The sequence below is a fragment of the Cryptomeria japonica genome, chromosome 7 (genome assembly GCF_030272615.1).
Source record: "Cryptomeria japonica chromosome 7, Sugi_1.0, whole genome shotgun sequence".
Lineage (NCBI taxonomy): Eukaryota > Viridiplantae > Streptophyta > Pinopsida > Cupressales > Cupressaceae > Cryptomeria > Cryptomeria japonica.
Genome location: NC_081411.1, coordinates 342,195,281 through 342,267,369, shown reverse-complemented (window position 1 = coordinate 342,267,369; position 72,089 = coordinate 342,195,281). Strand labels below are relative to the sequence as shown.

The 72,089-nt window shown below is 33.9% G+C and overlaps 1 protein-coding gene across 1 annotated transcript; it reads right to left on the bottom strand.

The window, feature by feature from the left end:
• Positions 1 to 31,706: 31,706 nt before the first annotated feature.
• LOC131045204 (uncharacterized) lies at positions 31,707 to 64,970 on the bottom strand. Its single transcript, XM_059208662.1, has 14 exons — positions 64,750 to 64,970; positions 64,548 to 64,670; positions 64,154 to 64,461; positions 63,983 to 64,071; positions 63,474 to 63,574; positions 63,293 to 63,388; positions 62,920 to 63,212; positions 62,690 to 62,844; positions 61,531 to 62,546; positions 60,989 to 61,252; positions 59,965 to 60,892; positions 33,991 to 34,508; positions 33,315 to 33,593; positions 31,707 to 33,212 (listed from the first exon to the last, which is right to left on the bottom strand). The coding sequence occupies exons 1-14, from the start codon at positions 64,870 to 64,872 to the stop codon at positions 31,707 to 31,709; spliced, it is 5,799 nt and encodes a 1,932-aa protein (XP_059064645.1). The 5' UTR covers positions 64,873 to 64,970.
• Positions 64,971 to 72,089: the final 7,119 nt, after the last annotated feature.

Below are 72,089 nucleotides of genomic sequence, written 5' to 3'. Positions count from 1 at the left end.
TTAGTCCACCTCAAGAGATAAAGAGGACCCAAAAGCATCACAAAATATATCATTTCTAAAAGATTACAATGAATTTCACACACTATCACACCCCCAAAAGTCGACATGAAGTGAAACATATAGGAAAAAATTAAGGCATGTTAACTAGTTGACCCACATATATCCTCCAATGCAAATTACACAATGTGGATCTCCACAAACCTCAGTAAGACCTGAAACACTAACCAAACTCATTCTCCAAACAAAACCTAGACCAAAGGAATGCCATCCAAGTAGGATACAGTAGCACAGTCATCTAGAAACCAAACTAGCTGACAACACAAAACTCAAAAAATCATAACTCCACTTGCTAACCAAAAAATCACTTGAAAACTAAACTAGAACACTACAAATACCACATGAACAACTCCTCAAAACTAGGTATTCTTTGGACTTGTTCTGATACACAACCCAGCTATCAAAGAAAATAACAACCAATTCTACCATTCGAGCAACATAGGACCTACAAATTTGATAGTGCAATATATATAGATTATAAACCAAATCTAATAGTGTAATATACATAGATCACTAACATTGTATCCAGAGCCACAATATAAATTCTTCACATATTGGATGAATGCAAGGAATTTTTCCACTGGGACATTAAAAACTCTTTCCAGCAAAAATACTATTTCCTGCATGTTGAAACTTTCACTATTCCAATCTTCTAAATACACTTCAACATCTCTACAAGACAACTCAATAATACTAGAACACTTAAATACTCTTTCCTACATATTGAAACTTCCACCACATGATGGTTACTTCAACATGAATGACAACATAAGATAGGTTGACATCAATGGCAAAACAACACAACAACTCTTATTTCTAACATTCTCCCCTTTGTCGTTGATGACAACACTTGTGTACTACTAATAGAAAAAACAACTAAACTCAACCTATATATCTCTCCCCCTTTGACATCAAGCACAATTAATACAAGTTTGAATAGTTCTTCCTTCAATTGAAGCTCTTCCTCTCAATGATTACGTCACATTAGACTATATTCAAAAATGTCACAAGATATTGCAATACTCCCCCTGATAGAGATATCATTCTTCTATAACTATTTTCAGATTGCCTCATCCTTATCTTCTCCCCTAAGAGCAACAACAACATTGATCCAGGAAGCAAAAGAAAAACCCATACAACTTCCCCTGGACAGATGCACCTCTACTTACACTCTTTCTATCATCTGTATTTTTGTCATCTCATATTTCATGTTTTTTCTTGAATCTTCTGTAGAAAATCCCAACAAATTTATCTTTAGTAATTTCTTTCTTTTTCTTATTTGCTTTCGGATCTACTCCAGCACAACAACTTATAGGAGCCCCTATATCCAAACCATTTCTTCTATAATTTCTCCTACTTATCTATCTAAGTGTATGATCAAACCTTAGTAGAATTTTGAATCCTCATTGATGATGTGGTAGACTCTCGAATCTACATTGAAAGAACAAAAAATCCTTATTCTTTTTGGGTAATATATATCTTTTACCAACAACTCAAGCTTTAAGCCAAAATTGCTATACTACACCATTCAACTAAACAACATTGTTCATAAATAAAACCAATTGATAACACTTGCAAAAAACTCTTCCATGTTGAGAACAACTTCAACATCTAAACCACAAGGGGGGATCATAAGATCTTCATTTTTCTCTCCACCTTAGATGGTGCATACTATCTAGTTACTAGAAGAAAACTAGCATCACCAAAGGCTACAGACTGACCCTCACACTTTTCTTCCACCTTTTCTTCTAATTTATTCAAACAAATCATATTCATCTTCTCTTCTTTGTCGACATCAATTTTATTTACCAAACTAGTAGACATCTCATTCCTTCTTCTGCAGATGGTTGCAATGTGTCCAATTTTATTACAATTGTAACAAGTCAGACCTCATTTTGGGCCATTTCTATTCCTTCTAACACTTCAATCTCTTATGATACTTCCACTCCTTTTTATAACACTTCAATCAACAACCTTATGACCAAAATTGTTGCAATCATAACAATATCCATTGGAAGACTAAACATTCCTACTATTTTAATTCCACATCATCCACTTCTACACTCATTAGACTTATGACCAACCTTATTGCAATTGTAAAAATAACTAGCAAATTATTGAGATCTAATTTGACTTCTACATGTACTATCTTTAACATATTGTGTGAGAAATAGTTACAATTGAAAATTGATGAGTACCTGGTTTGAGTGGGAGGAGCAAGAGACCTCCCGGATACTTTCTTGTTCTAGAGCTGAGGGAAACCATTTTTATTTGAGTTCCCTACATTATTTTTTATCTTTATCTAATAGCTTTATTCATCTTGTTTACGAACTCCCATTTTTTTTCTACCACATTCTTGTTTACCGAGTTAAGTATTAGTTTCAATTTATGTCTTTCCTTTGTTAGATTCAACTCTTCTTCTACTATCTCTACCCAACTTTTATCTTCTAAGACATCCACATCTCTTATAGTAGTAGAAATAACCTCAGTCATAGGTACATCTTCAATTTTATTACAAACTTGTGCCAGTAAACAATTGCCTCCATTATTTTCCTTCACATCATAAACATTGCAATTAGTCATTGCACCTTTTGCAACTAATCTTCTGAAGCTTCCTTTTTGGTTTCACATCTAGAGCCATGAAATATGACCTTATAAATTTTGCTACATATTTGACTCACACTCAATAGGTTATGTCTTGGACCTTTAATGTAATAAACATAATTAGTTTTATGCTCACCATCAATAGAGGTGCTTCTTTTTCAACAAATAGGTGCAATTTCTTCTCTTGCAACCTTAACTAATCGACCAATATATTTCTCAAGGTTAATAAACTTATCTCTATCACCAATCATATGACTTGAACACCTGAAATCGATGTGACACGATTCTTATTATTTTAAAATTCTTGTTTAATAATTAAATTTATTATATATGATTTTTTAATATTATAAATTAATATATTTATCGATTTTCTTTTTCTTAAAATTTTAAATTTAATAAATAAGAAATTATATTAATAATTAAATATATTAATATTATTTAGAATCTAAAAATAGAATTCATATTATATTTTCTAATAAGGAAAAGTAATTACTAGGAAAAAAAAAAAGAAGAAAAAAAATGTAAAATATAATATAAAACTAAAAGTAAAGGAATTCATTAAAATAACATGTTCAGTTCTTTCAAAATTAAAGTAAGATTATCTTTATTTAAAACTAAATTATCATGAATTTTTGAAAAGTTCTTTTAATAATGATTATTTACTATTTTTTTCTTAAGCATACATTAAAAGCTAAGTTTAGGAATTTATTAAGAAAGCTATCGTATTTTATTGAGAGGACGTTAAGAATAAAGGGTGCTTAAATAGTTGAGTTGACATGAAGTCAAGAAGGAAAACTAGTAAATCATGCACTTTATATATGGTCATGTTTGGGAAAAAAAAGATGGCATTCTTAACAAAGATTATATATGGATTTGGTGTACGAGAAAACCTTGACAACATATCCATATTGTCTATGTTTCCACATGTAAATTCAATAATATATGCATGTGATGAATTTAATAGGAGTTTAAAGATTAAAATTGATTGATAAATATAGTTGTAAATTATTAATTTGAGAATACATCGTATAGTTATTTAATTGAAATCTATTGCATGATAGTGAAAATGTCAATCTTTTGTATGTCAATATATGATAGACTTAGTCTATCAACTTAAATAATGGACAACAAGATAGACTCCTGATGTAAAATAGATTAGGCAATATCCTTAGATCTTAACCATCTAGAGTTATTTAAATCGAAAGATTTCCTAAAAGTATAAGCATATTTAGATGTAATCTTACATTTGCTCACTCTTTAAAGAAGAAGCCTACTATAAGTTGTTTTGTTGCACATTTCTTTAACTCAACAAGTTACATTGTTTCACTTTTGTATAAACTTATTGTAGAGTGAAACAATGATAAAGAAATATTATGATATGTCCAAAAGAATTCTCTATTAGAATAGTGTATATAGAACAATTATCAATATATAAGTATTATATCCTTAGAACTTGAAAGACATAGAAAGGATATGGCTAACATTTTACGTTGAACTTTTCAAGTGAAGGTTATAGATTTTTTATGAAAACATGATGAACATCAAATCTCATCATTTGAAAACTACTTGTAAGTCTCATATTGACACTTGGTGGACAATGAGTTATATATATTCTCTATTAGATAATGTATAGCTATAGTTGAGGTAGTCACATATTGAATGGATCTAGAATAACATAATAGGTGTTGATTCATAAAAACTTTGAGTATTAGTTATTTATTTGACTATTAGTGAGATATGCCAGGTCATAGATTATATGCATATTGGACAAGCATTGTGAATTTTTTTTTATGGAAGATGTCAATTAGAATATGTTCCACGATATTGAATATTGAGATATGTGTCTTTATTGTTTTTCCAGTATCACATTGCTAGTCTTTCTTGTGTTGGGATGGGTATCTTTTGTGTCATAAAAGATTTTGAGGAAGTGTAACTACTTCGTGGTAGGGTGCAAATGTGCTCTGTGTAATGCCAGCCAAAATACCCTAGACAAATAATCTAAAATCTACTAATCAAGTGGAGAATTTAAAAATAAAAAAAAAATCATTACATTATTCCAACATTAATATACATCAATACAACATTATCCAAATGCAAGAACACATATATCATCATGTAAAAACACCATTAAACTATATTACACAAGAAGATTAAATCTTCTAACATTAGCATATTCCAAATATACTCTTACAACACATCTATTCCCTAGGATATCTTAATGTTACTACTAACGACATTCTATCATAAGATTCATCTACCTAGAAGATCATATTCTCAAATCCTCTAACCATTTGCTTTTCATGCATCTAAATCAATACTATCACATATGCATATTATTTCACTTAGTAATCTCTTAAGAAAGCAACATAAGTTACATTTAACCATTCATTCCTCATAAACTCCTAATTACTCAAGTATCAATGCAACTATTCTATTCCTTCCATCATTCATTCTAAGGCATAACATAATTCAATTCCATTGCATGATACAACCCAAATACGTATAACTATTCCATTTCACATTCACATAGAATCCATAAACTCATTTTACATAATAATCATTCTATACATCAAGGAAACATCAAAGCATTCTTTCTAATCTCTATATCATGTCTTATTTCATTTACATATAGATACCTATTAGAAAGGTGCATAATCTCTTTACATAATCAAAATAACATGATACAGTATCTTCTTTCCATGCACGTAGAAAGTCATCTCCGAAGTGCAATCTCATGAAGAATTCATTCCACGCACGCAAAATGACGGAGAGTATCCGAATGGAAGAAGGAAATCAACCACCTGATGATGTGGAACCAATCAAGGAACCACCCCCCGTGCTAGAAGATGAGAAATTTTCCAACTCACACTCATGACCTAAGTTTACACCTACCAACCAAAGGATACATCAAGAATCAACAAGACTCCAACAAGAGATCACAACGCCAAGCTGCAACATAAGTTTGAAATCATTGATAGACCCTCCAAAGGCATAATCAATAAAGCAAGGCATATGGACAATGGAAATATGTAGGGAAAGAGTGTCATCACATGCTATCCTCACCATAGAAGGGGCAAAGCCTCACCCTGATAGACATGTGGAACCATCTCAACCTTGGAGACATTCAAGGGAGATTGGTTTACCACTACAACAGTCTTCCCAAGCTCATCCTGAGCATACACGCTTCTAGGGCTATGAGGAGGGGAACACAATCAATTATTATATTGTTTAGTGAATTCCTAATACCCAAGCCCCACTAATCAATTGTTTAAGTTATCATCTGTAATTACAACAAACTCTTCATGTGGTTCCAATAAGTCTAGACCTCCTCCTAGAGGCCTAATTCTCAAGACCCTGGTCCACACATGCAAGAGCCCACTCTCCCTACCATGGACCATTGCCATAGGGTGAAATATATATCCAATGAACACATAACATCATCATGAAGGCCCAAGAATATACAATAACAATCTCAACAAACTAAGCACAAACTGAGCAATATAGATTCATGAATCAAACTCAAAGAAGGAGGCCTTCACAAATGCAACATCAAAGATAAGCCAATCATGAATGAAAAAAAATAAAAGAGACCCAAATAACATCAAATCCTCAATAGTGAGGCATAACACATCCCAATAGAGTCATATAATCAATCCCTTAACAACAAGGCATTGTTCCTCTCGTCGGAGTGTCAAATTGCATAGAAAACACCTCAATGGTAAGGCATGAACCCTCTTACTAGAGAACATGAAACATCATAAGAGATCAAAATAAATCACAATAAAATTTGAAAATGTCAATACATAGTACACAGGTCTCTATAGTAATCACACAAACCAAAACTACACTCAAATAGGTTAAAAACTAACTTTCGAAGACCCTCAAGACAGCTCAGTGCCCCTAGTTCCTAGGATGGTGTGCCTAGTATGTATGTTAGTGTTTCTGGTAGGTATGTCAGTATTTTGGTAGGTATTCCAGTACTTTTGGTCTCTAGGATGGCATTTCTGGTCTCTAGGCTTGCATCTGCAAATCAGGACCTTAGCACCCATGACATGTTTATCAGCACATCTGGTATGAACAATGGTGTTCTTGGGGAACATGGTGGAATTTCTAGTATGTCCCATAGTACCCTTGGTACATACTATAGTTCTCTTGGGTGTTTCCATAGCGTTTCTGGTAAATTTGCATAAAAACAACCCAATACTGAGGCATAAGGCTTAGGAGGGGCCTCAAGAAGACTCAAGGGTGCAAAATGACCCTCATACTACACACATGTGGTTCGGGACATCCAAAAAATAACAAGGGCAACTAAAACATTCACTGCATACTCATTGGTAAAAGTTGTTGAAGAAATCCTCTCTCCTACTGAGCATAATTTGAGGTAAAAAGAGATAAAACCATAAGGGAGAGAGAGAAATGTATCAACCAACAATAGGAGGATCAAGAAAGTTAGGTAGGGACTAGATGCAGCCAAAACAAGTGGAAGAAAGTGTTCGCACACTCACAATGTAGTCATAAAGAATCCACCCTCACATAACAAGAGAAAGACACCAAAACAGATTCAAACAAGGGGAGATTACGAAACCATCCAAAACAACATACAAAAGTCACATAAGAACCTAAAAGGAACCCAAACAAAAATGCAAATGTTTCCTAAAGGTTTGTTCTCAAATATGCAAGTCACGGTGAAATCACATAAAGCATAATGAAGACATAGAATCGAATCTACATATCCCCCATTCCCAAACTTGCACACACAAATTGAAATACATTGAGACAAATCATTTCCACAATCAAAACAAACCCCAAGAGTAATCAAATTCAATTTGTAGACACGGAGAAGGCAATCTTTTCTGGAAATAAAATGCAGAAGAGAGAAGCCACCAACCTGCAATTTGCAAACCAAAAGTTGAAGATGAAATCTAAAATTGCCAAGCCTTCACAAATCCAAATCCAAATCCCACCTTCAATCCAAATTCAAAATTTTTTTGCAATCATCTGCTAGATGATTAATCCATGCCCAAACCAGCAAGCCAAAATAAATAGAAAAATTAAATTATAGACTATAGTTTTTCCCACTAATAGGAAAACTCCATAAACCATATATCATACATACTATTGCAAAGTTCAAGAAAATACATAATATAATTATATATTTCTTACCTACTCAATCAAGATGACCAATAAAAAATAAGGGTATGTAAAATAAATCAAAACTCAATTACTATATTATAGGAATGACAATAAATTAGGAAATGCATTTATCTCCTCATAATTAAATGGTAGGTAGAAATAATATTATTTACAAATAATATTCCATATTTTAATTAAATAATCCCCATGCAATAATTTATAATTAATTATCATTATTCATAATAACACCAATAAATAAATAGAACTCAAATAAATAATTAAATTAAAATCAATAAATAAAAGTCATCTCAACAATAAATCAAACAAATTAAATAACTAAACAATAAATGAAGCTCAATTAAATATCAATAAATTAGATTAAATAGATTAATTACTCAATTAGATTCTTAATAAAATGAATAATCCAATCATGCACTAAATCCAATAACCAAACTGTGACTTAGCAAAATAAGAAGCTAGAGAGATTTGACCTCATGGCCTATGAAACAAGGTGGAAGAGACTTAACCAATACACCATATCTCCTAGTTGACCCTAAAGGGAAATCAACCAAGCAATAGACACATCAAGATAAAGTAACAAGGTATACATATTAGTGTTAGGCCCAATATGGAAAGGTAATGTACTGAGAGGGGAGGGGTGAATTAGTACTTCAGAACTTTTCTCCAACAATAACTTTATTGTTAAGCATAAATTGAATATAGCTGAAACATAATATAATGCTAAAACAAATAAATAACAATCATACATGATTCACTCCATAACACATGTATTTTGGTTATGCAAAAACTCTTGGTTAGAGAGAAAAACTGCGGTAGGGATGACACCCACAACTTCACTACTGCACTAATAAAGGTTGCTTGGTTAGAGCTACATGTTTAGCTATTTCTGATAGCTTACCCTATTAGGAGTGTCAAGATCTTTAGATCTACCTTGCTAAAGGATTTTACAACACTTAAACTAAATGTTGTGCCTGGTTAAAGGCTTTACAATTTACAGACTTTGTTAGAGTCTTTTTCCTTGTTAAAGGTTTCTATTACAACTCAAAATAATTCAATAAAATCTTTACAAATATCTGCAACTTTACATCTGAAATGTTATAGCAGACTCTATGTGCTCAATATGAAATTACCTTGCTCATATCATACCTCGGTAATTGACAAATCAACTCGGTAAACCCTTCTATTTACTTTGTCCCTTAACTGTATTCTGAAGACTCTCTCGGTGACCTCTGAATATCTCTATCAGTCATAATAATCACAACACATTGTGCTTTCTCTTGATAATCCTTTCAACTCAACTATCACATATGTCTCCTATTCTGTTCTCCTTTTTTTATTATCCTCAAATCATTTTGTATATAAATAGATCTCTTAGGATGGTTACCTATTCATGCTTCGATCTTACAAACATGATTCATCGAATGAATAACCCTAGAAATTATTTCATTGGATAGATGTCCTCAAAATCATACACAATCTAGAAGTGCAATTTCCTATGTGATAACGGTTCTTTGTTCCTCGATCTTGTAACACGTTTCCACACATGTGTCTAGGTTCAATGAATCTGGTAACACATTTCACTCGGTTCAGGTTACTTGGTATACCTTCTTTGCTGCTCAATAGATATAGAATGTTACTCGGTAGATAGCTCAGTGAATACTAAACTTTGTGACTTCTTTCTTCTATAACCGACTGCTTTAGTGCTTACCGACTAAATGTTCTGGTAGTATTAACCAAATAGAGTATGACTTTGGATATAAAACTATTGACAACTTAGTAAATAGTAACAATCTCCCCTTTTGACATTAGTTTTGAAATGTTTGACAAAACTCCTTTCAAAGTCATAACTCAAAAATCTATATACTAACAAAATTTTGACTAAGCTGACAGTATATACAATAGTCAATAAATAGTATACTCAGATATACTCCCCTTATCAATATATTGTACATAATTCTGATTTTGCATGCTCGGTGATCAATGTTCTGTGTTCATTGCATTTGTTCTTTGCTCTTTGATCACTGCTCCCCCTGTCAAAATTACCTGTACTAGTTGATACTCTGATCTGCTCGATATATACATATAGTACGCTATACTCCCCCTTTTTGACAAATAACAAAACTAGTTACCATTCAGTGGAGGCAACTGGTTAAAAATGGATTTGTACTTTGTTCTTGCATCGGTGAGAGCGGTAGAGAGTGCATCCTTGACATTATCCATGAGTGAATTATGAGTTGTAATATCAGCTAGCAGTGAAATCAGACCATCTAAAGTGCTTCCCTCTTGCTGAGTGGATAAAGAGGTAGCCTTTTTTATCTGTTCTAGGATGGAGGACAAGTGTGGAATGAATAAGGTTTGAAGAGTCATAATGTCCATCCTTATTTTGTGTTCTTCATTCCTCAGTTCCAATTGTTGAGCCATAAGATTTTGCAATTTGGTGTAGAAATTTTGAATAGAATTTGGCTCAGTGGTCAAGTTATTGGAGAGACCGGTGATCTCTTGTTCTATAACTTCGGTTTTATGCTTGATATCTTTAATGAATAAAGAGAATGTACAGAGCTTTTGAAATAAATAAAGAATATGTTTGAATTGAGGGGAGAACTCAACAATGAGGTTGACAAGCTTAACTTTACCGACCGCAATGGCTTTCTGTACTTCTTCAATCATGTTGGCAGTGAGCTCTTTGTCCTTCAATTTTCTTAGGTACTCAGATGCATCTACTCCTGATGCTTCTAATTTGGTGAGGAGTTCATCCAGTTGCACATGGATGGCTGCATCTTTTATCACTGTAGCTTCAGGTAGCATTTCTGCTAATAGTGCTTTCACCTTCTGAAGTACTCTATTTTTCTTTTGTATAGCCATTTGTTTCTCTTGCTCTACTTTGGCTTTGCATAGTTCTCCGAATTCAATAAGTACTTGCCCTTTTAATTTAGATAAGTCTACATTTGGTAACACAATGGGTTTAGACAAATCTATCTTGAAGCTATGCTTCTTCATTTTCTTGTCTTTGGAGGATGAGGTTTTCAGTGGTTGAACTAGTACAATGTCTTTGGAGGCTTTATCATCCTCGGTAGGTTGCTCGGTAGAGGCAACACTTTTGTCAGTTCCTATAGCCTCTGTTAAGTACTTCGATAGTTCTGTGCTTGTGAACTCGGCGGCAATAGTTTATGTGCTTGTAGGTGCTTGAGAAGTAGCTTCTCCTTTTGTAGATTGTTGACCCTCTTTGCCTTGTTCAATGTCTTGAGGAGTCTCATTTGAAACTAGGTGAGTTATCGGAGGATAGGATTTGACTTGTTCCAAAACTGATTCACTAGATACTAGTTTGGCATAGACATTTCCTTCTATCATTTCTTGTTCCTGTGCATCAGTATCCATGACATTTTCATCAAGTTGTATAGTGGACATAGGATCTTGCTCGGTAATATCAACAATTTCAACTTCACTTTGCTGCTCATCTGCACTCTTGATTCTGAAAATTTCTTGCCACTTGACTTTAGTTTCATTTTCAACTTCTAGGTAAAGTCCATTCATCATTTTCAGGGCTCTTTGCTTTACTTGAAATTTGTTTTTAGAATTTTTCAAATGTTTCTTTATATCTTCTACCGACATGTCCGGAAAAAGATGTACCAAAACTCTTTCTCTAAGCCGTTTTTCCGAATCCATAGCATATTGCCACCTAGTGTCAATATGTGAATACAATGTTTTTGGAAGAAATCCAGTAACTTCCAAAGTAACTGTTCAAAATTTGAGAAGTGTGCATACAACTACCTCTTCTACTTTTCTCTTCTCATCTTCAGTTCTAGAGTCATATTTGACATATCTGAATGCTCCAAATCCACCATATTGTTTCAAATTTGAACAAAAATTTTCAACACTATGCACAATTTCCTTTGTACTCTTAAAAATCTGAAATTTGCTAACGTCTTCAGACTCTGTGTCACTTGACTCTTTGCTCAAAATGAGTTTCTGAGACATTTTCTTGTAAGTCCTTGTGACCTTAGGTAGTTCAACAGTTTTCTGCTTCTTACTCGGTGACATTGCAGATGATCTAGTATTAGGTCGCTTTACTGGAGGAGTCGGTGATACCTGTGATGTGTCCTATTTCTTCCTCTTCAAAATTTTGCCTTTTGGCAACTCAGTGCTCAATGTAATAGCAGCTTCATGAGCTTCAGATTCTTCCTCAATTGCAAGTAGTTGACTTTTGGCAGGAGTGGAGGTAGAACCTTCTCCAAATTTTTCAGTCAAGGCTTTGATCATCTTTGTAGCTTTTATTGTTGCCTTCGGTACAACTATGCTCATTTTCACTTTTTCTTTGACCTCTTCATATGTACCATATCTGAGCTTGGTAGCATGCTTTGGCAGTGCAAGATAGGCATCTATCTACTGTTGTGTAATGTCAAAGTCAATCTCATAACCCATAGGCGGCAAAGATTGAGTTCTTGGTTCTACCGCATTGCCATAGCAATAGTTGGTGTCCACTTCAAAACATATTTCTTCTTTGTATTTCTCCACTAACTAAGGTGGTATTCGGTGCTTATTATGCATCTTTTCCTGAAATTTGCTAAAGTAATCATCCATAATATCATTGAAATTATCACCTAGTCGTTTGATAAAGTCATTGATTTGATTAGTGATTGGTCGGTGTAGCTCCCAAACTACTTTACCGACTGATGGAAAGAATTTCTCAAAATAGAAAAACATGCATACCAAAAGTGATCCAAACTTCAGTGTATTTGCCGAGTTGTTCTTCTTTGGATTCCTTATGGTGTTGAGATTTTCAAACAGATTTTTCAACAATACTTCGCATAGGTCAATCTGCATTCCCTTCTTCACAATTTTATATGCTAAATCAATAGCTACACATGGTACACTGTTTTCCCTTGCCGATTGAAAGAAACAATAACCTATGACTCTAATTGCGAACTTTAGCTTAGGGTCTATAACATTGTTCAATTTTAGACCTCTGCAATCAGATTCAACTCCGGTTAAAGTGATCAAATCTTTCTATGATATCATCTTCTAAGCTCAGGCATGGTCGAAGATAGGGTATCCGGTTATCAAGTGAATGATTTCCTTGGTGATTTTGAATGGTTGTTCCTCTAACCACATGAAATCATCATGAACCTTGCTCAGAAAAAACAACCTTGATACTTAAAGTTTCAATGCTTGATTCTCATTATCTTTCAGATTTGCTTCATGATGTGCATAACCCAATTGATCTGACAGATTTTGTTGAATTTTAGTCAACCTTGTGATTTCATCATTCCTTTCAGATACTAATGCTTCAAGCTGTTGTTTTTCTCTTTCTAGATCTCTTAATTTATCCTCGGCTGTCCTCAATGTATCAAGATTTTCAGTCATCTGTGTGCTGAAATGCTCATGTTCTCTTTTCATTGCTTTTAGTTGATCAGTCAGTGCTTTGTTCTTTTCTTTCAATACTCCAATCATTTCTTCTGTCTCTTCAGATATACTATTCTCAGATGATGTCTCAATTTGTTCCACCAACTCTTGTGAGTCCTGTAAATCATTAGATAACCTTCTTTTGACTTTCAATGATTTTTGCATTTGTCTCTGCATGTCTACAATCACTTGATTAGCATGATCCAATTCTTCTTGCAGATACACAATTCTCTGAGATTGTTTATAGCCTTCCATTGATAAGATCTTTCTCTTTAGGATGTTAAACCCTTTTCCAAGATTGAAGCTCTAATACCAGTTGTTAGGCCCAATATAGAAAGCTAATGTACTGAGAGGGGAGGGGTGAACCAATACTTCAAAACTTTTCTCTGACAATAACTTTATTGTTAAGGATAAGCTGAATATAGCTGAAACATAATATAATGCTAAAACAAATAAATAACAATCATACATGATTCACTCCATAACACATGTATTTTGGTTACGCAGAAACTCTTGGTTAGAGAGAAAAACTGTGGTGGGGATGACACCCACAACTTCACTACTGCAATAATAAAGGTTGCTCGGTTAGAGCTACATGTTTAGCTATTTCTGATAGCTTACCTTGTTAGGAGTATCAAGATCTTTAGATCTACCTTGCTAAAGGATTTTACAACACCTAAACTAAATGCTGCACCTGGTTAAAGTCTTTACAATTTATAGACTTTGTTAGAGTCTTTTTCCCTGTTAAAGGTTACTATTACAACTCAAAATAATTCAATAAAATCTTTACAAATATTTGCAACTTTACATCTAAAATGTTATAGCAGACTCTATGTGCTCAATATGAAATTACCTTGCTCATAGCATACCTCGGTAATTGACAAATCAACTCAGTAAACCCTTTTGTTTACTCTGTCCCTTAACTGTATTCTGAAGACTCTCTCGGTGACCTCTGAATATCTCTATCAGTCATAATAGTCACAACACATTGTGCTTTCTCTTGTTAATCCTTTCAACTCAACTATCACATGTCTCCTATTCCGTTCTCCTTTTTTTTAATCCTCAAATCATTCTGTATATAAATAGATCTCTTAGGACGGTGACTTGTTCATGCTTTGATCTTACAAACATGATTCATCGAATGAATAACCCTAGAAATTATTTCATTGGATAGATGTCCTCAAAATCATCCACAATCTAGAAGTGCAATTTCCTATGTGATAACTGTTCTTTGTTCCTCGATCTTGTAACACGTTTCCACACATGTGTCTAGGTTCAATGAATCTGGTAACATGTTTCACTCTGTTCAGGTTACTTGGTATACCTTCTTTGCTGCTCGGTAGACATAGAATGCTACTCAGTAGACAACTCAGTGAATACTAAACTATGTGACTTCTTTCTTCTATAACCGACTGCTTTAGTGCTTACCAATTGAATGTTCTGGTAGTATTAACCGACTAGAGTATGACTTTGGATATAAAACTAATGACAACTTAGTAAATAGTAACAATTAGACCTAGAGTGTGTGAGGGAACCAATGTCATCTTCAACAACTTGCTATTGGGATGAAGACACACTTAGACCTATGGAGCCAGGTGGAGTCGATGGTACCTACAACCTGCATCAAAGACCAACATGACATATACAATACATATACATCACAATAAATAGATAGGTTATAGAGAATCACGACAACATATCTCGCTTGCAATGAGTGATATGGCATCTTCTCTACTCACGAAGAGAGTCACACAATATAATACCAAAACATCACATATAATCATCATCATGAAGTAGGGTTAGTATCATCATCAGTCACATTATCTATGTAAACAATAAACATATGTAAATACATGAGTCATATAAATCCATCCATCTAGGAGATACTATATATCAATATCCATAAGGATCAAATGTCATATAATAATTCTCACATTATCAATCATAAAAGTCTTGTAGTGTCCTTCCCTAATTTGTCTTTCTTTTTGTGCATCAATAGACTACATTGCTATAGCTTAGACTACTTGAGATGTTTTTGGTGGATATTTATGGATTTTGGTAATGTTATAGTGCATTTGATACTATTATTTCATGTGGATGATGACATTATGGATTACTATATGGTTTATTATGATGATAGGTGCTCATTTGATGACTCATATGTACCTCTTTCTATGTGTTGTTTATACTCTTTTACAATGATATAAGGATATTTTAATATGATGTGCTAATCCTATTCTATGATGTGAGATTTATTATAATATTGCTTGATTGTTTGCGAGTGTCTTCTACTTTCTTCATGATAGGGACAACGTCACATCACTCATTGCAAGTGGGATGTGCCATTGCGATTCTCTATCACTTGTCTATATTATATATTGTATATGTTGTATCGTGGCTTTGTGGATGCAGGATTTACAAGTACCAGACACTGACTCCACCTGACTTCACAAGTCTGAGTGTGTCTTATCCCAATGGAAAGTTGATTGGAGATGACATAAAATCTTATTCTACACTCTAGGTTTAAGATTGATTACCCTTGTCAGTCCTTGTGTGAGTTGTAGTTCAGTTTTGAGTGATCTCTTGAGTTGTTTCTTGTTGGTATGCTTGGAGCATTATATGTATTAATTGGTTTGATTATTAATTAATTATGTAATTTATATAGTTTAATAATGATTAAATTAAATTAATAAGATTTATATAGTTTAAAATAAAAAAAGAAATAAATTTAGTTGACAATAATAAAATAAATAAATATGTGGTAAATGATTTATAGTCATTAGATGTTTATTATTTATTATTCGTGGGCTTTTGGAATTATTATTGATATTATTATTATTATTATCTTGTAATAATAAGGCTTTGATATTTAATTATTTATCTAGCCTTTGATTATATTTTATTGTGACTTTAATTCATTTATAGCCCTTAGTTTATTATTTGTTAATTATTGGGCTTTATAATTAATTGTACCCATGAGTACTATTATATTAATTGATTTATTATTTACCTCTTAGGTTGTTTAAATATTATTCTACCTACCCTTTCATGTGATTGGTTGAGTTATTGGGCAAGTAAATTAACTATTATTTTATTCATATTTACCTTGGAATTCGATATGGGTTGGTAAGGAATATTATTTTGTCTATTATTTTTATTGGCTGACATATTCAATGGTTTTGTTTTTGGTTTTCTATTTAATTGCTTTCGTGTGATTTCACAGGGATTGGCTCCAGAGGTATTTTTTTGCGATTTTGGATTTGGATTGCTTGGAGGAATTTGGATTGTGGGTTGTTGTATTGTCTTCAGCAAATTCTTCATTTCATTTTCATCTTTTACTAGGTTTAAGGATTTCGTACCTTTGCATTTTCAAATTTGAAAAGATTGTCTTCTCTATGTATTCTCAGGAGTTTTGGGGAAATAAGTATATAGTTTTGTATAGTTTTAAGTTTGGTTTATAATATTTACATTTATATATTACAATTGAAACTATATTAATTTGGGGGAAAATTGTATTACGTTGTGTGCAGCTGAGAATGGTCGGCATTGTATATTTTATTTGTGTAACATTGTTTGTATTCTTGTCTCCTGTGAGTTATTCTGAGGTTAGGGTTCAAGTTTTAGCCTTTTTATACCCTTATATTGTATATTGGAGGGAGTCGGAGATTAATTTTAATTTCTGTAGTTTCTTGTGTCTGGTTCAATGTCGTGTTGACCATTTTTGGGAAAATTTTTATTCTGGTTTAAGAATTGGTGTTTTGCTTATATAATTTGATTCCTATGATCTAGGCGTCTCTTTTGAGCCTTTATTTGTGAATTTTTTATACTTGACTGATTTTATTTTCTTGTTGTAAGTTTATTTTTTTCATCTGAGTATTTGAGTATTTGCACTAAAATGACATAAGCCCTAATCATTGATCATTTGCACTATCCTATTTTCCATATGCGTTGTCCTACCTGTTAAAAGCACTATCCTAATCATCAAATGCATTGTTTTAGTTTGAATATGCTAATCAGTATCACATAAGCATTGTTTTGGAAGTTGTAAGTGCTAAACAGTAAGGTACATGCGATGTTCTATACATCATAAGCGCTAAACCATGAGATAAAAGCATTGTTCTGGCTTTTCTTCTGTGTTTTGAGTCTTTTTCTAGATTTTTGAGTTTAGTTTGGATTTTTCCGTCTGTCAGTCATTTCCAGGGGTCTGTCCAAAGGCTGTGTTGTGTTTTCTTATACTCTTGGATGTTCAGAGTAAGATTTTGATGCATTAATTGTTTATTTATATTGTTGCAAGAGGAGTGATGCCTTGCTATGGATTCTTTTCTCTATGATATTGTGTGGTCTATGTGACCTATGTGGTATACAATATTGTTCCTTGTGCATTTATGATGTTCTATCTTGGCTAGCCAGATTTTAGTTTGTGAGCTTCCTTGTTTGAGTAGGGGGAGTGCGCTTCCATAAGTCTACTGAGGTCACGAGGAGTAGACTGCTAGGATTCTTGAGTAAGAGAGTCGGGGTCTAGACTATTTGGATAACTCATTGGAGGTTTTCTATTGTAATTGATAAGTGATAACATAATAAATAATGCTAGGTGGGTTGGGTAGAGTAACTCATCTAAATAAGATAATAAATGTGTTATGTGGTACCTATCTCATGGATTGGATACCGAAGTGAGGTAGAGGATTTGGTAATCGGGTAAATTGAACTCCCTTGATTTCTACAAAGTTTGAGATGGTTCTGCATGTGTATCCTATGTGGTAGCATGTGATGACACTCTTTCCCTACATATCGATCCTAGTTCCTTATGCTTAGTTGTAGAGTCGCCTCTAGAAGTTTCTTGGTTGTTTGGAATGTTTTTCCTTGGTTGTGTTAGAGTTTTTTCCTCTTTGGTTCATAGGTGTCAACTTATATCTAGAGTGTGTGTGGTATCTTGTGTCATCTCCTAGCATGGGGGGTCGTTCCTTTGGTTCCACATGGTTGGGTGGTTGGTTCTTTTCTTCCATTGGGATGTTCTTTAGTGGATGCTTTTTTTGGATGCTTGCATGGATGTAGATCTCTTATCTCTTTAGTTCATGGATGGATATTTGTAGCAGCTTATTGATCACGATTCATTAGACATGTATATGTAATTGTATTAAGAGTTGTCCTCATTGTTGTAAAAGATATTGTAATCACGTAACTAGTAGATGTTATTGAGAAAATGATTTGTTATATCTATCTTGAGAATGCTTCTTAAATAAGAAATATTGGCATTGATATATGGATGTGTACTTGTATTTAGATGTTCTAATTAGTTCATAGTGCTATTGTTAAATGGTGTGGCAATTGGTAGTGATACGTGTATGTGATGCTTTAAGGAAATGATTGGTTGGGTTTAGGAACATTTGGTATTGGTGCTTAAAAATGAACTTAACAGGATCATTAGAATGTTAGATAATGGTTGTAATTAATCTACGTTAAGTAATGAAATTTATATGGTATCATGCTAGGAATGGATGGTATTGGTTAGGATTTGTTAAGTGTGTAGTTAAAGTAGTGGCATTGAGATGCCCTGGGGAAGGTAGACATTATAATGTGTTTTATTTCCGCTTGTGTATAATGAATTGTGTATTATGTCTATGATGTGTAACTGTATGTTGAGTGTTAATGTCTATTCAATGCATATGAGTAGTTGATTATATATGTTGCATTAGTTTATATGATGTTTAAAAAAAAAATTGTTGTCTCTATTTTGCATGTTAGTTAGAATATTTCTCTAGGGTATTTTGGCGGGCATTACAAGTCTCTAATCATAAAGAGTCATATAACGGATACCATGAATCCACATAAAGTCCAAGTACCACAGATACCATCCAAAATAGCAAAAAAGTCATAAACAACCATCCAAATAACCATTACAAGTCTAAATAAGTCTATCAGTACGTAAATCAAAATGCAAGTCTAGGAGGGACACTTAACTCTGCCAATGTTCTCACCTGTGATGTGCTCAAGGGAGATAGATGTCAGGAGTTCCTATCATGGTAGTCATCATGTTTTTTTCCTATGTATTCATTGTAATCAACCATGTGATCTATTGGAAAGTTATATGCTTCCATATGTTTACTCTTGTTATTGTTTGATTACTCTAACTTTATGTCAAAACATGTAATTTTGTATCTCTAATCTTGTATATTTGTACACGTAGCATTAATGTATGCTTGTTGATGTGTAATTTATGAATTATGTTAATTTGGTATTGTGGTGGTCCTTACACAATGATCCATGGTTTTGGTTCCACTTTTGTATGTAGTACAATCTTCACTCTTACTAATTTCTCATTGTTCTTTACATCTTTTGAACTTCCAGACTTCTCATCATTCTTTTCTTCTATAGCCAAGAACAATGATTCTTCATTTGATTCATTATCATCTTCTTCTTCGGATTAGTAGGTCTTCATTAAACAAAAACTCTTATTTCTCTTGTCTCTATCATCTCCTCTCATATCCTTTTTATTCCCTCTATCACTCTCATATACCTTGTTATTATCATTAGGTCTTCCACTATAATCTTTTTTATACATACATCTAGAAGCATAATGACCAATTCTTCCACAATTGAAACATTTTAGGAATAATTTAACTTTTTACTTATTGGTTCCTCTTCAATATTCTCATAAATTTTGCTTCAATTTCATCTAGATGTCTTCATTTTATTTCTTCTTCTCAGCATTCTTTTTAGCTTTGAATCTAACTTCCTTCCTTTCCTTTTTGATGCCATCCAATTCAACAATCTCAAAGGTAACAAGTGAATGCAAGAGCTGATCAATAGTGTACATGTTTATGTCAAGGATTTATTCAATGGTATACATCGTGGGCTTATAGCTTTTGAAAAATGTTATCATTATCTACCTTACTACTTCACCTTCTTCTAGAGTTCCACCAACACCTCTAAGATAATTTATAATTTCATTCACTTGATGAATATATCCTTCAATTTTTTCATCATAAGATATTCTCACATTCTCAAACTTGTGCTTTAGATTTATAAGCTTGGCTTACTTTATCTTTTCATCACCTTCAAATATACTCTTCAACTTAACCCAAATTTCTTTAGCTGACTTTTCCCCTATGATTTTTCTAAATATCACATCATTCAAGCAAGTGACAATTGCAATTGCAGCCCTTGCATTACTCTCATATGTCTTGATTTCCTTCAAAGTTGTAGGACCATTATGTGGAGCAACATAAACCTTCTTAATGCTTTTCCCAAATTTCAACCAACATAGTTGCCAAATAATATTATATCCTTTCTCTTTAACAAGCATAATTTGTTCAATCAAATTTTGAATATTTTAAAGTGTAATATCATTCCATCTCGGATCTTCCTTAAGTGATTAAGATTTTAAGATGAACCTTGCTCTGATTCTAATTGTTGAACATACCATAGGAATGAGAGGTGATGTGAAACTCTCCAAAGCAATAATTATACTTCGTTTTTTATTTTTAAACTTTAAACCTCAATCATATAATCACAATGATAATAAATCATGAAAGCACAAAGAACAACAAACACTTAAACACCAGATTTATGTGGAAAACCCAAGCAAGAAAAAACCTTGTAAGAATCAAACTCACAATATGAATACAATTTATTACAATGTTGTCTTTGGAACCCACTTCTCCTAAGAGGACTTGCAGAACTAAGATGGAAAAAGTTAGGGAAAGATACAAATGATGTACAAAGATGAAATGCACTATCATAGGGTAAGATATAGAAAGTTGACAAAAGACTCACTATCTTTTGATAGAGAAATAAATAGATGACTTAAAAAAGAACAAGATTTTCCTAATCATGAAATTATCATTGAAACACTATGTCAAACGAGCAAGATCATGGTAAAAACATTTGAATTCAAACTTTATCTCAAAACACTTCATACAAAAGATATTATCATCAAAGCTCTTCACAACTAATTTATGTGTCTATGTTTTGTGACTATGTTTTGAGTTTATGTGATGTGATAAGGTCAATCATGACCGTTATTTATAAGGTCAATCATGAGAATTATTGATTCTTATATAATCATGGAGAATTATTTGAGTCATTATCGGGTCAAAGGAGTTATAGATTGAGTCTAGATACAATTTGAGCAAAAATTATCATTATTGTCAAAAAATTTATCAAAAAAGTTGTCAAGCAACTTGTACATCACGTCAGTAGGGTATGACTTGACGTTCCAATGCTTTGGGATGCACGTGAGGAACATGCCTAGCATAAACCTTCCCACCCAGATGCACTCGTGACATCAATTTGTGCACACGACGAACCGAATCAATTCTAGCCTCTCTTGCAACTTTGCATTCAATTGACAATTTTTGCAGCAGGCAAAAAATGCTACCAATTGAAAATGGCTTCGAGTATTCAAAAACTGAGATAGGCCATTGTAGAGGAGGCTCACACAACCCCATAGGTTCAAGAATATTGGTCATATGTGTCCTAGATTGGAAGAAACAGTGTGTCAAAGTTTGACAATTTTTTGGACTCAGGAGACTTGAGAGATTGCGCCAGGAGGGTATGACTCTCGATGTTATGATGCTTTGGGGGATGCACAAGAGGAGAATTCCTAGCATAAACCTACCTACCCAGACATTCTTGTGACATCATTTTGTGCACACGATGAACCGAATCAATTCTAGCCTATCTTGTAACTTTGCATTGCATGCAACTAACAGTTTTTGCATGCATCAAAAAAAGAGATAGGCCATTATAGAGGAGCCTCATGCGACTCCATTAGTTCAAACGGATCTATCATATATGTCCTAGATTGGAAGAAACAGTCTGTCAAAGTTTGACAATTTTTTGGACTAAGGGCACTTGAGAGATCATGTCGGTAGAGTATGACTCTCGACATTTTGATGCTTTGGGATGCACGAGAGGAGAATTCATAGCATAAACCTACCCACCTGGATGCGCTCATGATGTCAGTTTGTGTACACAATGAACCAAATCAATTCTAGCCTATCTTGCAACTTTGCATTGCATGCAACTGAAGGTTTTTACAGTAGGTGAAAAAATGCTACCAATTGAAAATGATTTTGAGTCATAAAAAATAGAGATAGGCCATTGTAGAGGAGCCTCATGTGACCCCACAGGTTTAAATGGATTGATCATATGTGTTCTGGATTGGAAGAAATAGTTTGTCAAAGTTTGATAATTTTTTGGACTCAGGGCACTTGAGAGATCACGTCGGTAGGATATGACTCTTGACGTTCTGATGCTTTGGGATGCACAAGAGGAGTATGCTTAGTGTAAACCTGCCCACTCAAATGCTCTCGTGATGTGGGTTTGTGTACATGATGAACCAAATCAAATCTAGCCTATCTTGCAACTTTGCATTACATGCAACTGACAGTTTTTGCAGTAGGCAAAACAATTCTACCAGTTGAAAATGGCTCCGAGTCATCAAAAATAAAGATAAAACATTGTAGAGGAGCCTCACACAACCCCACAAGTTCAAATGGATTGATCATATGTGTCCTGGATTGGAAGAAACAATCTGTCAAAGTTTGATAATTTTTTGGACTCAAGGCACTTGAGAGATCGCACCGATAGGTTATGACTCGAAATTTTGATGCTTTGGGATGCATCAGAGGAGCATGCCTAGCATAAAACTACCCACCCAGACGTGCTCGTGATGTGAGTTTGTTCACATGAGAACCAAAATTTGACCATTGCGAGCGTGAGGCTGCTCTCGCACCACACACATTATTGTTTATATTCATATTGTTGATTACATAGGAAAATATTCAATTAAATTTATAAAAGGGCAACCACCAAATATAGAAAATACACAATAATGAAATGAATACAAGGAGTTTTGTAGGGTTAATTCGACAATTTAGAAATTTTATCAAATCATATTCCATGATTGCAATGTTTTATATCATAGACTTTGTTGTTTATATTCATATTTTTTATTACATAGGAAAATGATCAATTAACTTTATAAAAGGACAACCACAAAATACAACGAATACACAATAATGAACTTAGTACACATTTATTGGATCGAATATCAACATTTATATATATATCAAAAAAAGCCATGTCTGATAAGTCAATACAAGTATTACAAAAATATGGCATATGCCATGTCCAAATCGATATACCATAAAAATGTAGAATATATCTACATGTATTGGTCATTCTATGACCACAACTAACACTATATGATCCTAAACTTGTGGTGGATCATCAAAATTGAGCCTCTTCAATGTAGTACGTGGCTCTGTAGATGGTTGCAAAACCACATTTCAAAAGCCATAACAACATAACTATGCATTTAACTATAATCCCTTTGCAATTGAAATGTAGATTACCTCACCAATTGATCTCAAGCTAATATCTTCGCTCTCCTCTCCTTGTCACTCTTAGGAGTTTTCTTGAAGACAAACTTAAAAGGATCTATGTTATGGCTGAACCACGAAGGGGGATATTGTAGATTAAATATATAATTAATACAATGTACTAACATAAATACATCAAAAACACTTAAAATTTATAATATAGAGAACAATTACATACCGATTCCTGAGATGCTTCTCCAATGGACTAAGGATGGCTCACCATCGATGGAGAAACTTTTGCTATTACCTATACAAAAATTATCAAAGATTAAATACAATCAATATAATGATAAGCATTGTAGGTTAAAAAAAATTAATGTAATATATAAAACAAAAGTGTACTGGATCCTGAGATGATTTTCCAGTGCACAGAGGAGGGCTCGCCATTGATGAATCAGCTATGGATATTTCTTGTATGAAAAAATTATAATTTATCAAAAGTTCACATGTACACACGAATATAATCATGAAATCAAGAAAATAAAGTAGAGATACATACCTCCGCTCTCTCTTGATCCACGGGCGAATCAAGTGCATTCAACAAATCTTTATAGCTGAATGACCACTATACATGTAAAATAGACAAAAAACGCTAATCAATCTACAAACCCCAACTAAGACTCGATTTCAATATTTTCAAACAATTCTACAACTAAAACTGGGTTCAATTACCTTCTTCCCATGTTTTTCCGTTTTTGAGGAATTCTTTTTCTTAGGACAAGGCCTAGATGCGGCAGGGGTACCCTAAAAAAAAAAAATTAACATGAGATATTAATACAGATAATATATTAAACATAATTTAAAAAATATAAAATGAAATTACTTGCATATTCCATCAAAACAATACATAAAAAAGGTTGTACAAAATATGATATTGTATAGCTTTGTAGGCCAAAATCCATTGCTGAGAGCTTGATGTCATCAATCTGGGACATTTGGTCCCCTGTCAACACCTACAAACCAAAAATTGGACCAAGCATTAAAGATAGTTAGTACATCTTGTAATTTTTTTGAATTTAATGTCTACTATTTTATTTTAACATGTTACAAAATTTATACCTCAAGCATCGAAGTTGCAGCTGTAGTAACTATGGGAGGAGTATGGGATATCGCTACTGCATCCTGAAATGCATATTATTTGTCTCAAATTAAATCGATGTATAAATAAAATTTAATTTATGTAATTATAAATTTAAAGTGACCAATAATTAAAATGCTATGAATTCAAATCAACACACCTGTGTCTGTCGTTGATGGGCAAACACCATGTCCATCAGCTCCTTTGTCAGTGCCAAATCCTCAATAGTGTGGGCCTGAAATCTACTCCTATAAATCATGCATGAATAAGATGTGGATCCATCTTCATCGGCCATGTCATCCGTCCCTAAGCATATCCCCAAGCAACTTACACACATATGTTGAATGGGCTCTCTATCACCACCTGGAGTAACTAATGACTCATCATCCAGTACAAGAGGTTGTGCTAACAACTTCCCATGTTGGATGATGGCACCAATCAATGATGTAGCCACTTGAAGAGTCTGTAGCTCCATCGACTCTTTCAGCTCTACTAGGATAGCCTGATGCACCTTGGGTTTGGGTGCTAGGGGGCAATGACTCTCTGGGGCTACTCGCCTATGGGCTCTAAGTTTATCTTGGGCAGAGCCACTACCTCTACCATGGAACTCTCTCATGTCAAAATAGTTTGACCGCACATTGAGGACAAACTCACAGTATACTTTTCTCAAAAAATGCAATGGCACCTCATAATTATTACAAGGTGGATCATCAAAGACCATCCACCACCTTTGCCAAAAAAGATTCTTCATCTTCACATTGGTACACCAATGTATGGGAAACCTCTTTACATTAATAGGTAAAGAATCAACAGTCTTAGGATCAACAAAAAGGGCACATATTTGTTGTTTACTAATATTTTTATTTTTCACTCCCTAGTATGATAACCCATCAGCATAGTATTGACGACACCTATCCCTAAAGTTTCCCCATTTTTTAATTTGTGTGGAAACAGTTGTGGCACCAATAGCTAATGTTTCTAGGCTAGTGGCGAGGGATTTATGATGCTCAAGCTTAGATGTTTTCAATTTATTAATCAATCTATTTATTTTAGACATGTTTTGCCCTAACTGATTAATCAATTGCTTCTGTGTTTCAGATGTATGGTCAAAAGGAGGAACTAGAGGTGTATTTTGTGGGTTTTCTTAGGGGTTTCAGGAGGTGCATTTTGTTGTTCTTGTTGTGGATGATCAGAATCTAGTTTTTGAAACAAAAAATAAGAAAACTTAATTAAAATTAACAAAATTAAATTCAAAACGTAAAAAAAATTGAATAAATGGGAAAGAAAGACAAAAATTAAGAAAAACTAACCTTGATCCATAGTGCTTGGAGGAGAAATGAGGAAGCCTGTTCGTGGTTTTGTGAAGTAAATGGAGGAAAAAAAGTCGTGGTCATGGGAAAATAAGACCTAGTTTTTTTTGTTTTTTTTTTGACAAGTACTGCGTACGCGAATCTTTAGGGCTTATGAGCACGTACACACTCACTTTCCTAAAAGAAGCGTGTACATGCTCACTTTCTTAAAATATAGCATGTACGCACTCACTTTCCTAAAAGCAACACATACGCGCTATCTTTTTTAGGCTCGATAACAATAGACCTAAGCACATACGGGGTGATTTCAAATTTTAGAACCGCGTATGCGTTGCTTGTTATTTCATGTTTCTTTTGGGTGGTGTCCACTTTTCTGACAACCATCTTTGTGCACATACCCCTATAAAAAAATGTTACGAACTACAAAATAAATGTCACCTTTAAAAATGTTGATTATTGTAAATATTATGTTATTAAATGTTACATAACAATATGGACAATTCATTTCTAATTATTTTAAAAAGATATATATTTAGAATTTATATAAAAAGTATCACAAATTAATAGTTTAGTTCATCTTCAAATTCTTAATGGTTTAGTTGTATAAGTGTTCTAGAAAGTAAAGTTATGGTGCAAAATGTTGATTTTAGTGTCAAGATTGGACAAAAAGTGTAACCCAGTATTATGGGATCACTGTGAGATTTCTTTGTTGGTTCATGTACAATGTATTAAAATAATAAAAAACAACAATCTACTTCTCATGGTTCCATAGAAGCCGAGCATAAATCTTGTACAAATGCATCTCAATAAAATATTTGGTTACAATGGTTACTTGAAGACTTGGGGCTACCTCAAGAAGATCTAACACCTTTGTATTCTGACAATCAACATGCCATTTACTTGACAAAGAATCATATCTTCCATGCAAGGACAACGAATATTTCTCTTCAACATCACTTCATTAGGGAATAAATTGAAGACAAGTAAGTTTCTCTTCTCTAATACAAAGGACAATATAAAGATGCCAATATTCAAACTAAGCCACTACGTAAAAAAATTCTAACTTCATTGTAAAAATCTTAGTTGCAACCCATTGAAGGGTTTGGCGTAAACTCCACAAGTAGAGCTTAAGGGGGGTGTTAAAATATTAATATTTACTTGGTAAAGGTTATAATTTTTTATTTTTTTTATGTTAGGGGATTTCTTTGGAATCTGTACATGATCTTTGTCTTTTTGTGATATCTCACACATCTGTGAGGATGACTCATTTCTTTTAATTTCTTTATTAAGGAATATTAGTTTTCTCCTCCTTAAGAGGATTTTTCCATATTGCACACACATAGCATGAATGGTGGCATTCATACAGATGGGAGTTACTTTGTAACTCCTCTCCTCATCTCTATTTATGAGATGCTTCTCCTCTCATTCTTCACTCACAAGATATTGTAATAAGATTCATGCTCTCTCTCTCTCACATTAGGCTATTGCCATTCATTCATAATCTATAAGGGGTTTTTTCTTTTCTTTTTCCCTTATCAAAAGCTCTTTTGTCTCCTCTCTTATTTTGGTGTTTTCTCAACTGAAGTTGCTCTTCATCTTAATAAAATTTATTCAATCAACAAACTACTTGGATTTATTTCATTTATTGCTCTTACAATTCATTTTAGTTCTTCAATACATCATCATCATTATAATATTTGGTGAGACATCATTGCTGGTTGACATCCAATCTAGGAAATCATCAACAACATCTCCACACAACTACATATTTGTAAAAAGATATGCAAGTACAAGTGTTAGCACCAATTATCTCCACAATGCACATCTAAAAAAAGCAACCCTCAATCATTGTATTTTGACATAACTAGCCATAGTTATCATCTGTACTATTGCATGTTGGTTGGCAACACTAAGAGGGTGGACATCGGCCATGAAAGTTTTGCACAATGCTATTCTATATTAATAATATCGTACCTTCATCTAATCACCTAAAATTTAAATTAGTGACAACACTTAGCACCAACATAACATGCTATGTGTAGATACCAACACCAAGAAGGTCGATATACATAAGGAATATCAATATTTCAACATCACCATAATTATGTATGATACTAGAACATACTAAGTGAGACACATATCTAACAAAACATCCATCAACCATTTGCATTCTACCAAATCTTCAATATATCACATCATCCATTACATTATATTGAATATGAATAACAATGCCAAGAGTGGTGGACATCCAATCATGGATATAATTCAATCACCAATCATTTACCTTATTAGTACCTAAGACATCATTCTATACTATCCGAGAATCATAATATATCAACAATATATACTTCCATGATTAGCATATCATCAATAACAACACTTAGTCATTAAAGACAACAATTCTATTAATCTCCATCATAGCAATGCACACAACTGCACCATGTGACAATAATCACGATATCATCAATGATGCCACACAATCAAAGGGTTGACACTAGTGGACAACACCATAATTGTACTGAAATGTAAAATATCCAATATTATCCACATCACTCAGGGTTCACATCAATGACAATAATTACCAATAGCAAGTACATAATATTAAGAATATCCCAAGAGAGGAATGTCATACCTAAGGAACAAACACACATTGGTTAGGTAAGGTGATAATTTTTCCTAGTGGTAACAAAAGTTGAAATAATGTAGGGAGGATTATGGTTTCCTTGATGTGACTCTTAGATTATGATAGGCATGTAAATTAACACATAGTAATATTAGGAAGGCATAATGCATGATGCTCCCCCAATATGATTATATGACTCTTAGAATATAGTTAGGGACCAAGAAAGTGCAACAATATGATATGTGATTGTGAGAGCACAAATTGAACTGATTGCCCCCATATCCATGTGCTAATGTAATGTACAATATAACAGGTGTAAGAAATATCATATGTAATTATGAAATGAAATGTAAAATTGTTCCTCCCTAAGATGGACAAGATAGAATGATAAAGTTAAGAAATGATATATGAGGCAAGGAATGATAACAATTAATGAATAACCATTCCCACGTATAGGTAAGATGTATGTTATAAATTCTCATTTAGGTATTAGTTTATGCAATAAACATGGCATAATAATAAAACTAGTGAAATATTGGTAGATATTTAATCCCAAATAGGTTGTGAGGAATAGAAATGAAATTGGTTGTGGTTTTTGTGTATTTTATTATGTTTTTTTGTCCCAGGTAAAATGAAAACATTCATTAAATTATTTTAGATTATTTTAACCCTAAAAATGAAATATATAAAAAAAATTCATTAAAACAATATTTTTCATAAAAAAACAAAATGAAAAATTACTAAAACAAAAATTAGAACAAAGAAATGAAGAAATAAGGTTGGTATTGGAGGCCTGCAATTAGTATCCTCTTTAAATGAAGGTAAAAAATGACCTCTCGACCATTTTCTTAAATATTCAATATTTTTTGGTAAAAAGGAACCTGTTTAGTTTAGAATAAGATATCATTTCGTTCAAAAAGTGATCGTATTTAGTTTAGAATGGGATCATGTTTAGTTTATAATGAGGTCTCATTTAGTTTAGAATGGGATCCCATTTCGTAGCCTTCGTCTCAGGAACTCACCAAGAAGCAGGATCTCATTCCAAATTTTGGCTCAAGATCCTGAAGCTAAATGGGATCTCGTTTCATTAAAATTAGGATCTCATTTACATGAGTGCAATTTAGCCTTTTTGGCTAAGTTTGAAACTTCCACAAGAAGTGGACACAATTTCTTGCACTTACCCATATAAAATTTACTCACTTTGGATAAATTTGGTAAAACATTTTTTTGGTTTAGAGAGTCATACAATCTTGATGAATAATGATATTCCATGTTTTTTGCAAAATGGTGTTGTAATTTTTTTGTTTGAGTAGTTACAAAAAATCAACCTTATATGACGTATTGAAAAGTTAAATTGTTTTTTAAAAAGACCATTTTTTAAGGTACTTATCTAAGCTTGTGTAGGTCTTGCATTAGTATATACTTGTAATTTTGTCCCCTATCTGCAATAACTTTGCATCATTCAAATGTCTACAAATTTAGTAGCATTTTTAATGGTTCTACTAAAGTTAGTGATAGGTTTATTTATATTTGTGCTCCTCCAAATTTGGTGAAGTTATAGATTTAGTTGGAATGAGAATATTTCCTCTATCTATACTTAGATTTTTTTACTCCTTAAGGAAGGAATCTTCTTTGTAGGCGCTGGATTATTTTTTATCACCAATAATTTATATATACTACAAGAGATTAAACATTATAGGGGAAGATACATAATCTCTCCTTTACTCCCTTGTTGGGGAAAAACTGATTATATACTTGTGATGGATTCATCCCTGAAGGGTTATATTTAGTCCACTCTCTTCCTTCTTTCTAATTTTTATTTTTTTTCTCTTTTGGAGAAGAGTTTTGTCCCACCAGGTTTTCTCATTTTCTACATTTGTGTGTTTGATTGTATTGGTACATAGGTACTTAACATGGCCTAGCAGCCAAAACCCCTCATCATGTTTGTATCCTTGCATCATTTTCATTTGTTCATCATTATCCCTAATTTGCACTTAAAGGAGGTAATGGTGTGAATGGTGGTATTTCCTATTTGGCTTTTCCCTTTATGGTGTGAAGAAGACAAATTGTCTAACTAGTTTCTAGTTAGGCCCTTTTGACACATATTCATATGTTTAGTTCACTTAGGGAGCTAGGAATAGTTTTAGAAGTCTTTAATAGACATTTGATCTTCTCCCCTAGTTGTCTCACATCATTAGATTAAGATATTTCTCATCATCCTAGTTAGTCCTACCTCTCAACCTTGCCTATATAAGCAAAGTCTCATATGTGCATTTAATGACATGTACCCATGTACATATCCATTAATTGCATTTCATCTAATATTATTTTGTATCAATTATTGGTAAATTTATTCTCTTGCATTTCTCTTTTGTGGAATGATATTTTGGTTTAGCACTTGATCCTAGGAGTTTGAGCCCTTAAGTCACTCTAATATGAGCTATCTATCAATTTTAATACTTTTAACAAGAAAAAGATGATGTTTATGGTATCAAGGACAATTCCAATGATTCTTAGGCATAGATAGTTAGAAGTATTTAACTAACAATAAGACCAACCTAAATGTTACATCATACTTTATAAATAAACATGTCAAGATATATTATCTTATATCTTCTCATTGTATCAAAAAACCCTGTAGATTTCACTTATTTGAACAGAAAAAATATATGCAATTTTTGATATACAAAACAATTACAAAGGTTATAAGACAAAGATAATTTTGAAGATAACAATAATAATGACAATTTAAAGATACATATATGATAAAATGTTAAATATAATAAATTGTATAATCAAATAATATATGTAATGAATAAATAACAAACTAATTTAATCTAGAAACAATACAAATATTTATAATCATCATCAATATCAATTTTACAAATTTAAATTTAAATTTTAAAATACAGTTTTATTTATAATTTGATTAATAATATTTTTTATTTATATTAAAAACGTCTTAGAATTAAATTCAACTTTAACTACTTATTATGTCTGATCTGAAAAATATACTTTTCCCACTGAACTTGTGACTTGAAATCTCATCGAAATAGAAAACCCAAACTTCACTACAAATCTTCAAAACTATTTGCTTAGAGAATGGAGAAGATAAAAGTTTTCTGCAACTGCGAATATAGACTGGAGAAGCCACCTCCCAAATCTGTCATTGCTCCTTCCTCGTCCTCATCCTTATTGTCCTCGTCCTTATCCTCGTCCACGTCTTCATCCTCGTCCACGTCTTCGGTAAAGTCCACGTCCTCGTCCTCGTCCTCGTCCACGTCCACGTCCACGTCCTCGTCTTCGTCCTCGTTCTCGTCCTCGTCTTCGTCCTCGTCCTCGGGAAAAATTTGCTCCAAGTATTCCACTTGTGGATTGCCTTGCTCGCTAGACGAGATTTGTGCCTCGGCAATAAAGGTATGTACTCGCCATGATTCCATAGGCCTCAACGCCATGCAGCATGCAGAAAAGCCAAATAATCGCTTCCATTTGTAGTGGGAAGGAATCCAAGCACAAAGAGAAAGAGAATCACCACCCTCAATGCCCTGACATAATTGGCGGAGAGTCTGGCGAATACTTTCCTCACTTTGCTCAATTAATCCCACATACATTATGTGGTTCAAATCTTTAAAAGAAAGCTCCTCTATTTTCTCCTTCACCATCTGACAAGCCTTCTCATTTGCCGAGGAACATAGATCACAACATGTCACCAGCAAAGCAATTTTTTCTTCACCCGCCAGGAAGGTGGACGACCACTCTCTCACCACTCCATCAGCATTCAGAAATCTGCTCTGCCTGCCAAATAATGCCCTTGACACTGAATGTATAAGCGGATTGTATCTGTTTGTTTCTGTCCGTACAGTTAGAGAGTGTCCCTCCTTTATTTCTTCCCAACGCTTTATCATTAGTTGGCTTTCACAGATATTTAACACCATCAAGCTCTCCAACTGAATCACCCGGTCCATTTCTTTTGCTTCCAACGCAGGACACCCTGATGCCTCTATTGCAGCCACACATGTCAATGATCCGAAATCATCACTGAGCCTCTGTAGACTTCGGCAACCACGAATTCTCAGATATTCCAAAGACTTCAGCTGCCCAAACCTAGAACAAAGACTAGACAAGTTTGTACAATTCACTATAACCAACTTCTTCAAGTTGCTCAGTTGACCAAGACTATCACAAAGACTAGCCAAGTTTGTACAATTTGTTATAACTAACTTCTTCAATTTGTTCAGTTGACCAAAACCATCAGGAAGATTAGGCAAGTTTTTGCAGTTTATTATTTTCAACCTCTTCAAGTTGCTCAGTTTGCCAAAATTGTCAGAGAGACTAGACAGGTTTGTACAATCACTTAAATTCAACTCCTCCAAATTGCTCAGTTGACCAAAGGTATCGGGCAAGGAAGTGAGCTCTCTAAAACTGCACAATTTTAGGCAACGAAGAGATTTTAGTTGACCAAAGCTCTGTGGAAGCCTCTTCATATAATGCTCATTTTGAGATATATCCAGCTCTTCCAGACGAGACAGTTTACCAAAACTTTCATCCAACTCACGGGATTTTAAAGCGTCCACCTTCAATCTACGCAAAGAATGGGGTAACTGCAGACACATTTGACATTCCAAATCAGCCCTGAAAAGGGAAAAAAAAATCTGATATCTGTATTCTAAACAATAGATAGAGAAATGAAATGCTAAACTTACGTCGCGAAAACTGTCGTCACTTCTTATGCGACCCTCAAAAATTGCCAGCCTCGGAAGCTTGTTTAACTCCATCGGTGAGCAATATCCATTATTAATTTTTAGATACCTTAGATTTACAAATTGCTTGGTGCATGCTCCAGTGACTTTTTTTCCTATATTAAGAATCAAGACTCTTAGACACTGATGCGTCTTATCCAGATGTTCTGCCGTAAGTGGGAATTCCGGATCAAAATCAACATATTTCTGTTGAAGATGAATTCCTTTCAATTTCTCAAGTCTCTGCAAGTACAATGTATCAGATTACAATTATAATATGCTTCCCGGAGAAAGTTACAACCCCCATACAAGCTTGTATACAGAATAGTATAGAATTTTATTGTATTCTGCATCGCATTTTTGTCATCGGTGAATTTCGTTAATCTATTCAATTAAGAGTCGCTTCTAACAAATTAGGGTGGAAGTAAGGTTATAAAGAGGAAGAATTATACTCCCACAATCGAGGAGAAGAGTTGCGAATTTTTTAACAATTTTATTACCTAGTACGCAAAATCATGTAATATTCCAACCTTAAATAAGGTTTTGCTTTAAGGAAATTTAACTTAATAACTGAATATAGAAAGAGAAAGGAAAGAAGTAGAGCATATAGCTAAACTCCCGACGTATTGGCAGACTGTACCTGTTTATCTTGCAGAGCACTGTGGAGGGATTGAGGATTAGTTATTCTATCCGCTTTTGACAACTTCCTCCCGCGCGCTTGAACGATGTCGTAGGCAATCACTCTCCCTGCCTCGGATATCTGCACCAGGGCTGCCTCTTCTATGGCTTTAAGCGCCACCTCGTCAACAATGTAACCCACAGTCCTTTCAGGCCAGTTATAGAAAAATGCTGCTATATCTAGAAATGCATCTTTGTACATATTTTCTTGCAGAGTATTGTAGACCATATCGAATACTTTTTTACTTAAATCCCCCTTTCCTTTTGCTAGGGTACCCTTAAAAAATTCAATGGTGCTTTCACAAGCGCGGACATCGTTGCCATGTTTACGCAATTTTGAGGCTATCATCTCCAGCACCGAAGGATTGCCGCCGCATATTCTCAGAAGACCATCAATAGCTAGGCTTTTGTCAAAAAACTTGTCAGCACTGCCTAAAGCCTTCCAACACAGAAACTTCTTTGAGTCCTTTTTTGAAAGACCTGAAAACAGAGCAAAGAAATGTTTGCTACAGGAAATTATTAAAAATGCAAAATTTCTATTCTATTCAATGCAAAAAAACATTACAAACACCTCTAATAAATAGAGGTTGAGAAATTTATGAGAAACTTCCAGAACCTGCAACGCTAAAGAAGAGTGGAACCTATATTTAGATGAAAACTGATAAATAAATTAAAATGGAAGAGTGGAAGAAATGAGTAGGATTCTGCTATCTATATTTAGTCTGTAACTGCAGATTTGAAAACATGGGCAATATCCAAAAACACACAATGCTACAGAGACATAAACAAACAAATATATATCACAATACAAAATTGCTACACCATACACAGAAATTGCTCCCACACAAACACATACGCAAACAAATTCTTAATTGTACATTATAAATTCAGTCAAAGAAACGCACACAATAAAAGCAAAATGCAACAGTAAACATAAATTTTTTATTCAACTTCCACGAACGGAACACAACTTTGCTCAGCCTAAAAAATATATCGTACTACCGGAAAAATTAATAGATCTTGTTGGCAACATTTGCAATGGCTAGTTTTCATTTGCTTTGCGGCAGTGCAGTTTCTAAGCTTTGACAGTTTTCTTAGTAAATGGTTTATATGGTTTCTATTTTGCTGTTTAGCATGTTATCTACGGTGGAAAGAAATTAGTCATTTTTAGTTTACTTTTGTTTTCTTAGTAAATGGTTTATATGGTTTCTATTTTGCTGTTGGCAATATTTGCAATGGCTATTTTGAGGCAGTCAGATCTTTATATCTATTTGTATTGAGAGCTGTTTATGAAGCTGCTCTGTTTTAAAGATAATACGTTGTGTTTCAATTTCTGCTGTAAGTGAAACTCATTTTGTATTGTTGTCATTCTCTTCATTCTGGGATTATTGAAAAAATTTATTTGGTATCAGAGCAAGAAGATTGGGGCCTGGAAATAAATCAAAACAAAGATCGTCAATAAGATTAGAAGATTATGGAGAATTCAAAAAAATTGTTAGATTGAAGGTCTGCAACATTTGAAGAAATTTGTAGAAAAGATCAAAGCTGTAGTTGCCGCCGGAATAAGTGATAGTTGTTTTTTTGAAGTGAAAGGACAAGCCAATGAGAAAAGTGTTAAAATTGTAGATTTAAAATTGAAGCCCCTGTTCTTATAGCCAGCTGATAAAATCAAAAGAACATAACAGATAAATAAGATAATATCAAAACTTAATAGTAATTCAGACTTACAGCACACACAAAGACAGTACTCTGTTTTCCTTATTGCAGCTTTCAAATAATACAAATGTCTCCATATATAGTTTTTTGTACCTCTAAAAAAAATTAGCATGTAAAAATTCAGAATTCTCCGTTCAAAACAGAGCCTGCAAAGCATGCATTATTGCCGAGAATAAAAACTAAATAATTACAGTTTTCAAACTAATAATAGATGGCTACGGTGGAAAAACTCATCACCAGTTTTACTCGCACAACTTAAAAACTAATCCTGAGTATTTATATGCTTCAATTCAACTTCCCTCAGGAAGTGATATTTCATATCAAATTGCTTTGTTCTATTATGATGAACCGGATTCTTTGCTAATTTGATAGCACTCATATTGTCACAATAAATTAGTGTAGCCTGAATTTGCTTTTCTTCAATTTCTTCCAAAACTTTCTGAGCCAAAGAGCTTGTGTACCTGCTGAGGTAATTGCAACATACTTTGATCTGTGAATGAGAGGGCAACAATGCTTTATTTTTTTGAGCTCCAACCAATAAAACCAGAACCAAAAGAGAAGCAATTTTCAGATGTAGATTTATGGTCATCCATACCACCTCCCAAATCTAAATCACTAAAGCCAACAAGATTGAACCTTTTAGAAGAGTAATAATGAATACCAAAATTTAGAATGCCTTTCACATACCTCAAAATTCTTTTGGTTGTCTTCATGTGTATTTCTAACATATTTGTCATGTATCTTAAAACAAGTGAAACTGAATATGCAATATCGGATCTTGTGTGGGTTAGAAACATCAAACTCCCCAAAATACTTCTATAAGTTGTCACATCAACTAATTCAACACCATCATCTCTACACAACACAACTCCATGAGCACTTGGAGTAGAGGAAGGGTTACAATCACTTATATCAAATTTCTTTAGCATATCTTGGGCATACTTTGTTTGACAAATGAAAATTCCATCCTTACTTCGATAAACCTCCATTCCTAGAAAATATTTCATGAGACAAATATTTTTCATCTCGAATTCATTCATCATAGCAACTTTGAATTCATCTTTCATCAAGTAGAACTACTACCTATATACAATAAATCATCAACATACAGACTTATGATGAGAATGCAATTAGTACCTTCTTGTTTGTAGTAAAGAGTAGGTTCACTCATACTTCTATGGAAGTCATTCTCTTGAAAACATCCATCAATCATATCATATCATGCTCTTGGTGCTTTCTTGAGACCATACAAAGCCTTCATCAACCTGCAGACATGCTTCTCTTTTTCTTTCATTTCAAAACCTCGTGGTTGTTCCACATATATTTCCTCTTTTAAGTACACCCATTCAAGAAGACACTTTTAATGTCCATATGATGTATGCTCCAATTCTTCTAAATTGCTAATGAAAATAGCATTTTGATAGTCTCTTGTCTTACTACTGCTGCAAATGCCTCTTCATAATCGATGCCATACTTCTGTGTGAATCCTTTAGCAACTAATCTTGCCTTATGTCTTTCAACACTCCCTTCACTATTAAACTTGGTCTTGTAGACCCATTTGGTGCCAATCTTCTTCTTGTCATGTGGAAGCTCTGTAAGCTCCCAAGTGTCATTCCTATGAATGGAATCCATCTCTTCTTTAAATGATTGCATCCAAACATCACTAGTACATACATCATCAAAGCATGATGGTTCAAAATCAACATTGGTAAATAAAACAAAATTCATTGTCTCACCTATTGGAGTTTCTTCGTGTGTTTGGTTTGTACTCCTTTGATAAATATCACTCAATCCCCTTATCTTCCTTGTAGAACTTGGAGATGAAGCTGGACTTGTACTTTGAACTGAAGAACTAGATGAGGGGCTACTTGGTGGATTTGTACCCATTGAAACATAAACATTAGTGGATTGTTCTTGATCAATATCATCACTAATAACATCATTCAAATAGATTTTGGCTTCTCAACATGGCCTTTTTGATGACCATGGACTCCCCCTTCATAAAAAATTGCATCTCTTGAGACAATAAGCTTATTGGTGAGGGGATTAAAAAATCTATAAGCTTTTCTTTTCTCACTATACCCAGCAAAAATACATAACTCACTTTTTGCATCAAACTTTTCTCTATTCTAATCAGGTACATGCACGTAGGCCCCAAACAACCAAAAACTTTGAAATGATTAACATTAGGTCTTTTTCCATACCAAGCTTTATAAGGAGTCATCTTTTCGAGTGCATTGGTGGGGCTTCTATTGAGGATGTGCACTGCTTTAGCAACTGCATCTCCCCAATAAGAAATGTTCAATCCCTTAAGTTTGTAACATGTACCTTGCCATTTCAACCACTATATGATTCTTCCTTTCAACTACTCTATTATGTTGAGGTGTGTATGCAATGGTGAGTTGCCTCTTGATGTCATTCATATCACAATAACTCTATAAAGCCTTCCAACAAAATTATCCTCCAAGATCAGTCCTCAAACATTTGATTTTGCACCCTTTCACATTTTCCATGAGGGATTTGAACCTCTTAAATATATCCATGACTTCATCCTTCAAAAAATACACCTGACAATTTCACGAGTAATCATCAATAAAATTGATAAAATATGATGACTTACCCAAACCCTTAGTTTGCATAGGACCACATATATCTAAATGAACAAGATGAAGTGGGTGATGGGCCCTCCATGCATTTCCCTTTGAAAAATTTTCCCTTGCATGATTGCCTTTAGAACATCTTTCACAAACCTCTTCGTGCTCCTCAACCTTGGGTGAACCAGAAACTAATGCATATGATGTTAGAAGCTTCAAATTGTGAAAATTTAAATGCCCATACTTGAGATGCCATAACCAATTTGAATCCTCATATGCCATATTTTTAATACTGTTGATATGTTCACCAAAACTTGAGCGGAATATCCTATTCTTTGTCATAGGCACAAGAGTGATTGCACTATTGCCTTGATTCTTATCATAGATAGTACATGTCTTATTCTCAAAGATAACTTTATAGTTCTTCTCACATAATTGTTTAACACTTAACAAATTGTACTTCAACTATGGAGTATAATAAATATCATGAATACTCTTCATACCTTATTTTGTGTGGACTTCCATAGCTCCTTTTGTAGCAACCTCCAATGATTTGTCATCACCAACCTGAATCTTGGTTTTAAAAGTTGAATCCTTTGTTGAAAACAACTTCTCATTCCCTGTCATATGGTTATAGCATCAACAATCTATGTACCAAACATCTTTACTAGTATATTCACTTTTGGCATAAGATAAAAATAAATGATCTGGAGGATTTTCGCCACTTTCCTGAGCATAGTTAGCACTTTTACCTCATTTCAATTTGCAATCTCTTTCAAAGTGGTCATACTTGTTACAATGGTAAGGTTAAACATTTCGCTTATCAAATATGCCTCTAACTCTTCCTTGGAAATCATCTCTTCCTCCTGAGCCACCTCTGCCTCTATTTCCTCCTGAAGAATTTTGACTCTGCCCTTTACCTTGGCCTTGATTTCTTTTGGTGTTACTGCTGCTAGAATCTTCAATCTTTGTGATTTGTAATTTGGAGGAAAGCACTTTCTCAACATTTTCAAAAGAATATCTCAATCTTTCTTCATGAGACATTAAAGATCCAACCAATTGATCAAATTGAAGGGTTGTTAAATCCTTTCTTTCTTCTATGATTATGACAACATGATTCCATCTTGGTGTCAAAGTTCTCAACACCTTTTTTTATCAAAACTTCATTGCTCATAGTTTTCTCAAGTGTAGTAATTTTATTGACCACATCTTTGACTTTGACACAATAGTCACTTATACTTTCAGCTTCTTAGATCTTCAAATTCTCGAATTCTCTCTTCAACGTCTGTAGCTTGACAACTCTAACTTGATCACTACCTTGGTAAGCTTCTTGTATAGTCTTCTAGGCATCTTTGGTTGTCTTTGCAGTTGAAATTCTTGGAAATAGGCTCTTATCAAGAACTATTTGAATGTGAAACAAAGCTTGAGCATTCTTCTTCCTTGTCACTCTTATCATTAGTGGAAAGGGCATTCCAATCAACTGGCTCCTCGTAACCTAATTCAACAATCTCTCATATATTTTTTCCTATCAAAAAGGTCATCATCTTTATGCACCAATAATCATACTCATTCCCATCAAATTCTGAAAAAGGCATGCTATTAGAGTTTGATATGATTAACTTTGGCAAAATTCCAATAGCTAAAACTTCAACCCAAAACAATATTACCTTCTCTGATACCAATTGTACATTTAAAATTGAGCCCCCTATTCTTATAGCCAACTAGTAAAATTAAAAGAACATAACAGAGAAAAATATAATATCAAAACTTAACAGTAATTCAAACTTACAACACAGAGCAATGAATCATAGATAAATTCAATAAACAAAGACATATTACTTTGCTTCCTTATTGCAACTTTCAAATAATACAGAGGTATGCATATATAGTTTTTTGCACCTCTGAGAAAAACAATTCTTACCATGTAAAAATTAAAAATTCTTCGTTAAAAATACATCATGCAAAGCATGCATTATTGTTGAGAATAAAAAATAAATAATTATAGTTTTCAAACTAATAATAGATGGCTAAGGGGGGAAAAATCATCACCATTTAGCCTCTCTAAAAATAAACACTATATGTTGTATTCACATAGCTAAAAAAATAATAAGAAGCAAAGTTAAAAGTAGAGTTTAACTATTAGTCTTAATATAGGATCGGTGGTGGTGCAATACAATGAGTATAACGGTGGAACTTGTAGTGACTTGCTAGAAATGAGAGCTCAACATCAATTTGTCACAAAAATATCTCAAGGAAAGGATTGTGAAGCCATAGCATCAGTTAAATTTAATTTGATTTCAATGGGAAAAATGGGTAAAATGGTGAAGAAAGAATATAATCTAATTTTTGTAAAAGATATTTTGGACGAAAAAATGATAGGAGCTAAAAAATGTAATTCATTGTTGATAATAAATTTGAAAATGTTTGGAAAGAAAGATGTGAATATTTATGTGAAATTAAAAATCTTGAGAAAGAATTGGAGAATGTTAAAGTAAGAAATGGGGTACCTACAAGAAGTTGTGTCCACTTTTTGGCCAAAAAGTGGAAGTTTTTTCCCATTTTTTTCAATTTCATCTTGTTTGACCTAAATATTTGAGGCACTTAAAGAATGAATCTTGAAAAAATTCAGTAATAGAAAATGTAGTGCTCGAAGCCTACTTTCCAAATATGTAATTTATTTTAATACCCAGACTTTAAAAATGAAGTTTTAATAGGCATTACTAAAACTTATAGTTTAAAAGTCACTTTTCAGGACCATACCATGCCCATGTACGACAAACATAATTTGACCTAAATGAAATTATTTTTTTAAATCCTTTTGGAAAAATATCTATAACTCACTCACCTTTGTTGAGAATATTTTTTTTGTAATTTTTTTCTCCATATTTTTTTTTTGTTAATTTTTTATTGGGCATAATCATTGTTTTAAAAAATTCTTATGTATGGCAAGCATAATTTGACCTAAACTTAACATTTTTTGGGTTTTTTTTTTTTAACTGTATAGAATTGTCTCTAGTTTGATGCCATATATTTTTTTTTTCAAAAAACTTAGAGACAAAAAAAGTTATTAAAAAACTCTAAAACCATGTTATTTCGAGTTTATAGACCTCTTTCATTAGTAATTATTTTTAAAATAAAAATATTGATCCATTTTTTAAAAAAATTACATATTTCGAATCTAGACAGTCTCTACTATAATGGGGTTTCATTGTTTAAAAAAATTCTGAAAATTTGGTGTTCAGATATATTTTTCAAGTCATTATTTTATATGAAGATTGATTTGGCCTTCAAGTTGCAGGTCAAACCATGTCCAAGCCAAAGGGTCGGCTCTCCAAGCCATTTCCCAAGCCAAAACCGAAGCTACAACTGAACCAAAGTTTGAAATTTTTAGAAACGGGATCCCGTTTTGTTTTTTAAAATAATTAAAAACACATTTAGCAAACGAGATCCCATTTCCCTTTTTTTTTAATTTTGTTTTTTTTAATTGAAATTATTATTAAAAAAAAACAAAACACAAAAAAAAACAAAAAACAAAACAAAACAAAACTATATATACCTTTTTTTTTAAAAACAAACTATATATACATGAAATGTAACATTTAAGTTTAAGTCACATTTCCCTTTGTCTTTTTCCTTTCGTATACTTTAAGTTATATTTCATGTATATATTGGTAGGATGTTTCAGAGTGGTTTCAAATCTCTAAGAGTTATAATACAAATTCTAGATTTTAGAAGATCTTATAAATTGTGATGTAATAGGACCTATAATGTCATAATACAACCTATTATGTCATAATCTCCCATTGTGACATAATAGGTCATAATGTGTCATAATAGGTCCTATTGTGACATAATAGGTCCTATTATGACATAATATAGCCTATTAAGTCATAATAGGTCCTATTATGACATAATACAGCCTATTAAGTCATAATAGGTCCTATTATGTCATAAGACCCCTCAAAAGGACCTATTATGACATTATAACTCTTAATAGGACCTATTATGACTTAATAACCCTTAGTAGGACCTATTATGATATAATAGGATCGATTATCACATAATAGGACCTATTATGACATAATAGGTCATATAATGTCATAAGACCCCTTAAGAGGACATGTCATGTCATAATAGGTCCTATTATGTCATAAGACCCCTTAAGAGGGAGTATTATGACATTATACCCCTTAGTAGAACCTATTGAATGGTATTATGTCATTATCTAGGTCGTATTATGACATTATAGGTCCTATTATGTCGCAATAGGTACTATTATGACATAATACCCCTTAACATGTCCTAGTAAGGGGTATAAAGTCATAATAGGTCCTCTTAAGTAGTTTTATGACATAATATGACCTATGATGTCATAATAGGACCTACGATGACACAATAGGACCTATTACATCATCATAGATCCTATTATGTCATAATTAGTCCTTTTATGACATAATACCTTTTAATAGGTCCTACTAAGGGGCATAGTGTTATAATAGGTCCTCTTAAGGGGTCTTATAACATAATAGGACCAATTATGACATGACAGGTTCTCTTAAGGGGTCTTATGACATTATAGGACCTATATGACATAATAGGTCCTATTATGTGATAATCGATCCTATTATGTCATAATAGGTCCTACTAAGGGGTCTTATGTCATAATAGGTCCTATTAAGAGATATAATGTCATAATAGGTCCTCTTAAGGGGTATTATGACATAATAGGACCTACTATGATACAAAATGACCTATTATGACACAGAAGGACCTATTATGTCACAATGAGACCTATTATGACATAATAGATCGTATTATGACATTATAGGTCCTATTTTGTCACAATAGGTCCTGTTATGACATAATACCCCTTAACAAGTCCTCCTAAGGGGTATAAAGTCATAATAGGTCCTATTAAGGGCTTTTATGACATAATATGACCAATGATGACATAATAGGACCTATGATAACATAATAGGTCATATTATGTCATCATAGGTCCTATTATGACATCATTGGTCATATTATGTCATAAAAGCCCTTAAGAGGACCTATTATGACTTTATACCCCTTAGTAGGACTTGTTAAGGGGTATTATGTCATAACAGGACCTATTGTGACAAAATAGGACCTATAATGTCATAATACGATCTATTATGTCATAATAGGTCTCATTGTGACATAATAGGTCCTTCTGTGTCATAATAGGTCATTTTGTGTCATAATAGGTCCTATTATGTCATAATACCCCTTAAGAGGACCTATTATGACATTATACCTCTTAATAGGACCTATTATGACATAAGACCCCTTAGTAGGACGTATTATGAGATAATAGGATCAATTATCACATAATAGGACCTATTATGTCATATAGGTCCTATAATGTCATAAGACCCCTTACGAGAACCTGTCATGTCATAATTGGTCCTATTATGTTATAAGACCCCTTAAGAGGACCTATTATAACACTATGCCCCTTAGTAGGACCTATTAAAAGGTATTATGTCATAAAAGGACCAATTATGACATAATAGGATCTATGATGATGTAATAGGTCCTATTATGTCATCGTAGGTCCTATTATGATATCATAGGTCATATTATGTCATAAAACTACTTAAGAGGACCTATTATGACTTTATACCCCTTACTAGGACATGTTAAGGGGTATTATGTCATAATAGTACCTATTGCGACATAATAGGACCTATAATGTCATAATAGGACCTAAATAATGTCATAATACGACCTATTATGTCATAATAGGTCCCATTGTGACATAATAGGTCCTATTATGACATAATATGACTTATTATGTCACAATACAACCTATTATGTCATAATACGACCTATTATGTCATAAGACCCCTTAAGAGGACCTATTACGACATAAGACCCCTTAGTAGGACCTATTATGATATATGTAGAGAAAGATAAGTTGGTTGGAAGAGAGAGATAGTATGTTTAGAGAGAGTTGAGGAGTATTATGTCATAACAAGACCTAGTGTGACATAATAGGACTTATAATGTCATAATATGACCTATTATATCATAATAGGTCCTATTGTGACATACTAGGTCCTATTGTGACATAATAGGTTCTATTATGTCATAATAGGTCCTATTGTGACTTAATATGACCTATTATGTCATAAGACCCCTTAAGAAGACCTATTATGACATTATACCTCTTACTAGGACCTATTATGACATAAGACCTCTTAGTAGGACCTATTATGACATAAAAGGAATGATTATCACATAATAGGACCTATTATGTCATAATATGTCCTATTATGTCATAAGACCCTTAAGACGACCTATTATGACATTATACCTCTTACTAGGACCTATTATGACATAAGATGGGCCTTAGTAGGACCTATTATGACATAGTAGGATTAATTATCACATAATAGGTGCACAATAGGTCTTATAATGTCATAATAGGTCCTATTATGTCATAAGCCCCTTAAGAGGACCTATTATGACATTATACCCCTTAGTAGGACTTGTTAAAGGGTATTATGTCATAATAGGACTAATAATGACATAATAGGACTAATAATGACATAATAGGATCTATGATGATGTAATAGGTCCTATTATGACATAATAGGTCCTATTATGACATCATAGGTCATATTATGTCATAAAACCCCTTAAGAGGACCTATTATGACTTTATACCCCTTACTAGGACTTCTTAAGGGGTATTATATCATAATAGGACCTATTGTGACATAATAGGACCTATAATGTCATAATATGACCTATTATGTCCTAATAGGTCCCATTGTGACATATTAGATCCTATTATGACATAATGCAACCTATTATGTCATAATACGACCTATTATGTCATAAGACCCCTTAAGAGGACCTATTATGACATTATACCTCTTAATAGGACCTATTATGACATAAAACCCCTTAATAGGACCTATTATGACATATGTAGAGAAAGATAAGTTGGTTGGGAGAGAGAGATGGTACTTTTAGAGGGAGTTAAGGGGTATCATGTCATAACAGGACCCATTGTTACATAATAGGACCTATAATGTCATAATACGACCTATTATGTCATAATAGGTCACATTGTGACATAATAGGTCCTATTGTGACATAATACAACCTATTATGTCATGAGACCCCTTAAGAGGACCTATTATGACATAAGACCCCTTAGTAGGATCTATTATGATATAATAAGATCGATTATCACATAATAGGACCTATTATGTCATAATAGGTCCTATAATGTCATAAGACCCCTTAAGAGGACCTATTATGACATTATACCTCTTAGTAGGACCTGTTAAAGGGTATTATGTCATAATAGGACTAATAATGACATAATAAGATCTATGATGATGTAATAGGTCCTATTATGTCATCATAGTTCATATTATGTCATAAAACCCCTTAAGACGACCTGTTATGACTTTATACCCCTTACTAGGACTTGTTAAGGGTTATTATGTCATAATAGGACCTATAATGTCATAATGCAACCTATTATGTCATAATAGGTCCCATTGTGACATAATAGACGTATTATGTCATAATATGTCCTATTATGACATAATACGACCTATTATGTCATAATATGTCCTATTATGTCATAAGACCCCTTAAGAGGGCCTATTAAAACATTATACCTCTTACTAGAACCCATTATGACATAAGACCCCTTAGCAGGACCTATTATGACATATGTAGAGAAAGATACGTTGGTTGAGAGAGAGAGATGGTACGTTAAGAAAGAGGTAGAGATGTATATAGAGAGAAATATAGGTAGGTAGGTAGGGGGTAAGGGGAGGTATATAGAGATAGCGAAGATAAAGAGTAAAGAGTTAAGGATGTGAAAGAGAGGTAGAGACAATTTTAGATTTTGGGAGAGAGGGGACAAAGTGAGATAGATAGGAAAAAAAAAGACAAAGAGAAATGTGACTTATATATAAATTTTATATTTCATGTATATATATCTTGTATTTTTTATAAAAATAAATAAATAAATAAACAAAAATTAAAAAAAGGAAACGGGATCCCATTTTGTTTTTGAAACGGGATCTCGTTTCTTAGATCTAGGCTCAGGATCCCAAAGGTAAACGGGATCCCATTTCAAATTTTGGCTTGGGATCCCAATGTGAAACAAGATCCCATTTCGTTTCTCATGCGTTCTGCGAGATTTGCCATTTTTTTCTAAGTGTAAAAGTTCCACACTAAGTGGACACAACTTTGTGCACTTACCCAATGCAGAGTTAGAAATAAAAATAAAAAATAGTTTGAATTAGTCAAGAAGAAAAATAATAATTTGGAAAAATAATACGTGATGGAAAAGAAAATCAGTGCTGGAAATCAAAGCTATTACTTTGTGATGTCTCTATTGGCACACATAATATTTATTTGTTGGTTTTTGTAATATTTATTTTGATAAAGAATGTGAATTTGAAAGTCACAATGTGTTTGAAACTACAACTTTTGAAGCTTGTGGTATTAAAAACAAAGGACAGTTTGAAAAAAATGTTTGTTTGAAGATTATGAAGAGAATGGGTTATGAAAGTAAAGGTTTGAGAAAACATGGAGAAGAAATTAGAAAGCCCGCTCAACCAACTATGAGGCCAAAATATGAGGCTTAGTTTCTCTAAAAATAAAACTTCTACTATGTATTACCTTCTATAAAACAAAATCCCTAAGCTTGTATCCTTTCACGACATAACTGTATTCGATGAAGATACATTTCAAAGTCTTGTTCTTCAATACTTTCTGCTTCTCCTTTAGGGCATATACATATGCCTCACTACCAGAAAATTTTAAGATGTCTCAATGAAGGCTTATGACCTAACCGGGCTTCTATAAGTTTTCTATTAACAGGAGATGATGTAGGAGACCTATTAATTAGTTATCAAGCAATGACAATATCTTCAACCCAAAAATGTTTGTTCTAGACTACCACAGCTTAACATACTTCTATCCTTGTCCATCAATGTCTTGTTCATTATTTTTGTAACTCCATTATGTTGTGGAGAATACGAAGTTGTCTTCAATTTATTAATACTAGTCTTTATAGAATCTATCAAAATCATTAGAGAAAAATTCATTGCCATTATCAATCTTCAAACATTTTATTTTCTTTCTAGTATGCAACTCAACCGTTGCTTTAAATTCTTTAAATCAACTAAAAAGTTCATATTTACTCTTCAAAATTTATAACCATGTCCTACTATAAGCATCAATAAATGAAACATAATATGTGGATTTTGCAACGGAAGGAATGACTATAGGATCAAACACATTATAATGAATAAGATACAACACACCGCAATATTTATGAGAACTCAAGAAAAATTGAACAATGTTTTGTTTCCCATAAAATCAATGCTCACAAAAATTAAAATCAAGATTAGAATCATTCAAACCTTCAACAAAGTTTTATTTTTCAATTTGGTTTGAAATTTTTCTCCAACGTGACCAAGCCTCTAGAGCCATAACATAGTCTTCTCTACAAGTAATTTTTGTTTAGAAGAAAGAGTGTCCTTAATTACTCAAAACCATGTCAATCTACTAAAGGTGAAACCACCACATCTTCTTATAAAGTATCCACAAATTTTATTTTCATAGAAGTGCTATTACACTCAATAATGTATTCTTCTAGCTTATACAATGTGCCAAATCTAACAGGTGCCTCTAACAATCACCATAGTAGCTCTAACCAATTTACATCCTACACTAGAAAAGATTACCTACACACTCGAGTCTATCAATTTTCTCACATCTAACAAATTTAATGTTAGTCCAAGGGTACGTAACACACCGTTAATCCTTTTCACTCTACCATCAAGAAACTTGATTCTAGCTTTACCATGACTAGTAATATCTAAATTAGAATCATCACCCAAAAACACCTTACCTCCATTAAATTCTTCATATAAACTGAAAACTAATCTCTATTAGAAGTCATATAAAAAGATGCACCTTAGTCAATTAACCATGCATCTGTTACTTCATGAGTAGCCAAAGCTATAATGAAATTATTACCACCTTCCTTCTCAAATTCAAAATAAATCCTCTTCTTTTTCTTCTTCTCTTCTAAAAACTCTTGCCGAGGCACATTGACCCTGGCCCTTAGCTGATCAAGGGACCAAATCCCACAAGGGGTACCCCCTTTAAACCCATTGTACTCATGTATCAACATTAAGCTTTTATCAATAGTACTTTTTTATTATTGCAAGGTTAAGACACCATTTTCCTAATAGTAGACCCTTTTGGTGCCAATCTTCTTCTTGCTATGTAGAAGCTCGATAAACTCAAAGTGTGTTTCTTGTTTATGAAATCTATCTCTTCTTGCACTATTTGCATCCAAACCTCATGCATGGATACATCTTCGAAACATGATGGTTCAAAATCAACCTTTTGGTAAGTAAAGAAAAATTAGATGTCTCACCTCTTGGATTTTCTTCATGTGCTTGCTTTATAATATTTTGATTAATATCACTTAATCCTCTTACCTTCCTTGTAGAATTGGACTTGAATTTAGGTATGTTCTTGGAATTAAAGAATTAGATGAGGGGATACTTGGTAGATTTGTAGCACTTGGAACATAAACATAAGTCAACTTCTCATGATAAATATCATCAATAGTAACACCATTCAAAATAGAGTTTGACTTCTCAATGTGGCCTTTTTGATGACCATAAACTCCCCCTTCATCAAAATCACATCACGTGGCACTAGAAACCTACTAGTGAGAAGATAATATAACTTGTAAGCCTTACATTCCTCACTATATCCAAGAAAAATGTATGACTCACTTTTTGGATCTAACTTTTATCTCTTTCGATTAGGAACATGAACATAGGGTAGACAACCAAAACTTTTTCCCATGACTTTTTTCCATAATAGACTTCATAAGGAATCATCATATCAAGTGCACTAGTGGAACTTCAATTGTGAATGTACACTATTGCAAAATCTACATCTCTATGAAAAATTGCTTAATCCTTTGGTTTGGTAACATACTCCTTGGTTGCCACTTATATCTAGGTAAGGCAACCTTACCAATGCCTCCCTTTTTTGTACAAGTTAGCATATGAGGCTATAGGAAATGAGTTGGGTCACTTTCTCATCATCAACCCTAACACTAGCTATTTTATCCACACACCATATGCTCAAATCTTGGTGGAGATGGATATTTTGAACACTCTTCCCACATAGATAATCTTGGAGGTGGGTGAGCGAACTTGGACATAAATGATTGATTATAGGGTATGTGCAGGATCATGGTGTGCCAAAACAGACCCTTAAGTGGCAATGAAATTTCAAAAAATCAAAGTTATGCAACTTGACATGAAAATTTGAGTAAGTTATGAACATTATTTTAAAAATATGTAAGAAGAGAATCTATAGAAAATTGAATTTAGTTTCTAAGCTACTAGTTGTTTTTTAGAAAAAAAAAATCCTATTTGATGAAAATTTCAAATTTCAATGCAGTGGTACTAAAATTTCAGGAAAAAGAGAAGAAGTAGGCGTATGTCTGACCACCCTAATCACAATCAAATAATTTATTTTTTTTATAAGATTTATAATATAAGTATTAGACTCATGTCCAGATGTGACACATTTTTTTTATAATTTTTTATAAAGTAAATAATTATTTATGAATTTTTTACTACAGCTTTTCAGAAATTCAGAAACTGCTACATCTGACCACCTTAACTTGGTCAAAACCTTATGAAATTCAATTTTTGTTTAATTTTTCCCTATAGTAGATGAAGCATAGGATGCGACACATGTTTTGGATTCAAAAAATATTATACCATTTGAAAGTTATGAGTGTTTTTCAATCAGCCTATCACTCAAGACTTTTGAATTAGAAAATTGATAATAATTATTTATTAAAGTCGAAATAAGACAAGCCTTATATTGTTGGAAAGCTGAGAACGTCCTTAAAAAACCTTTTTCGTTTTATCAATTTTGGCTATAAAAAAAGTCCTCAACAACCAGTGTAAAATCTGGAAAACCAAGGAATATTGAAAAACACATTTTTTCAGTTCACTTTCCATGTTTGTCACTTCCAAGCCAAATCCCAAAGAAAACTTGAACGAAAAAATGGAGGGAAAAATTTATGTTTTAAAATCAGATATCCGTTTTGAAAAAATAAAAAATATATTTTAGTAATTTGGGCATAACTTTTGCATTTTATATCAAAATTTTGATTTTTTATAGGCGTTGGAAAGGTAATTCAAAGATTTATGATATGGAATAGGTATATTTTCAATATTTTATTTTAAATAATAATTATAATTCATTTAAATTCATCCTTCATTTTTAAAACATAAAAAGCTCGTGACTTTTTCATATGATTTCCCTATTGCATAATTTTTTTGTAACAATCATCTCAAAATAAACTAAATAAGTAATTAATAATAGAAAATTTAGGAATTTTATTAAGTTAGATAAATTTTGATAAACCATGTTATCTTTGTTTGTTCCTTTCTCCACCTCTCTCTCCTAAACCTATCACTTCACCTGTCATATATTTCTTCCTCTTCATAATTTCTTCCTCTATGTCACTCTCTTCCCTAAGATCTAGACTAGTCTCTATGCATTTCCTTCTCATCTCTAGCAACAAAATTTAGAGGGGACAAGGAGAGGCATAGGGAAGTATCAAAAAAAGAGAGGGGGAGAGAGGTGATAAGGAGAGAGTAATTGGGGGAAGAGAGTGTGTGTCAGAGAGAGCTAGAGGTAATTAGGTGGTAGGCAAAGAGGGGGAGAGGGGAAAGTATCAACAAAGAGAGAAGAGAGATGGGGACATAGGTGAAGAGAGACATAGAGAGTAATTAGGGGGTGGGGAGAGGGAAGTATCTATAAACTCATAGGAGGAGAGAGGTGATCGAGGGTATTTGAGGGAAAGAAATAATGTGAGAGAGCTAGGTGTAATTAGCGGATAAGAAGAGAGGGAGAAGAGTAAGTATCAACAAAAGGAGAGAGGGAGAGATGTGGATAGAGGTGAAGAGAGTGATAGAGAGAGGATAATTAGGGGGAGTGAAGGGGGAGACAAAAGTATTAATAAAGAGATGGAGAGAGAGAGGGTAATCAGGGTGCTCTCTTCCCATCTCTCCCCCCTCTTCCTTTGTTGATACTCCCTCCCTCTCTCCCCCCCCTCTTGTTCCCCTAATTACCTTCTCTCTAGACCTCTCTCTTTGAACCTTTCTCCTTATCTCTCCTCTTCCTTTGTTGATACTTTCCCATCCCCCTCTCCTCCCAACCCCTAATTACCCCCAACTCTCTCTAATTCTCTCTTTCCCAAATACCATCTCTCTGTCATACCTATCCTCACCTCTAACTTTACCATATGACCCCTTAGGTGTCGTTAGGGGTCATATGGTGTCCTATGAACCCTTAGGACACCATATGATGCCGTTAAGGGTCATATGGCGTGCTAAGGGCTCATATTATATCTTAAAGAGTCATATGGTGTCCTAGGACCCCTTAGGACACCATATGACCCCTTAAAACACTATATGGTATCGTTATGAGTTGTATGGTGTCCTAAGGGGTCATATGGTATCATATGACCCCTTAGGACACCATATGGTGCCGTTAGGTTTCATATGGTGTGCTAAGGGTTGATAAGATATCATATGACCACTGAGGACACCATGTGACCCCTTAGGTGTCATTAGGGGTCATATGGTGTCCTATGACCCCTTAGGACACCATATGGTGCCATCATGGATCGTATGGTGTCCTAAGGGGTCATATGATTTCCTATGACCCCTTAGGACAATATATGATCCCTTAGGTGTCATTTGGGGTCATATTGTGCCCTAATGGGTCATATGGTGTCCTATGACCCCTTAGGACACCATATGGTGTCGTTAGGGGTTGTATGGTGTGCTAAGGGGTCGTATTGTGTCTTAAGAGGTCATAGGATATCATATGACTACTTAGGACACCATATGACCCATTAGGTGTCGTTAGGGGTTATATTGTGTCCTAAGGGTTCATATGGTGTCCTATGACCCCTTAGGTGTTGTTAGGGATCATATTGTGTCCTAATGGGTCATATGGTGTGTTATAACACCTTAGGACACCATATGGCATCTTATAACCCCTTAGGATACCATATGGCATCGTTAGGGGCTATATGGTGTGTTAAGAGGTCATGATATTGTGTTTTAAAGGGTCAAAGGACATCATATGACTCCTTAGGACACCATATGACCCCTTAGGTGTCTTTAGGGGTCATATTGTGTCCTAAAGGGTCATATGGTGTCTCAAGACCCTTTAGGACACAATATCACACCTTAGGACACCATATGATGTTGTTATGGGTCTTATGGTGTCCTAAGGGGTCATATGGTGCTCTATGACCCTTCAAGACACCATATGGTGTTGTTAGGGGTCATATGGTGTCCTATGACCCTTAGGTATTGTTAGGGGTCATATTGTGTCCTAACAGGTCATATGGTTTCCTATGACCCCTTAGGACACCATATGGTATCATTATGCATCGTATGGTGTCCTAAGGGGTCATATGGTGTTATATGACCCCTTAGGACACCATATGGTTTCATTAGGGGTCGAATGATGTGCTAACGGGTCATATGGTGTGTTATAACCCCTTAGAACACCATATGACCCCTTAGGTATTGTTAGGCATCATTTTGCATCGTTAGGGGTCTGATGATGTCCTATGACCCCTTAGGTGTTGTTAGGGGTCATATTGTGTCCTAACAGGTCATATGGTGTCCTATGACCCCTTAGGACACCATACGGTGTTTTTAGGGGTTGTATGGTGTGCTAAGGGGTCATACTATGTCCTAAAGGGTCCTAGGACATCATATAACCCCTTAGGACACCATATGATCCCTTAGGTATAGTTAGGGGTCATATGGTGTCTCATGACACCATATGACCCCTTAGGACACCATATCGTGTCGTTATGGGTCTTATTATATTCTAAGGGGTCATATAGTGTTATATGACCCCTTAAGATACCATATAACCCCTTAGGACACCATATGGTTTCGTAAGGGGTTGTATGGTGTCCTAAGGGGTCATATAGTGTCTTATGACCCCACCATATGACCCCTTAGGACACCATATGACCCCTTGGGATACCACATGGTGCTATGGGTCGTATGGTGTCCTATGACCCCTTAGGATACCACGTGACCCTTTAGGATGCCACATTGTGTAATTAGGGGTTGTATGGTGTCCTAAGGGGTCATATGGTGTCTTATGACCCCTTAGGACACCATATGGTTTCATTAGGGGTCTTATTGTGCCTTAAGGGATCATATGGTGTTTTATGACCCCTTAGGACACCATATGACCCCTTAGGAGACCATATGGTGTCATTAGGGGCCATATGGTGTTCTATGACCCCTTAGGCCACCATATAACCCCTTAGGAGACCATATGTACTAAGGTTCAAATAAGGAGAGATATAAGGGTGAAGAGAGATGAAGAGCTAAGGAGAGGGAGAAGAACTAAAGGACAAGGACATAAATAGATATATAGATATTAAGGAGTATGAAGTGAGAGGGAGAAAAACTAAAGGACAAGGATGGATAGAAAGAGGTAGACATATCTAGATATTGAAAAGGAGAGAGGAAGATAGAGATAAAAATTAATATAAAGCGAGAGGGAGATGAATAGATATAGAGAAAGAGAGAGGTAAAGACAAAGATAAATATATAAAACAATAGAGAAAAATGGATAGAGAGGGGTAAAGAGAGTGAGATAAAAAAAGGAAGAGATAGAGAGATATAAAGGCAGATAAATATCGATAGATAGAGAGATATAGATAGTGCAAGAGAGTGAGAAAGAGAGATAGAGATTATAGATAGGGATAGCTAGAGAGGGAGATATAGAGATATATAAAGGCACTATAGAGAAGGATGGGGGGAGAGAGAGATAGAGATATATAAAGAGGGAGTAAATAAAAAGATAAAAGTATAGAAAGGGAAAGATACTTCAAGAGGGTGATAGAGGAAGAGACGGAGATGTAGATTAATCATGTATAGAGGAACACATAGAAAGAGATATTGATAGGGAAAGAGATGGAGATGTGAAGATGGAGATAGAGATAGATATGGATAGAAAGTGATAGAGAGAGTAACATAAATGGAGGGAGAGATGGAGTGAATAAGTGAGATTTAGAGATAATGAGATATAAATATACATGAAGATAGATTTATAGGGATATAGAGATAGAGGGGACAAGATAGGAAGAGAAAGGAGGTGATAGAGACAAGTAATAGATAAGTATAGGTAGGATAAGGTAGAGGAGGGAGATAAATAGAGAGAAGAGAGATATATAGAAATAAGGAGTGAGAATGATGGAGTGGGAGAGGGATGGGCGAGGGAGAGATGGGAATAGAAAGATAGAGATATATGCAGAGATGCATGTAACTTGGGATTTAATTTATCTAGATGGGATGAGAAAAGAAGTGACATAAGTAAAGAAGAAATAGATAGATAAAATATATTTATATAAGTATAGATAGACAAGTGATAGATGGTAATAGGAAAAAAAAAGACTTTGTATGCAAAATTTGCGAGTGTTTAAAGTTTTAAAATTGAAGAAATAACTTCAAATAAATATAATTAGTTTTTGGTCTATAATATAATTAAATTACATTATCCATTTGATAGGTCTCTGAATTACCTTTCCAACGCCTATTAAATATCAAAATTTCGATAAGAAACACAAAATTTATGCCCATTTTACTAAACTATACTTTTTATGTTGAGAAAAATGGATATCCATTTTTGTTTCCAAAACAGATATCTGATTTGAACGGATATCCAATTTTAAAAAGTATGACATCACAATAGTGACATCACAAATTAGATATCCGTTAATATCAAAATTAACGGATATTCGATTTGGTTTGGTATTACCAAACCAAATTCAAATTTTGGCTGACCCAAACAAAATGTCAAAGGGCATGTTTGGAAAAATTTAAAACGCATTTTTTTCTCCATTGCCACTTTTTGGCCCCCCATGATCTTGCACATACCCTATAAGGGGATCTCTTTTCACTGCAAGTGCTGCTTTGATATATGGATCGTTTGGCTTCCACTTACCCTTATGGGTTTTGTCCATGTTTTACCCCCACTTGGTGGAAAGTTGTTGGCCATCGCCATCTCACTATTTTTTTTGTTGCATTGGACGTTGACTCGACATACTCTAAAGATTCAATGCCTCCTTGTCCTACTACCTTGACTAAGTCAATTGTTTAGGTTGGTGCTACTATTGGCCCCTCTATTGGGGACTCAGGTACCTGTCCTATTTTGTCTATGATTCCTAACTCTCTTTCTCTAGATTGTAAGTCTTGTCCCCCTAAATGGGGAGTTAATTAGGGGGGTTTTTCTATTTGTTTAGAGGGTTCTTTCTATTGAATATACTAACACACAAGACAACTGAGAGAAGGGGGGTGAATCCTTTATATAGAATCTTAAATCTATTTCCCAAATTAGATCTACAACAACTTAACTTTAACACATAATACATAGAAAGATATGAATATGAAACATCAGAATACCATACACAATGAGACACCAAATTTTATGTGAAAAACCCTATTAGGGGAAAAACTACAGAGAAACTATTCGCAATATATGAACACCTGTTAGGGTGACATCGATTAAGGTGATTTTTACAAAAAAACCTAAGAGAAAGAAAGAATAGGCTCTACCAGAATGAAGAAGAATAAAAGAGAAAGAATCACCACTATTGCACTTCTACAATCGCAAGTTCTATAGATACCTTCGGCTCACTGCTTTTGGTAGGTAATACATGAAAGCTCACACTACTTAGAACTTTTCATCAACTTAACATCAACCATAAAATAGTCAAGAAGATATATCCTCTTTAATACACCTTCATCGCATTTCACTTTCTTTCACCCATACATCTTTTACAACACCCAAGCATTACTATATATATCATCTTCACATACGCAAAACCTCCCAAGGTTGGCTAAGGATCTTGACCAAACATAATGCAAATTAGTTCAGCACTAAACATTCCCGTGGTGAAAAAGAATATAAAGTGGACCACAACATGTCTTAATCAAGACCAAAATAACTATCAAACACATTATGCAAAAGTCCATAATCATTGAAGCAACAAATCAAATTGTAGACATGCAAGGTCGGCCAAACCTAGAGTAAACACCATCAAACTTAGAAAATCATTCTTTCAAAGCCTAAGAACACGTGCCAACTAAATAGAATGAATTTGAGGACATTATCAACTTAACTCCAAAACCAAAATTCCATAAACCATAACACAGAGAAATGCAGAGCATGCATTTAACGCAAAAACACTATCCAACACTGTCAAACATAGTTGTAAACACAACTTTGTTGTCAAAGCAATCTAGAGCACCAAATCCAAAATATAACATCTGCAAACATAGATTAACAATAAATCCAAACTGCAAGAATAAATATACAATGTAAAAGATATGTGGAGCAAATTACTTAGCACAACTGCACAGAAAACTCAACATCACTTATAGCAATCAATCACTAATGACAACCAAATCATATTGACATCAATGACAACATATAAGCATCTCATTTTGATGAATCTTGCAACACTTTCTCCCCTACACCTAAAGATCCCACCAATAAAGATAATGCTTCCTAGATTGTTGTGTGTCAAAATAATAAATGCAAGTTCCTCACAGTTCCTAAATCACAAGTTGCTCCATTGGGGCTGAAGTTGGGCCCCCACTCTAATGTTCATTGATGATATGCTTTATTTTTTTTTGTCTCTTAGAAAATTTTCTTGTGTTCCTTTTTTTGTTGTTTGGGTGTTCTATATTTGGTTTTGCTAGTTACCCCTTTGGTAAAATTCCTATTTTGTAATAGAGATTAGGCCCTATCAAAAACCACTTATCTTAATATTTAACATACTACATATCGTTTATATTATTGTATAAATCTTCCTTTCAACTACTCCATTTTGTTGAGGTGTGTAAGTAGTAGTGATTAATCTTCTGATGAAATTCATATTACAATAATCTTGAAAGACACTTGAACAAAATTCACCTTAATGATTAGTCCTTAAGCATTTAATTTTCCACCCTTTTATAATTTTCCATAAGGGCTTTAAACCTCTTGAATGTATCAAGGTATTTTTTCCTAGCATTTAAAAAATAAATCTAACACTTGTGTGAGTAATCATCAATAAAAGATAAAATGTGGTGACTTACCTAGACTCCTTGTTTGTATAGGACCATAAATTTCTAATTGAACAAGTTGATGTGGATAATGGGTCCTCTAAGCATTTCCCTTTGAAAATTTCTCCCTTGCATGTTTTCCTTTGGAATATCCTTCACAAACCTCCTTGTGTCTTTCAACCTTAGGCAAACTAAAACTAATGCTATTGATGTTAGAAACTTCAAACTATGAAAATTTAAATATCAATAACTGGGAGCCATGACTAACTTGTATCCTTCTATGCCATTTTATAAGGTCATTGTTATGTTTACCAAGTCTTAATGGGCACATCCTATTCTTTGTCATACACACAATTGTAACCACCCTATAGTCCTAATTCTTATTATAAATTATATATTGTTGATTTTAAAATACCACTTTATAATTCTACTAACACAATTCTCTAACACTTGTCAAGCTATTCTTTAACTACAGAGTGTAACAAATATCTTTAAAACTCTTGATATCTTCTTTTGGCTGGACTTCCATAGCTCATTTTGCAACAAATGTCAATGATGTGTCATCACCAAGCTGGATCTTGGATTTGAAAATTTCATTCATTATTGAAAACAACTTCTCACTTTTTGACATATGGTTAGAACATCTACAATCTAAACACCAAACATCTTTAATATCATTTTCAACATTGCCATAAGAAATTAGAAAAAATTATTTGGAGGATTCTCACCACCTTATTGAGCACAGTGAATACTTTTAACTTCTTTTAATGTACAGATAATTTTAAAGTGGCCATACCTATTATAATTGTAACATTGGATATTTATCTTATCAAATCTACCTCTACCTTTTTCTCTTGAACTGCATCTGCCTCTATTTTCTCTTAAGTAATTTTGATTTTGACCTCTATCTTGGCCTTGATTTCCTTTGGTGCTAGTATTGGCATCTTCATTCTTTGTGATATGTAGTTTGGAGGAAAAGTCTTTCTCGGCACTTTCTCCAAATGCAATCTTTCTTCATAAGAAATTATAGATCCAACTAGGTGATCAAACTGAAGAGTAGGCAAATCCTTACTTTCTTCAATGATCATGGAAAAATTATTCCACCTTGGTGTGAGAGTCATCAAGACATTTTTTATCACAATAGTTCACTATTTCTCTAAGTGTAGCCATTTTATTGACCACATCTTTTACTATGACACAATAGTCACTCACATTTTTAGCTTCCTGTATCTTCGAATTTTTGAAGTCGTATTTCATTGTTTATAGCTTCTAAACTTTGACTTAATCACTACTTTGATAAGCTTCTTTTAGAGTTTTCTAGGCATCCTTAGCTATCTATGCGTTTGCAATTCTTGGAAATAAGCTCTTATCAAGAATTATTTGAATGTGAAACAAAGCTTGACCATTCTTCTACTTAGCCTCCGTCTTAGCTGCTTTATAATTTGCTATAAGGGTATTCTATTTAGTTGGCTCTACATAACCTGATTCAACAATCTCCCACAAATTTTTTCCTATTAAAAATGTAATCTTTTTGATCCATCAATTATTGTACTCATTTCCATCAAATTTTGGAATAGACAAAGAGTTAGAATTTGACATGATAAATTTATGACAAAATTTCAACTATTAAATCTTTAACCCAAAAAAAATTGACATAATAATTTTGTGACAAAATTTCAACTTCTAAATCATCTTTAATCCAAAAGAAAATGTCTCCTTTTGATACTATCTATTAATTCAAATCCCAACCCTTAATTCTTATTAAAACAGAGCTGAGGCTAAATATAAATAGAGTAAGAGTAAGAACTAATTCCTAGCCTTTGAAAGATCAACTACTTCACTGCACTTATTAAATAATCATTAGAGTTTATTTTTTAAATTAACTAACTACTCGTGCAAATTTGCATACATTATTTCTTACAACTACAACAGATCAAAAACAAATCTAATACAAATTGAATCTAAATTAATAGTCAAATAAAGTATGCTAGAAAAAACAGCATGCAAAATTGTGGACTGGCAGCAGTGGATGACAATGGAATTACATGGTCATTGAATGTCATTGTAGAATCCAGCATCAGCTGTTAACAATACTACTCCCCCTTACGTTGTGAGGACTCACAATTTGATGTCCAAGTGTCAAAAATCAAACTTTTGCGACTGCTTTGATAAAGACATCAGAGGCAATAGCCTAACAAATGATTTTTTAGCCGTGTTCTTTTCTTTTTTATCAAATACACAACTTTATAATTATGTTTAAAAATAATGGAGTTTTTCGAGTTTTATTTTAAATAAGATTTACTCTACGTAGTGTTTTTATGTGCAGGTATTGTTGTCCAAGTGATAGCAAATTCAACACAATCTATTAAGGCCTAAATAATAAACTCAATAACCAGCAATAAGAAAATAAAAGTACCTGCATGGGATTTAAACACCATCCCCCTCCTTCCCGTCCCTACACATTGAGGATGCCCGTCCTTTATTTTGTTCCAACGGTTTATCATCTGTTGGCTTCCCCAGATATTTAAAAGCATCAAGCTCTTCAGCTCAATCATCTGGTCAACTACCTTTCCTTCCAATAAAGGACACCCTGATGCGTCTATTATTCTCACAGATGCCAACGATCCAAAATCATCAGAAAGACTAGACAGGCTTGGACAACCTGATATCATCAACTGCCTTAAATTGCTCAGTTGACCAAAGGTATCACTAAGCCTCTCCAAACTTTCGCACTTAAAAATTGTCAGATCAAGCAAAGACTTTAACTGTCCAAAATCATCAGAAAGACTAGACAGGCTTTCACAATCTGATATCCTCAACTCCCTTAAATTGCTCAGTTGACCAAAGGTATCACTAAGCCTCTCCAAACTTTCGCAGTCGTCAATTCGCAGATCAAGCAAAGACTTTAACTGTCCAAAATCATCAGAAAGACTAGACAAGCTTTCACAATCTGATATCCACAACTCCCTTAAATTGCTCAGTTGACCAAAGGTATCACTAAGCCTCTCCAAACTTTCGCACTTAAAAATTGTCAGATAAAGCAAAGACTTTAACTGTCCAAAATCATCAGAAAGACTAGACAGGCTTTCACAATCTGATATCCTCAACTGCCTTAAATTGCTCAGTTGACCAAAGGTATCACTAAGCCTCTCCAAACTTCTGCAGTTCTTAATTTTCAGATCAAGCAAAGATTTTAACTGTCCAAAATTATCAGATAAACTAGACAGCTCTAGACAGTTACTTAAAGTCAACTGCTCCAAATTGATCAGTTGACCAAACGTATTAGGCAAGGAAGTGAGCTCTATAAAACTGTACAGTTTTAGGCAACGCAAAGAATGAGGCAACTGCAGACACAGTTGATATTCCAAATCAGCCCTGGAAAAGAAAAATATCTGTTCTCTATTCTAAAAAATAGAAGAGAAATGAAATGCTAAACTTACAGCCTCACTCCTTAAGCAGCCCTCGAAAATTGACAGCCTCGGAAGCTTCTTTAACTCCATCGGTGAACAATCTTGATCATCAACTGTCAGATACCTAAGATTTTCAAATTTTCTGGAGCATGTTCCATTGACTTTTATTTTCCCTCTAAGAAACAAAATTTTTAAACACTTGTGCATCTTATCCAGATGTTCTGCCTGAAGTTGGAATTTCGGTTCAAGGTAGGATATATATGGAAGACAAATTCCTTTCACTTTCTCAAGTCTCTGCAAGTACAAAGTATAAGATTACATTGATAATACGTTTCACAGAGACAAGTTATAATCCGGACGGTTTAAAATTCTAGATTTAAAAGTGTTAAAACATTCACAGTAGGATTAATATATTACTTAATGTGTGATTTAAATAACCCGCACAAAAGATTGCATAGAAGATTGAATAGACTTTGTACTGCAGAAAATTCATCTTAGCGACAAATATGGTATCAAATAGGAGTCGCTTCGATCAAATTATCTAAAAAGTACAGATCACAGTTTAACTATACCTGTGTATCTTCAATAATATCAGCCAGAGATTGGCTATCGGTTATTCTATAATCCGATTCTGCCAATTTTCTTCCTCGTTTTAAGACGACATCGTGAAGTTCTACTTTGTCATCAGAGATCTTGACCAGTGCTGCGTCTTCCAGCGCCACCAGCTCATCGTTACCCACAATATAGCTCACAATGTGCCGCCTCCAGGAAGAAAAGAAAGCTGCTATATCTAGAAAAGCATCCTTATATCGATCCCCTGGCAAACTGTCATACACCACATCCACTACTTTTTGAGTTAATTCGCTTTCTCCTTTTCCCAGCGAATCCTTGAAGGATTCAATGGTGCTATTTAAGGCGAACAGATCGTTACGATGTTTACGCAATCTTGTGCCAACAAGATTTAACACCAAAGGTATGCCACCACAGGCTCCCAGCAGGCCATCGATATCCGAACTTGCGTGAAAAGTTCCAAAGGGACTGTCGAAAGCTTTTTTTGACAATAGCTTCTTTGCCTCTTCGTGTGGAAGAGAATTTATAGGAAATGCCCGGCGTGTGATGATATCTGGCTGGTCTGCAAGCATGTCAGTCTCGTCCAGCTTTCTGGTGGTCACAAGCATTCTGCTACGCTTAGGCATGCTTGATAAGTCATCTGGCAGAATTTTGGCAAGATCATCGCCTTTCAGCGCATTGTCTATAAACAGAAATAGAGGTTGTGCTGCTTCTCTGAAGACCTTAGAGATCTGTTGATGACCCTCTTCAGAATTCCTCAACTCCAAATTTTGGCCGAACAAGTCTTTCAAAATCTGCTTTTGAAGCTTCTGAAGATCATCTTCTGAACAGTCCTGTTTGATGATGAGATGGCAGTATTTGTAGGCTTTGAGATCGAGAGAGCTAAAGACAGCATTCGCCAAAGTCGTCTTACCCATACCCCCAACCCCATAAACCACAACAGCTCTGGTTGATACATCTTTCTCGTCGTCCATGCCCAACAAGTTTGTTACGTTCTTTATTGACTCATCGATGCCCACTACAAAATCAATAAAAGTTACCTATATCAGGTGGATTGGATTATTGAGAGCGTTTATACATACTTTTTGGGCACTTGATTATTTGTTAATACTCAAACAACGAACCCAATTGACGGCAGTAATAAGGGAGGGGGAAAAAGACCTGTATCGGGATTCTTGCCCTGTGAAGGAGGTAACGATTTAGGCATTCGAAGCAAAGCTTCAGTTAGGGCTTCCAAAGTCAAATCTTGATAATCCTGACCCAGCTTCAATTGAAGCATCCTTATCTCCTCGACATCCACCAAGGAAGAGAAAATCCTGAACAATTAGAATCCAATCAATATATCAACCTTAAATTACTTTTGGCTATCATCAAATTGCAGGAAATGTTACCTGGAGAGGTTGCTGGATTGTATTCGAGAAACACAAAAAAATGATCCTTTGAAAATGAATTCAGCGACATCATGAAGCTTTTCTTGAGATATCTGTCCGTCTAGTCGCTTGATGTGTGTAGCTAGGTGATACATATGTTTTAAAAATTGAACACATTCCTCCTTGTTAGTGGAAGCATCGTCTACTTTTTGCAATACGAACGCTACCACTGAAAGCCCCGCTGCTACCCAGTGGATCTGAGATGCTTCTTTCACAACATCTATCACTACTTTCCTTGTTTCACCACTCATAATCTGCACACCAAAAATCGAAATTTTTAAAGAAGACGCCCTCGTCATAATCCATTGAAATCAAATAAAGGGCACTATAATACCTTGAAAGCATATCTTTTACAGCGTTTGAGTACGTCCCTCAGCAAGTCGCTGCCATACTTGATTGAAGAGGCCACTGGAGACGTGTTCTCTTCTGCCTGAAAAAAAAAAAAATATGTATATCGCATTACAGCAAAACAAAAATTAGAAGATTTTAAAAAATCGTAAATGATTTCTGCATACCTTGTCAGTGGCTGTGGATTTTGCCAAACATTTCTCAATATAAGACATTAATTCATCCAGGCCACTTGAAAGAGGCAAATCAAAAGCACGCTGCTTGTCATCTGCAGGACAATCAGCATGGGCAAGCATTACGCATTGCTGTGATTTAGACAAGCAAAACAGGCTTAACTCAACTACTGAATAAACACCCACTAGTCAGCTTTTTGGAAACAATCTAATTGAATTTAGTTTTTTCATAATATGTCGAATCCCAAAATTCCATTCTTTCATAAAAACTTAATCGTGGGACTCATGTGAACCTAGGTCTAGTTCTTTTTGACGACGGGCAGAATTTTCACGGTATCCGTTCTTGGCCAAAAATTAAAATGAAAAATTGAGACATCTTATGCCATTTTTCTGAGATATAATGTTGGGGAGAAAGAAATACATGTAATTGAAAGAACATGTAAGTCATGAGATATTCCAGGTATAAAAATATATTTAAACGCGAACCAAAAATGAATGGTTACCTTCATCATGTCCGAGCTCTGGATAATTGTTGATCAATTGGGATGGAAGACTCTTGATCTCCTCCTCGTCCACTAGGGCAGAATAAGAACTGTCCACAGGACAAATTTATCAGTAGTCGCGCACGTCTATACTCTGGATAAGAGTAATAGGTAGTTTAAGACAAATTTTACCTTGGGACATTGGTAGATTGCATTCGTGAGATACAGAAAATGGATCCTTTTACAATGAAAACAACCAGATCATTCAGCTTTTCTGAGACTAAGTGGTCGATTCGTCGCTTAATGTGTTTGGCCACGCCACACATGAAGCACAAAATGTCAACGCATTCGTTCCAAGCATTGGTAGAGATTTTGTCCATTTGAAGTTGGTCTAACACGCAGGCCACAACACCAAGCGCAGCTCCAACCCACTGAACTTGATCTGCTTCTTTCAGCATATAAATAACTACTTTCTGAATGTCGTGGTTGGTTTTCACTATCTACAAAAACCAAATATGAAAAGTTTACAATCAGTGTAGAGGATTTTGTGGCCTGAAGTACTGAAAACTAGAGACTCGTTTAATACCTTGCAAGTATGTTTCCTGACACGTCTAACTACATTCTGCAAGAAGCAGGATCCATACTCGACGGAAGAAGCCACTCCAGCTGGAATAGTAGTAGCCACTGATACAGACGTGCCCTCTTGCGGCTGCAACGAAATTATTTATGAGAGGTTAAGCGTTACATGAAATAGATCTGAAGCAAAGTGAAGGATAAACTGTAAATACCTTGTCAATGAAAATGGCGTCCAAGCGCATCTCAATGAAAGAGATTGTTTCATCAAGATGGCTCACAACTTCAACCTGAGGAAGACTAATGGCATTTGAGCAGCAGGAACATGCATTACCCATTCTGTAAGAAAACTGTAAGGCTAAAGTTGGCAAGTCTATGAATACAGAATAGCGTCGATCTCTGCTCTTTGATCTCCTCTGATAAAAACTGAACAAATGAAAACCAATTTTAAATAAGTGCAAGGGGGAATCTAAGGAAAGCACGCTACCTTTTTTTGGAAAAGTTTTAAATAAATATATTGCATCATGCCACAGTCGGGGACCACAGATGTTCACTTGTTTTTGTCCTTTTCGAATGTTTTCTGAGAGAAAAAAAAAGGCTTAACGCAACTGTGTCTTTTTCTTTTGAATCTCTCTTCTCTTATTTTTAAACATCGAGATCCATGCTCGGAAATTGCTTTCGTGACCAGACGCTCTTGGTTATTCTACACATTATAAAGAAATATGACTTTCATTATTGATGGCTTAAGAAAATTAAGCCGTATAAATGAAGAAAAATATAAGTGACATCATATGACCATATTCCATTCTATCTCAAACGAAAGGGATGATCATATCATCATATAGGTTTATTTCTAGGTAAATAAGAATTTCCAAAGATGAGATCGTATAAGTACATATTTTAAGGCTCTTATAATTTTGGAGGTTCTAGAACAATAATATTATTTTTGGAAATAATAAATTTAAATAAAAGGTGAAAGAGAAAATTTTCTCTTCAAGCAAAGTCAAGATCATTTTATTTGTCTTGGTCAATCAAAATGGAGGATCAAAAGACTATTCAACTTCAAAATGATTTTCCACTCATGGGATTTTAGAAGTCCACTCATTTGTTGACTTGTATGGTCTAAGGAGTGGGTTTGGGTACAACAACCTTATTAATGACAAGCTTGTAATTTATTGATATGCTAGTTTTGTTTTTAGTTGCAACTATTTGAACCACATTAAATAATTATAGATCTCCCTTGGGACATTTTTTTTTTTCTTGGAAAGCAAACCAAATTTCTTGAAATAGATTGGAGGTGATTTACTTCATCTAATGTATCCAGGGTCCTCTAAGTAATATGTCATATATAGTCTATGTATTATCCTATCGATAAAAATTATCATGACCATTTCACATTTTAAGGATATGAGAAGCATGATTTTTGTGATATTTGTTTCCCTAAAGTTATTTTAACCTCTCATAGTGTTTTTATATGTTATGATGATCATATAACCATATTCCATGCATTATAAAAGGGAAAAGGGGAATTAACAATGGCCCCATCATCAATGAGGGTCTATTTGGTACAAGGTGCAAGGTAGGATCTATTCTCCTTTATAGCTCAACCTCAACATCTAAATGAGATTTAAAAAAGAAAAAAACCTTAGATCATGTACATCTACAATTTATGTACATAAGTCAAGATCCACTGGATTAATTTTCTCTTTTATAGGTGGACTTATGTGACTTAATTGTTTTAGCTCAATTTTATCCAAGTGTGCTACATAATGAAATACATAGTTTTTCAAAAGATTGATGAAATAAATGTTTACAAGTTACACCTTCTTGAAGTCCTCAATAGAGTCATATAAATTGATGGGACTTGGTGTATAGTTCATTAATAGAACCACGTGACTATTGGATTCCCTTTCTGAGATTGCATGGTTTTTTTAAAAGACTTCCATTTTGAATGAGTTCAATTGAACCAAGCAATTTTTATTTATGATCCATTTGTACCCAATCAAGTAGGGGTGTTCGATTCCTTTGACAAGGTGGCAACAACTAATCTTGATGCAACTTGGTTGTAATAATTAGATAGGTTAGAACCCTTTCCATGGTGATGTGATAGAAAAAGGTTATTGGTTCTCCTAAGGAATCACTACATCAATAGAATATATCACCCTAGCTCCTTGATCTTTTTCCTAAGACAAGTGATAATGAACAAAAGAATGCAGGCTTTAACAACCAAGAGTGTTATGTGATGCAATGTAGAGTTCCATAAAATATCAATAAATGATATATTTAGAAACACCTTCTTGAGATCATCAATCAATTAATTTGACTATAAAGACTTGGTGTGGGGTTAACTACTAAGATCACTTGTTTCTTGTATTTCTTTTCTAAGTTTGCATGGTTCTCCTAAAGGTCCTTATTTTGAATAATTTCAAATAGTCCAACCATTTTTTGTTTATCCTTTTATGCCCAATATTTAGGGATTCTAGATTCCTCTCAAATCGTGGCAACAATTAATCTTGATGCATCTTAATTGGAACAATTAGATTGGTTTTAATCCTTTCTATTATGATGTGACAAAAAATGATCATGGTGAATTCTCAAAAATGAATTTTGAGTGGATAACTTGCCTTTGATGGTTATGGTTTCAATTGCTTGGATAGTGGATGAATATATAAATAAATATTTTTTGTTATTTCTCTAAGATATTTGATATAGATCGATTGTATTCTTGTTATGTTTTAGTTTCATTATCACTTCTCTCATTGAATGATAAGCATTTATTACAAGAAAAATTTTAAGGCCTTTGATATGGATCTTTAGTGTTGTAAATTGTATCAACATACAATTTATTCCTCACTTAGACTTCACCTTGGCATTTTGTCTCTCAGTGCTTGATGTCTTCTTTGATTCTACTTACACTTTCTGTAAGCATGTATTTTTAACTCCCCTTCTATCTCTTGTCCAAATTTGACTCCTAATTAACAAGACTAAGACACTATGGTGTCATGGTCCTAGCTCAGGATCTAGGACTAGGCCACCCCACCACCCTAGTCCTCCTAATCAAGACCCAAATTTGGTCCCATTAATGATCACATCAAGTGGGTGGGAATTTAGGTCCCCTCTTAGCATGCTTTGAAAAATCAAATAATTTTGGGATGATTAAGTATAAAAGGAGTCCTGCTCCTCTCATTTGAAGTCTATGATGTCTAAGAACCTAAATAAAGACCTCAATTGCACTCTAGAATTCAAGTGAGTAATAAATCTAGCATTTGTCAAGAATTGAAGGAGAGGTCAAGTCAGGTTCTAGCATTCAATAGGGCATCCATGATCAACCTTCCATGAAGATATTCTACATGACATACTAAATCCTTGTGTAAGGATTCAAGAAAGCTTCATCAACTTGTGTCAACTTCGACTACAAGGACTCAATTTTAGATCTAGCCATTCCCTCAAAAGGAAAGCATCTTGCTGCAATTCAATGCTATTTCCTTTTCAATTTTCAATTTCAAGGTTAATTCATGAACTGGGGTTTGACCCAAGGCAAAATCCTAGCTACAACTCTTTTTCTCTATTTCTATGCTAGTAAACTGATTTAGGAGTTGTGGTGAAATTCTGACACAACAAATGATGATGAATAGGTTCATCTATTACAAGAGTGAAAAGTAGAGGACTAGGGCAACCTACTACCTTGGTTCTAAGAATTATGTCTAATTTTTTGCTAGTGGATCCTATGCGTCTCCTTGATATGGGAAACATCCTACTTGACCATCTAGAAGTTGCAAGACCAGGGTGACCTACCACTCTAGTCTCAACCATTCGACCCAAATTTTTAGCTATAGGTTTTGATTCACTTCCGCTTCTTAGATCTCTGTCTAACATTTGGAACACTTCGTTATTACCCTTTTACTCCAATTCTCCACTTTTTTACCCTAAAACTTTACAATTCAAATCCAATTTCAACTCTTAAAGGGGGAAGAAAACAAACAAGTAAATCTAATCAACATTTAAGCCCTTTTCGTAATTGAATTGTAGCTATATCTATTGGATTGCCCCTTATGTTGGTTAAATTGGCGATTTTAATGGTTTTATTATCATAATTGGTGAAACCCTAATTCCCAAACACACCATAACATTTTGGTGAACCTAACTCTTGTGCTTGCATTACTTTCCATTTTCATTCTCAGATTTGATTTTATGCACTTAAACATTCATATTTACACTCATATATCATATATACAATTGAATTACATAGATTTAGAGGCTAAATTCATATAAAGGTCCCTAATTTATTCTTATAAAATTGAGTTGTGGGTTGTATAATTTTTCAATTGCATTCTTAGATCTTATTGTTATGATATGTTATGTTCATATTTAGGTACATCTATTGTTTAATATCATAATTCGCATCATTTAATTCACTGGTTAACAATCATTTTACAAATAAATTATATTATTTAATCATGGTTTACAAATCCAAAATTTGCATTCAATATTTCCCTCTTTGTGCATGAGTTTTCTTACCTATAGTCCTAAAACCAATATTCTAGAGAGAACAATTTATAGACTTAGGTCTTCTTGGAAAGATTTAAATACTAATGATATGGAGCCCTAGTTGACTAACCTATTCTATGTGAATGTTGGTGCTTCCTCTAACCCAACAAATGACATACTGAATATTATATATCCTCATTCACCTCATACTTCGCATGATGTGGATGAATCACTAACTAGGGTTACTATTGACCATTTAGAGAATATTGATAATGAGTTTGAGAATCTTCAACAATGGATGGGTCATCAATTCCTAGATATTGAGGCAATCACCTTGATTGAAGGATTGAAAAGAATGGTTCAAAGTGATAAGGTAGGTGTTGATGTATTGTGTGACTTGCTCATATTGTTGATATCAGTATTTTTCCAATCAAAAGTTGTGTTGAAGTTCTTAGTTACTCTCAACCTTCTAGCCAAGTTAACCATTCCATTCCTATGCCTAATCTACTTACATTTACATCCTCTATCATGACTACTTCCACACAAAATGTTAATTCTATACATGTTAGTCATGGGGGAAATCCTATTAATCAATATTCTCACATACCTCATTCTATGACTCTTCCATTTGTTTCACAACCATCTCCCATGCCAACATACCATAATGTTCCCCCTCCTTATTCTCAACATCCACTTACTTACAAGAACATTAATCTTCCATCACATACCATAATTGTTTCATTTACAACACCAACTAGCATCTTTAACTCAATCCAAGCTCAATGTTCCCACATTTGATGTATATCGAGCACACTATCTGATGAGATTGTCCATACAATTTCTCCTAAACATGTGGAAATTCCTCAATTGGAGTTATACAATGGAAAAGGTGATCCCTTGACTCATGTGAAGACATTTCAAACCTTGTGTTGTGATTTCTCTCATGATCAAAGACTCGTGGCAAAATTATTTACTCAAACCTTTAGAGATAAAGCCTTGAAATGGAATTGTTATTTCTCTCCTTATTCTATTACTTGTTTTCAACAATTGGTTAATACTTTTATTCAAAAAATTTAAAATAAAATTGGTCCTAAGATTACTTTTACTTACTTGACTCATTGTAACGAAGGTGTTAAAGAAAAAGTCATTGATTTTATTGGTAGATATAAACATTTGCATTAACAAATTGCTTATCATGTGCTCGATCATGATGTTCAAATAATTTTATTTCTAATTTATAGAAGGATATTAGATATAAGCTTCTATTTTCTTTTTTTTTCCTGTTTCACGTAATTGTGTGCAGTGCTTCATAATGATCATCTTCAAGTGAGTCAATTTGAATCATCTTGTTCAATTCCTTTGGTTGATAAGAATGAGAGTTCTCAACAATTGTTTATGAAGTTCAAATACAACAAAGGTTTCATCAAGATAAATTACAACATCCACACTGAAGTGGCAGCCATGACACTAGGTGTGGACCCTTTATCCAAATACTTTAGAAAATAATTAACTCCTCTCTCTCAGTCTTTGCATAGTTTAATGTTGAGGTTGATGAATGATAATGTGTTGTGACCATCAAGTCAGTTGACCATTCTAAATCATTCCCAACTTCCCATTATCCTAAAGCTTTTTGTCAATATCATTATCAACCAACTCATGACAATAAAAAATGTTACCAGTTGAGGTATAAGTTTCAAGACTTTATTGATAACAATACTATATCCATAGCTGGGGTGAATGACAAAGGGAATAATTTTTTAGCTCCTCCTAACCAAAACATCCAAATGTTCACTAATCTATTGCCTTCTCATTCTACCAATTTTGTTTAGTTTGAGCAAATTGCCTTCTCCCTTAATGATATTGGTATAGAAACTAATCATGTTGTAAACATCATTGACAAACCTAAACATACAAAAGGCTTATTCATTGCCTTCGATCCTAATGAGAATATTGTTTCACTTGGCCCATTATATATTATTGTGAAAATAAAAGATAAAGTCTCACAATGAGTTCTCATTGATCTGGTATGCATGGTTGATGTGATCACTAAAGAACATCTTTTTACTCAACAATTGCATCAAGTAACATATGATAAATCTGATGTTATGGTTAAGTGTATGATGGTTTTCTTTCCCTAGTATTATTATTCCTACATTAGATCAATTTTGTGTAAAGTTGGGACATCCTTGGCTCTCTTCCATGAAAGCTATCCCCTCTACAATTCATAAATATTTGAAATTACCCCATAATGGCACTGTTATAATGTTTAATCATAGCCTTTACCAACCCACAACAAAACATGGAAATTTCACCGTCGATTACTTTTGTCTTAAACAATATGATCCCTTGAAGCCTTGAAATGATATCCTTTTGTTATCTTATCAAAAATGGAAAACTGAGATGATAATAACCTTGAGTAAACCTAGGGACCCTACACCTATGGATATTCCTCTTCCTCATCTCGGACCTAGTCTTCTTCCTACTCCTTCTATTTCTCCTATATATGCTATAGTCCCACCTCCTATGTATCATATAAAGGAAAGAACTCGACATCATGTATCTCTCAACATATTTCAGTTTCTTCCATTCTTTATCCTATAAAGGAAATTTCTTGGCATCATGTTTCTTCATTTTATTGCAAGAAAAAATATTCTCAATTACAAGTTAGAGAAAATGTCCTTGATATATTTATTGGAGTCATGGTGTTTGTGTTTTAATTTTAATTATGTTTGGGGAAAGTTGAGAAACAAATATTTCATCCCATATATGTAAACTTGTATCCATTTTCCTCATTATTGGTATGTAACATGATTTTCCTACTTGATAATGTGTATACAATATTTATCTTTTTAGTATTCTAAGAGATGATCTTGGTACTAATTTGTTCTTCTATAAGTTATAGAAAGTATGCTACCAAATGATTAATCTTAATGCGTTTGTGATAATACTATTATAATAAAATGGTTGTAAAGTGGGAGGCAATATTATATTTATCTATATGGATGTGTCAAATTACCAATCATAGGGGTGATCTTTTCACTATCCATGTAGTATGTTTGTGAGTTTC

Excerpts from the sequence above, each read along its gene's own strand:
- LOC131045204 (XM_059208662.1), bottom strand. The coding sequence starts at position 64,872 with ATGGGTAATGCATGTTCCTGCTGCTCAAATGCCATTAGTCTTCCTCAG. Across the intron at positions 62,845-62,919 it reads CAATCCAGCAACCTCTCCAG|GATTTTCTCTTCCTTGGTGG; the intron begins GTAACATTTCCT and ends CTAATTGTTCAG. Across the intron at positions 61,253-61,530 it reads ATATTATTGAAGATACACAG|AGACTTGAGAAAGTGAAAGG; the intron begins GTATAGTTAAAC and ends TTGTACTTGCAG.